General features: G+C 43.3%; 1 protein-coding gene across 2 annotated transcripts; it reads left to right on the top strand.

The window, feature by feature from the left end:
* The first annotated feature begins 17,012 nt into the window (after positions 1–17,012).
* LOC143930769 (natural killer cells antigen CD94-like) lies at positions 17,013–49,144 on the top strand. Of its 2 annotated transcripts, XM_077455346.1 has the most exons (8): positions 17,013–17,163; positions 17,272–17,369; positions 23,806–23,900; positions 28,981–29,091; positions 31,626–31,787; positions 36,332–36,483; positions 43,113–43,219; positions 48,414–49,144. In XM_077455346.1, exons 3-8 carry the CDS (start codon positions 23,810–23,812, stop codon positions 48,535–48,537), a joined length of 747 nt encoding a protein of 248 aa, XP_077311472.1. In that variant the 5' UTR covers positions 17,013–17,163; positions 17,272–17,369; positions 23,806–23,809; the 3' UTR covers positions 48,538–49,144. The 2 variants fall into 2 exon arrangements, with proteins under 2 accessions (XP_077311472.1, XP_077311471.1); XM_077455345.1 differs by lacking the exons at positions 17,013–17,163; positions 17,272–17,369 and having other exon boundaries at positions 23,783–23,900.
* Positions 49,145–72,089: the final 22,945 nt, after the last annotated feature.

Below are 72,089 nucleotides of genomic sequence, written 5' to 3'. Positions count from 1 at the left end.
CTATGGGAATGTTTGACCATTCTTCCAGAAGTGCATTTGTGAGGTCAGGCACTCCCAGATAGCAAGGATAATTTGCCACACATTTGTTTTGGTGTTGAATTGTATATCTGTTAACTTGCTGCACATTTTCTACTGGCAAGTTGTATACTTGCAGAGCACTTGAAGCACGAGTTCTAGTTGACACTTTTTCATTTTGTAGGAAATTTGCATGGCAAGTCTCTAGCAAGAGCAAAGTTGCAGTGGTGAGTCTATGGCAAAAGCTCTGCAAGTTTACAGCATACAAATTCAGCCACAGTGACCCCTGTGGTGGGATGACTATAGTACAACTTTACTGAACCAGAGCTTGCAGCAGACTTATAGAATGATTGCAAAGAAAGTTGATCTGGAGTCATGCAATGCTGACTTGCTGCAATTGTGCAACAAACATGTGAAATGTAGCATGTCTAGCAATAGCTTAGCAAATCATTTTCAAACTTGCAGCACAATTGCTTGCTATCTGTGCTGATGTTAGACGGGAAGGTCTGGCTTGCAGTCTAATTCACCCCAAAGGTGTTCTAGTGGGTTGAGGGCAGTCCAGTCAAGTTCCTTCCCAAACTCGCTCCATGCCTTTATGTACCGTATCTCACAAAAGTGAGTACACCCCTCACATTTTTGTAAATATTTTATTATATTTTTTTTATGTGACAACACTGAAGAAATTACATTTTGATACAGTGTAAAGTAGTGAGTGTACAGCTTGTATAACACTAAATTTGCTGTCCCCTCAGAATAACTCAACACACAGCCATGCTGGCAACAAAAATTAGTACACACCTAAGTGAAAATGTCCAAATTGGGCCCAAAGTGTCAATATTTTGTGTGGCCACTATTATTTTCCGGCACTGCCTTAATCCTCTTGGGCATGGAGTTCACCAGAGCTTCACAGGTTGCCACTTGAGTCCTCTTCCACTCCTCCATGACGACATCACAGAGCTGGTGGATGTTAGAGACCTTGTGCTCCTCCACCTTTCTACCTTGGAATACTGCCCTTCAGGCCAGTTTTTGAAGGGAGAGGATCATGCTCTGCTTCAGTATGTCACCGTACATGTTGGCATTCATGGTTTCTTAATGAACTGTAGCTCCCCAGTGCCGACAGCATTCATGTAGCCACAGATCATGACACTCCCACCACCATGCTCAACTGTAGGCAAGACACACTTGTCTTTGTACTCCTCACCTGGTTGGCATCACACACGTTTGACACCAGCTGAACCAAAAAGATTATCTTGGTCTCATCAGACCACAGGACATGGTTCCAGTAATCCATGTCCTTGGTCTTCTTGTCTTCAGTAAACTGTTTGCGGGCGTTCTTGTGCATCTTCTTAAGAAGAGGCTTTCTTCTGGGATGACAGCCATGCAGACCAATTTGATGCAGTGTGTGATGTATGGTCTGAGCACTGACAGGCTAACCCCCACCCCTTCAAACTCTGCAGCAATGCTGGCAGCACTCATATGTCTATTTTCCAAAGACAACCTCTGGATATGACGCTGAGCACATGTTGAACTTCCAGTGACCAGTATGAGAGAGTGAGAGCGATAACACCAAATTTAAAATACCTGCTCCCCATTCACACCTGAGACCTTATAACACTAACGAGTCACATGACACTGGGAGGGAAAATCCCTAATTGGGCCCAATTTGGACATTTTCAATTAGGGGTGTACTCACTTTTGTTGTCAGCGGTTTAGACATTAATAGTTGTGTGTTGGGTTATTTTGAGGGGACAGTAAATTTACACTGTTATACAAGCTGTACACTCACTACTTTACATTGTAGCAAAGTGTAATTTCTTCAGTGTTGTTACATGAAAAGTTATAATAAAATATTTACAAAAAATTTAGTGGTGTACTCACTTTTGGGAGGAATTAGAGAGGAGACTGCGAGCCAGGCCTTTGCGTCCAACATCAGTGCCTGACCTCATAAATGTGCTTCTGGAAGAATGGTCAAAAATTCCCATAGACACACTCCTAAACCTTGTGGACAGCCTTCTCAGAAGAGTCAAAACTGTTATAGCTGCAATGGGTGGGCCAACTCAATATTGAACCCTACGAACTGGGAAGCCATTAAAGTTTATGTGTGTGTAAAGACAGGCTTCACAATACTTTTGACAATATAGTGTAGACCCCCCCCACCCCTCAAAGAACTCTTTTAAAATTGCACACAGTTGCGGAACTACCAGGGTCGCAGCAGTCAACCAGGCCCTGGCGTTCCACCACTGGGGAGGGCCCTGAGACCACAGGAAGACTTCTCACAGGCAGCCTGACACTCTAAAGAGCTACTGGAACTTATTGGAAGGAAGTGTTTTTTGAGTTCTCACAGCTTGCATCCCATAGGGATCAGCTTTTCACACAGGCGACCCGGCATCTGGGAGAATCTCAAGTGGCACTTTGGATCATCCAGTAATATCCCTGGTGAGGTGAAGACATGGAGAGCTCTACACAGATCAGCATCTGCAGAGCTAACTCAACTCCTTTATTGAATCCCTGTCTAGCAGCACCTACTGATCTGCAGTGAGCTCATCCCCTCCTGGATGCACACATTGTGTGTGGGCTCCTCATTTCATCAGTAGTAGGGATGAGCCGAACACCCCCCGGTTCGGTTCGCACCAGAACTTGCGAACGGACCCCACGTTCGTTACGAACGTTAGAACCCCATTGAAGTCTATGGGACTCGAACGTTCGAAATGGAAAGTGCTAATTTTAACGGCTAATATGCAAGATACTGTCCTAAAAAGGGTTTGGGGACCTGACTCCTGCCTCAGGGGACATGGGTCAATGCAAAAAAAAGTTTTAAAAACGGCCGTTTTGGCGGGAGCACTGATTTTAATGACGATTAAAGTGAAAAAAAATGTGAAATATTCCTTTAAATATGGTGCCTGGGGGGTGTCTGTAGTATGCCTGTGAAGTGCCACGTGTTTCCCGTGTTTAGAACAGTCCCTGCACCAAATTACATTAAACGGAAATAACACCATTTAAAACTGCTTGCGGTTTTAATGTTATATCTGGTTCCTGCAATATGGTTGAAAATCATTGAGAAAAATGGCATGGGTAGCCCTCCCTGCCCATTACCAGCCTATTTGGGTCTTGTACGCATATTAAGGGGAACCCTGTACCCATATTAAAAAAAGGAAATGCGTGTGGCCCCCAGGCCCTATATACTCAGAACAGCAGTATACAGGCGGTGCAAACAAGACAGGGACTGTGTAGGTTTGTTGTGTTAAGTTGAATCTGTTTGTAATTTTCAACTGGTACATTTTTAAAGTGTAGCTCCAGTCAAAAAAAATATTTTTAAGCTTTTTGGAAAACATAGGGAAGGGTTATCACCCCTGTATAATTTGTTTTGTTGTCCATCTTTTTTCATCTCACTTGCTGCTGTCTCCTTGCGTTTGCAAGTAGGAGATGTTTGTAAGTTGGATGTTTGAAAGTAGGGGCCTGCCCTATATTATAGCGGTATGTACTGGGTACAGAGCACGCAGACAGCACGCACTATCTCCTAACACTACTGACTGCAAGCTCTATTATTAACCACTTGACCACTGGGCACTTAAACACCCTTAATAACCAGACCAATTTTCAGCTTTTGGTGCTCTCACATTTTGAATGACAATTACTCAGTCATGCAACACTGGACCTATAGGAAATGTTTGTCCTTTTTTTCACACAAATAGAGTTTTCTTTTGGTGGTATTTAATCACCTCTCAGTTTTTTATTTTTTGTGCTATAAAAGAAAAAAGACCGAAAATTCTGCGAAAAAATGAATTTTTCTTCGTTTCTGTTATAAAATTTAGCAGATTAGTAATTTTTTCTTCATAAATTTTGGCCAAAATTTATACTACTACATATCTTTGGTAAAAATAAGTACAAATTGGTGGATATTATTTGGTCTTTGTGAAAGTTATAGAGTCCACAAGCTATGGTGCCAATATCTGAAAATTGATCACACCTGAAGTACTGACGGCCTATTTCAATTCTTGAGACCCTAACATGCCAGAAAAGTACAAATACCCCCCAAATTACCCCTTTTTGGAAAGAAGACATTCCAATGTATTTAGTAAGAGGCATGATGAGTTTTTTGAAGTTGTCATTTTTTCCCACAATTCTTTGCAAAATCAAGATTTTTTTTCCTTTTTTTTTTTTCCACAAAATTGTCATATTATCAGGTTATTTCACACACACAGCATATGCATACCACAAATTACACCCCAAAACACATTCTGCTATTACTCCCGAGTACGGCGATACCACATGTGTGAGACTTTTACACAGTGTGGCCACATACAGAGGCCCAACATGCAGGGAGCGCCATCAGGCGTTCTGGAGCACCCAGGCCAATTCTGACATTTCTCTCCTACATGTAAAAATCATCATTTATTTGCTAGAAAATTACAGAGAACCCCAAAACATTATATATTTTTTTTTAGCAAAGACCATGGAGAATACAATGGTGGTTGTTGCAAATTTTTATCTCACACGGTATTTGCGCAGCAATTTTTCAAACACGTTTTTTTGGGGGAAAAAACAGTTTTGTGCTTAAAAAACAAACAAAAAAAACAGTAAAGTTAGCCCAATTTTTGCATAAAGTGAAAGATGAAGTTATGCTGAGTAAATAGATATCAAACATGTCACTCTTCAAAATTGCACATGCCCGTGGAATGGCGCCAAACGTCGCTACTTAAAAAATCCCCATAGGCGATGCTTTAAATTTTTTTTTACTGGTTACATGTTTTGAGTTGCAGAGGAGGTCTAGGACTAGAATTATTGCTCTCGCTCTAACGTTCTCGGTGATACCTCACATGTGTGGTTTGAACACCGTTTTCATATGTGGGCGGGGCTTACGCATGCGTTCGCTTCTGCATGCGAGCACATGGGGACATGGGCGCTTTAAAAAAAATTTTTTTTTTTATTGTTCATTTTACTTTATTTATTTTAGTTTGACATTTTTTTCCCCAAAAATATATTTTTGATCACTTTTATTCCTATTACAAGGAATGTAAACATCCCTTGTAATAGGAATATGGGGTGACAGGTCCTCTTTACAGTGAAATCTGGGGGTCAATATGACCCCACATCTCACCTCTAGGCTGGGAAGCCTGAAATAAAAAATAAAAAAAAGATTCTGGCTTTGATCGTACTGGCGAGTTGGTAGAAGCACCGGAGGGCGGTGAGGGGTGGGGGGCGTCTATGGCTGGGTATTTCAGGGTATCACCGAGTATGGCTGGGTATCTCCGAGTATGGCTGGGTATGGCAATTTATGGCAGGGTATTGCAGAGTATTGGCGGGGTATTGGCGGGGTACTACAGAGTAATAGCAGGGTACTGCAGAGTATTGGGGGGTACTACAGAGTAATGGCAGGGTACTGCAGAGTATTGGGGGGTACTCCAGAGTAATGGCAGGGTACTGCAGAGTAATGGCAGGGTACTGCACTGCAGAGTAATGGCGGGGTACTGCAGAGCAATGGCGGGTACTGCAGAGTATTGGGGGGTACTGCAGAGTAATGGCAGGGTACTGCAGAGTAATGGGGGTTACTGCAGAGTAATGGGGGGTACTGCAGAGTAATGGCAGGGTACTGCAGAGTATGCACTGGTATTGCAGAGTATTGGCAGGGAATTGAGGGGTTAAATTCGGTGAGCAGCGATGTGGGCACTGCAGATGCAGCCCACATCGCTGCTGACACCGATCTCTTTCCCCTCCGCTGTACCGATCGGTACAGAGAGGGGAGGGAGGAACCGGCGTCATAACATGACGCCGGTTTGTTTACAAGTGATCACTCCGTCATTTGACGGAGCGATCACGTGGTAAACGGCCGCGACGAGCGGCCGTTTACCGTGATCCGTGATGCGCCGGGTCCTGTGGACCCGGCGGTCGTGGATGCTCTCGAGTGCGCGCCCCAGGGGGCGCGAGAGCAGAATTCTGGGAGGCCGTTAATTAACGGCCTCTCAGAGTTAAACAACCGCCCTGAAGCCGTTAATCGGCAATGGGCGGTTGTTAAGTGGTTAAAGATAGATCACTAGCTATATAGGTGAGGTGAATATAGTGGTGTATACTGCGGTCAGGGCACAGACAATAACCACTACACAACAGCAAGATAGGAAATCAGCCAAAAACGATCGGTGTGTACTGCGTTGAAGGTACACAGAACACCCACTGCTTCAGATGCCAACACACTACACGAGGCCGCCTCAAAGGCGGCCTTATATAGTGTGGGGCGTGCACTACACAGCCTGAGCTATGATTGGCCACAGGCAGGATGCCTGTGGCCAATCATGGCTCTCCTCGCTACTGGCGCTGCGATTGGCCAAGCATGCGGGGTCACAGTGCATGCTTGGCCAATCATGAGCCAGCAATGCACTGCGCCATCGCAGTGCATTGTGGGCCGTGCGCGCCACACGAATTTTGACGCGAACGGACCAAGAGTTCGGATTTCGCCGAACGGACAAACAGCCAATGTTTGAGTCGAACGTACGTTCGACTCGAACACGAAGCTCATCCCTAATCAGTAGCATCAGCTGTATCAGGTTGCAGCTCATCTCAAGGAAACAAGTCCCCGGGAGAAGTAAAGATCAGATGGGTCTTCTTGTCATTGTTTACAGAAGAATTGCAGTCCAGCCATCCATCCAGCTTGGAGCACTTACAGTGAGCCTTTCAGCTATACACCTACAGGAGGGCAGTTGAGACATTTTCATAGCATTGTCTACACACTGTGAGCTTACCTGCTGCATTTCACTCAGAGTGCAGCTGAGCCATCCATCCAGCTTGATCCCCCAATAACCTACATTGACTCCTTGGCTATTGCAAGAGGTTCATAACCACTAGTGATGGGCCTGGATGTGCTCGGATCGAGCCCACCAGGAAGCCGACACTGTATACTGCCAATCATAGGCAGCGGGTGCATGTGCAGCTACAAGGTGGAAAATGCCTCACTCCCTATGATTGGCATTGTACATTGACTGCTTCCTGGTGGGCTCGATCCGAACACACCCAAGCCCATCACTAATAGCCACAATCACAGTTTCTGTTGGACTGGACCAGCTACGTGTAGCCTAACACCATTTATTGTGTGGTTTGGCACAATCTGCATTTGCAAGATATTACAGATTGACCATAGTGACGTGGATAGCAGTCCATCCACTGGAGGATAACTGTATTGCATGCCATTTTTACACCACGCAGACTTTTAGTTCACTTATATTTTTAATTGGGACTCATATATAGTTGCCTCAGTTGCTATTCAGACAGCGGTATTAGAGCATTGCCTTTATGTATTGTTTTACTGGGTATTTTCCATGCAGGCTGGTTTAGCAGGGACTGTGGTGGGTCACTGGGTGTCTCTTGGGGGGTTTAATAGGGAGCTGGGAGGGTTCTTTTGGGTCTGACTGGGCGATAGTATTTCATTTTTATCTCCGTTTCTTTCCTTGTGGTTTTCTATTTTGATGATATCTATTATTGTTGAGTATATTTATGGTTATTTGATAATAAACTTTTTTACATTTCTAATATGGGGTAACCTGAGTTGGTGTCTCCTTGGCCACATTTTCTTCCCTTTTGTTGTTTACCATAATAATGGGTCCCATGACAGGAGTAAAGGGCCCTAGGACCGATGCAAAGGGCCTCGGGGCTGGGTCAAGGGGACCCTTCATGGTTTCTTGCTCCGGGGCCGTAAAGGTTCTAGTTATGCCTCTGCCTGCACAAAGATCCAGAGTCAAATCTGGAATGAGACAGGCCAAAAGAGGGGATGCCATAGAAGTATTTTATTTTTATTTTTTTCACATTTGGGGTTAGAATTTTCATTTTTAAAATCTTAGCTCTATTCCCTCTATTTGCTGGATTTTTTTTGTAAACTAAAAAAGTTCTACATTTAGCTCAAGATGTGCTGGCAAAAGGGATGTGTTTCTGGGTCTGTCTTTCTTCTCCATACGCACAAACATGCAAACTCAGGAAACCAGCATATGTATGTGCGCCCACCAGATGATAAACGTGATTAAGAGCTGCTTAGCTGTGGCAAACCAAGAGGGCTTGACAAGACCCACAGAGAATGTGTGGTCACAAAGTCATAACATTTTCATACTTGGAATGATAAAATCAAGTCATTTATACAGAACTCGTTTTAGATGTTTTAAACTTAGTGAAAATTGTTAGTGGACATTCTATTTATACCGTAAATAGCAGAATTTTTTGTTTTTCTTTTTATAGCCATGTGATTGAAATGTTCAGATTTCACTGGACTTCGGTGTATGTAACTGTCACTTTTTAAAAAATGTATCCTTATCTTGGTGTGCTAGTTTTGTGATCTGAGCCTATTTTCTTAAAACATAAAACCTAATAGTTATCAGAAAGGCTGGCATGCCAATGGCTTTTATTGGTTGGCTAATGCCCCATACACACGATCAGAAATTCAGTCAGAACAAACTTGGTTTGGATGGTTTTACTGACGGAATTCCGCTCAAGCTTGCCTTGCATACACACGGTCACACAAAAGTTCTCTGAACTTTCAACCATCAAGAACGCAGTGACGTACAACACTACGACGAGCCGAGAAAATTAAGTTGAATGCTTCCGCGCATGCGTCAAATTGTTTCCGAGCATGCGTGATTTTTTGCGCGTCTGAATTGCATACAGATGAACGCATTTTTGGATAGGAAGTTTTTCTGACCGAAAAATAGAGAACCTGCTCTCAATCTTTTGCTGGCTGGAATTCTGCCAGCAAAAGTCCGATGGAGCATACACACGGTCAGAATTTCTGACCAAAAGCTCTCATCTGACTTTTAAGTCTCAGTAAAATCTCAGTAAAATCCAGTTATTACTGGTTCTGTTTATAGTGAGACAAATGAGGATGTAAATGTAAAAATTCAAGTCTTTCTCTTGACGCTTTTTAAGGTTTACGAAGATTTTGTGGGTCATACATTTTTTACATCTTCATTGTTGTCACATATATTAGCCACAACCTAGATACGTTTTTTTTTCCAATGACAAGCCTCTGTGTTTATTGCATGTTTTGTGCTTTGTTTTACTATAGAAATGACAAAGTTTACTTTTGCAGAGTAGTGTTGTACGGCTTTAACCACTTCAATACAGGGCACTTAAACACCTTCCTGCCCAGACCAATTTTGAGCTTTCAGCGCTGTCGCAATTTGAATGACAATTGCGCGGTCATGCTACACTGTACCCAAATGAAATTTTTATCATTTTTTTTCCCACAAATAGAGCTTTCTTTTGGTGGCATTTGATAACCTCTACGGTTTTTATTTTTTGTGCTACAAATAAAAAAATACTGAAAATTTTGAAAAAAAAAAAATTATTTTTTTGTTTCAGTTTCAAAACTTTGTAAATAAGTACGTTTTCTCCTTCACTGATGGGCACTGATGGGGCTACACTGATGGGCACTAATAAGGCGGCACTGATGGGCACCAATGATGTGGCACCAATGAAGTGGCACTGATGAGGTGGCATTGATGGACACTGATATGTGGCACTGATATGTGGCACTGATAGGCGGCACTGATGGGCGACACGGATGGGCGACACGGATGGACACTGATAGGTGGCACAAATTGGCACTGATAGCTGGCACGGATTGGCATGGATGGGCGGCATGGATTGGCATGGATAGGCGGCACATATGGGCATGGATAGGCAGCACAGATGGGCATGGATAGGCAGCACAGATGGGCATGGATAGGCGGCACAGATAGGCATGGGTGGGCACTCATAGGCGGCACAGGTGGGCACTCATAGGCGGCACAGGTGGGCACTCATAGGCGGCATTGGTGTTATACTGTACTAATGGATGCCAATCAGTGCCAAACAATAATGCATGCCAATCAGTGATGCCCATTGTGGGCACTGATTGGCATCCATTGTGCTGACTGGCATCCCTGGTGGTCTAGGGAGGATTACCTTTTCCCTGGTGGTCTGGTGGCATCCCTGGTGGTCCAGTGTGGGCATCCTCGGGGGGGCTGTGCTGATAATCGATCAGCACAGACCCCCCCTGTCAGAGGAGCAGCCGATCGGCTCTCCTCTACTCGCGTCTGACAGACGTGAGTGAGGAAAAGCCGATCACCGGCTCATCCCATTTACACTGTGATCAGCCGTGATTGGACACGGCTGATCACGTGGTAAAGAGTCTCCGTCGGAGACTCTTTACCGAGATCGTAGTTGCCGGGTGTCAGACTGACACCCCGCAACAACGATCACCGTGATGCGCGCCCCCGGGGGCGCGCAACTGCTCATAATCCTGATCACGTCATATGACGTCCGATCGCGATTATGAAACCACTTTGCCACCGTCAATTCCCTATAGGGCAGGCGGCAAGTGGTTAATTGTTACTGTTTTACCACCTATTAACAACTTCCATGATTACCCACTCTTATGCCTCGTACACGCGATCAGACTATCCGGCGGACAACCCCCCTATGTGTGGGCTCCTGCGGACTTTTTTTCTGGCGGGCTTAGAAAGAAGTTTTGACTCAAAATTCAGTCCAGCGGACCACCCGGCCGTCTGTGTGCTAGTCCGCCGGACTTTTGAAATGAACGGACTTGCCCACATATGGAGAAAAGTCTGTTCATTTTGAACGCGGCTCCAGGTAGACGGGACTAGCGCAGGAGGTCAAAGTCGCCGCCTCCATGGGCGAGATTGACACGTGGCTAGCCCCGTCACCTGGTATCGACTTAAAGGGGAAGCCCTATGCTGAAAAAATGGTGCGGGGGTCCCCCCAAAGTCCATATCAGACCCTTATCCGAGCACGTAGCCTGGCCGGTCAGGAAAGGGGGTGGGGACGAGCGAGCGCCCCGCCTCTTGAGCCGTACCAGGCCGCGTGCCCTTAACATGGGCGGTGCTTTGGGGTAGGGGGCCCTGCGGCCCCCAACCCCAAAGCACCTTGTCCCCACGTTGATGAGGACAAGGGCTTCTTCCCGACAACCCTGGCCACAGGGCCCCCTTCCCCAAAGCACCCCCCCATGTTAAGGGCACGTGGCCTCGTACGGCTCAGGAGGCGGGGGCCGGTCACTCGTCCCCACCCCCTTTCCTGACCGGCCAGGCTACGTGCTCGGATAAGGGTCTGATATCGACTATGGGGGGACCCCCACGCCGTTTTTTCGGTGTAGGGCTTCCCCTTTAAATCCATACCAGGTGATGAGGCTAGCCACGTGTCAATCTCGTCCATGGAGGTGGCGACATTGACCTCCTGCGCTAGTCCCGTCTACCTGGAGCCGCGTTCAAAATGAACAGACTTTTTTCCGTGTGTAGGCAAGTCCTTTAAATTCAATAGTCTGGCGGTTTGTCCACCGGACCTACTCCACCGGCAAAGTCGGACGTGTATGGACAGGTCTGCTCGTTCGGAAGGTCCGGCGGACCTCCGCTGCAAAGTCCGGTGGAGTCCGCCCGATAGTCCAATCGTGTGTACGCGGCATAATTCAGCTACACTCACCAGCCACTTTATTAGGTACACCTGCTCAATTGCTTGGTAACACAAATTGCTAATCAGCCAATCACATGGCAACAACTCAATGCATTTAGGAAAGTAGACTTGGTGATGACGACTTCAGACCAAGCATCAGAATAGGGAAGAAAGTGGATTTAAGTGACATGGCATGGTTGTTGGTGCCAGATGGGCTGGTCTGTGTATTTCAAAAACTGCTGATCTACTGGGATTTTCATGCACAACCATCTCTACTGTTTACAGAGAATGGTCCGAAATAAAGAAAATATCCAGCGAGCAACAGTTTTTTGGAGGAAAATATTTTGTTGATGTCAGAGGTCAGAGGAGAATAAGCAGAAAGAAGCAGAAAAAAAACACGTGTTACAACCAAGGTATGCAGAATACCATCTTTGAATATGCAAAAATCGAACCTTGAAGCAGATGGGCTACAGCAGCGGAAATCCACACTGGGTGCCTGTCAGGAAGAACAGGAAACTGAGGCTACAGGGTAGGGTCAGAATTTGGCATAAACAACATGATAGCATGGATCCATCTTGCCTTGTAGCAACAGTTCAGGCTGGTGGTGTAATAGTGTGTGTGTGTGTGTGTGTGTGTGTGTGTGTGTGTGTGTGTGTGTGTGTGTGTGTGTGTGTGTGTGGAGGTATTTTCTTGGCACACTCTGGGCCCCTTAGTACCAAATGAGCATCGTTTAAATGTGTTGGCCTATCTGACCATGTCCATCCTTTTATGACTACAGCATGCCCATCTTCTGATAGCTACTTCCAACAGGAAAATGCACAATGTCAAAAAGCTTAAATCATCTCACCACTGGTTTCTTCAACATGACAATGAGGTCCCTGTACTCCAATGGCCTTCACAGTCACCAGATCTCAATCCAATAGAGCACATTTGGGATGGGGTGGAACAGGAAATTTACATCATGAATGTGCAGCTGACAAATCTGCAGCAACTGTGTGATGCTATCATGTCAATATGGACCAAAATCTCTGAAGAATGTTTCCAACACTTTGTTAAATCTATGTGTAACGCACGATTCCCTTGGGAGCTGCAGGGTATGTTCACACCTTTCTGTTAAAGAGGAAGTAAACCCTGATGAGTTTACTTCCTCTTTCATTCCCTGCAAAGGCAAAGCATAATGGACTACTATGCATCGCATAGAAGTCCATTATGTGTCACTTACCTGACACAGGAGCCAGCGAAGTCGTCGCTGTCCCCTGTAGTCCGCCACATCCATCTTCTTGGTGGGGTCTCGCAGCTCCGCCGCTGTCATTGGGCGAAGCCGCGATGACGTCACTCCCGCGCATGCGCACGGGAGCCGACACACGCGGCAGCTCCGTCGTTGAGAGTGCCGCGCTCAGTGCGCCTGCGCGCCGCTGTCTACGGCGCATGCGCCGTAGACAGTGGTGCCTGTTTTTGGGCAAATATCTCCTAAACCATATAGGTTTAGGAGATATTTCTTGGAGCCTTAATCTAGGCTTACCTGTAGGTCAAAGTGGTTTGTAAGGGTTTACAACCACTTTAACTGCTTCCGTTCTTCCACCCCTGCACAAATTTCACAACATAGCAGACAGTCCATGAACTCTTAAAAGAACTTTATTTTCTTAGTTGCAGTATGTTACAAGATTGCTTAGGGAAATACAAGCTTCTTCTCTCTTTCTGTTTCCTGAGTGTAGTTAAAGTCCTTTCCTATAGTGAACTGACCAATGCCCCTCTGAAAAGCATTGTGGTAAATGGATGCTGGAAGCTCCAGGCCTCACCTGCCAATCTTGACTCCTGTGAGCCTCCCTCATCAGTTCAGGAAAATCCCGGACGAATAAGCACCGCTGGGTTGCACCCTCATTGCACTCTCCCACCGACGGTCCATGATTGCCACAGAAAGCCGATCCCAGTCTACTAAGTCCTTTTTGCACCTACTTCCCGCTCCACATGGTCGAAAACATCCCAGCTTGAGATGCCCGGTCCACTTCTCCTGGAGTTACATGGTGGCTTAATTTCTGTTGAACTTTCCAGCACTGAGGTCTCTGAACCCTCAGGCCTACCAGTCCTGTTCCTGCTATCCAGTGCTGTGGTCTCTGAACCCCCAGGCCTTCAAGCCTGCTCCTTGTGGGTTACATTTCTTCTGCTTCTCTGGAACCAACTTTTCCTATCTCCTCCCAGGAGCATATGACCCCGAGTTTATATGCGAGTCCTGCCCCTGCCAATACAATTTAATGATTGATCCAGGGCTCTCCATACAAACTGCCTGCACGCCAGTTCCCCTTCCTTCCAGAACATATCAATGGAAGTGAGGGAGATCTTTCAGGGCAGAATGCAGGTGGCCACACCCTCACCTCTCTACTCTGTCACTCCTCCCGTCCAAACCAAACAACCAGGAGTAAAGAAATGTAAGACCCTGGCAAATTGACCTAACTAAACCTGATTAGCACCCACCTAAAGGTGATGGGCGCTACATATGCCATGAAGAATTAAGGCAGTTCTGAAGGCAAAAGGGAATCCAACTCTGTAATAGCCTGGTGTACCTAATAAAGTGTCCAATGAGTGTACTGTATATACTAGTATGTCTTCACCCAGAAGTTCAGAGTATCGGTACGTGTTCCCACAGAAGAAGAGAGTGAGGTCAACCTCCTCCCGCCCGCCCTATAGCCGAATGACGGCCTTAGAGCGGGCGGGTTCCTTCGCCTGGCCGTCCCTGGACGGCCTGGTGTTTACTTCCGCAATGCGCGCCGCCGGGGGCGTGCATCGTGGAAGTATTGTATTCGCCGTGTCTCCCGGAGACAGGCAAATACAGATCGCCGTGAACGGCCAATCAAAGCGGCCGTTCACAGCGCGATCGCAGCTGCCAATGGGAGATGATCTCATATGTAAACATATGAGATCGTCTCCCATTGCAGTGTCTCTCCCTCCTCACACAGAGACAGCGTGTGAGGAGGGAGAGCGATCTGTGTGTCAGCCCCAGTTCCAGTGTCAGCCCCAGTGCCAGTGTCAGCCCCAGTGCCAGTGCCATCTGTCAGCCCAGTGCCATCTGTCAGCCCCAGTGCCAGTGCCATCTATCAGCCCAGTGCCATCTGTCAGCCCAGTGCCATCTGCCAGTGCCACCAGTGTCACCTGCCAGCGCCAGTGCCTGCCGTCAGCCCCAGTGCCGTCAGCCCCAGTGCCGCCAGCACCAGTGCCGCCAGCGCCAGTGGCACCTGCCAGCGCCAGTGGCACCTGCCAGCGCCAGTGCCACCTGCCAGCGCCACCTGCCAGCGCCAGTGCCACCCGTCAGCCCCAGTGCTGTCCGTCAGCCCCTGTGCCGTCAGTGCCGTCAGCCCCAGTGCCGCCAGTGCCGTCAGCCCCAGTACCACCTACCAGTGCCACCTGCCAGTGCCACCTGCCAGCACCAGTGCCACCTGCCAGCACCAGTGCCACCTGCCAGTGCCACCTGCCAGCACCAGTGCCATCCGTCAGCCCCAGTGCCGTCAGCCCCAGTGCCGTCAGTGCCGCCAGTGCTACCTGCCAGTGCCACCTGCCAGCGCCAGTGCCACCTGCCAGCGCCAGTGCCATACGTCAGCCCCAGTGCCAGTGCCGCCAGTGCCACCTGCCAGTGCCACCTGCCACCACCAGTGCCACCAGTGCCAGTGCCGCCAGTGCCACTTGCTAGTGCCACCTGCCACCTGCCAGTGCCACCTGCCAGCGCCAGTGCCACCTGCCAGCGCCAGTGCCATCCCTCAGCCCCAGTGCCGCCAGTCCCAGTGCCGTCAGCCCCAGTGCCGTCAGTGCCGCCAGTGCCAGTGCCACCTGCCAGTGCCAGTGCCACCTGCCAGTGCCACCTGCCAGCGCCAGTGCCACCTGCCAGCGCCAGTGCCACCTGCCAGCACCAGTGCCATCCGTCAGCCCCAGTGCCGCCAGTGCCAGTGCCACCTGCCAGTGCCACCTGCCAGCGCCACCTGCCAGCGCCAGTGCCATCTGCCAGCCGCAGTGCCATCTGCCAGCCCCATTTGCCAGAGCAAATAGCCAGCACCATCTGCCAGTGCCATCTGCCAGTGCCAGCCCCAGTTCCAGCCCCAGCCCCATCTGCCAGCCCCATCTGTCAGCCCCATCTGCCAGCCCCATCTTCCAGCCCCATCTGTCAGCCCCATCTGCCTCCAGTGCCATCTGCCTCCAGTGCCATCTGTCAGTGCCACGTGTCGTCAGTGCCACGTGGGGTCACTTTGTGGGCATTTCCATTGTCCTGGTGCTCCAGGGCCTTCAAAACTGTAATAGGTGGTTGAGAAATAAGATGTGTAATTTATGCTCCTAGAACGCCTGATCGTGCTATTTCAATATTGGGCCTCTGTATGTGGCCAGGCTGTGTAAAAGTCTCACACATTTGGTATCGTAATACTCAGAAGGAGTAGCAGAACGTATTTTGGGGTGTCATTTGTGGTATACACATGCCATGTGAGAGAAATAACCTATTACATTAAAAATTTTGTGAGAAAAAAAAAAAAAATCTTCATTTTTCAAAGAATTGTGGGAAAAAGATGACAACATCAAAAACCTCACCATGCATCTTAGTAAATACCTTGGAATGTCTACTTTCAAAAAAGGGGTCATTTGGGGGGTATTTGTACTTTCCTGACTTGTTCGGGTCGCAAGAAATGAGATTTTGTGCGATTCGCGATTCGCGATTCGCGATTCGCACCACAGCTTGTAGACTCTCTAACTTTGCCAAAGACCAAATAATATCCACTAATTTGGGTTATTTTTACCAAAGATATGTAGCAGTATAAATTGTGGCCAAAATTTATGAAAAAAAAATTATAATTTGCAAAATTTTATCACAGAAACAAAGAAATATGCGTTTTTTTTCAAAATTTTCGGTATTTTTTAATTTATAGCGCAAAAAATAAAAACCCCAGAGGTGATCAAATACCACCAAAAGAAAGCTCTATTTGTGGGAAAAAAAGGACACAAAATTCATTTGGGTACAGTGTTGCATGACTGAGTAATTGTCATTCAAAGTGTGAGAGCACCAAAAGCTGAAAATTGGTCTGGTCAGGAAGGGTGTTTAAGTGCCCAGTAAGCAAGTGGTTAAACAAAGAAGGAAATACACAGATTGGTTATCACATGGTCACGTGATGAGAGGTGTGAGAACAAACAAATTACAAAGATTGAATGCATGGGTGTTTGTGGAAGACAGAAATATTTGGTGAGACCCACGGAGATACATTTGTGTAAGCAGAATTGCTAAAATACCTTTAGCGTGAGCAGGATAACTAAAGGTTTTTGTCATTGGTTTACAGTAGTTGCATTAAATTCAATATTGAATAACTTGCTGCAATGGTTAACAGATTATTAGTTATTACAGGTCAATATTTCTAAATTGAAATAGTCTCCAACTGCACTGAGAGTTAAATAGACTTAACAGATTTTGATAAGCTTTAGAAAGTTGAAGAAACTTAACAGGATCTTTGTTTCCTACCCACTATAGATGTCTGTACATGTAATACATTTGAGAAGTAGGTTTCCTTTTGGTTTTTGAAATTGTCACTTGTAATGTATTGTAGAGGATGATGCTGTAAATATAATTGAGTGGTTTTAATGAGCTCTACAAACTGTTTCCACTCACCTTGGGTTTTTCCTGTTTACTCTTTTAACACAACTGGCAGATAAAAGCACAACACAAGTATTTGCTTTAAGACGACCAAGATAACGCCTGAACACTTTGTAAGTATGGCAGATTTATTTTTTTGAATAAACATCACCATGGTTATTTTATTGATTACCTCTTACTGAATGTTGGTTATAAGTGATCTATTTTTGGAAATATCACAGAGGACCTCAGGTCAAAAACCTTTCGATTTTAGCTGTGCAGAACAAAGTGGTTTTCTTCAGCTGGCAGATTGGCGGGCTTTAGGTTCTGAATGATTGAGGTAATAGTGCTTTTTATTGTTAGAACTTTGATAACTGGCATTTTATCTAAAACTTTGTGTTTTCCTCATTTGTATATTTTTTATTTTTAGAATTAAATTTTCAACCTTTGTTTACTGAAAACTAACAGATGCAAAACATAGCAGTCGATTCTTAGGCTGGCCATACATGGTCGAATTTTGAAATTATTTTCTTTTGAAAATCAGAAATTTTGTGCGTTTTGTGATTCACAAATTGATTTTGAAATTCCACCAACCAAGCCTTGAATTTCACCTCCTTTTGCTGCAGAAAATCATTTTTGTGGCTGGGAATCTTTTCATGCCGTGAATTTTCTTTTCTTGCACATGCGCATTTCTTTTTCGATTACATGTCTCGCACAACTTTCCCATCATTGTTTAGAGAATCGTAAAGCCGCGTACACACGGGCGGACTGTCTGTCCAACTTAGTCCGCTGAAACACATTTCAGCGGACAGTCCGCTCGTGTGTGGACTTCAGCGGACTTTTTCAGCGGACAGTCTGGCGGACTAAGTCTTTCGGAATTTCCGTAATATTGTCCGTCCAACTTTGGTTTCAGCGGACAGTCCGCTTGTGAGTAGGCAAGTTGGACAGACTAAGTATGGTGCATGCTGAGAAAGGATTTACACGGCGAAAGGTTGCATTGCTGTGTATTGGACGTCCTATTTCTAGTTCCATCGTACGTGCTGTACACGTCATCGCGCAAGCTTTCAACGGACTGTCTGTTCATCGTGTGTGGTCAAGTCCGTTCATTCAAAAGTAGGACGGACTGTCTGTCGGATTGTCTGACGGACTTAGTTGGCCAGACAGTCCGCCCGTGTGTACGCGGCCTTAGTTTCTTAAAAAAATTCCAACATGTCTGATCACTCAAATTGAATGGCCGTACGAAAATTGACTGTTGCTGCAGCCCACTAATGGTGCGAAATTCATACTAAAATTCTTACATAAGATTTTCAAAAGAAAATTCTTTCGAAATTTGACCCATGTATGGCCAGCTTAAGGCTCCTTTCAAATGGGGTGGATCGGTGCTGATCCGCCCCATGGCTATCCACTTGCACAGTGGGGATCGCTGGAGTGATCTCCGCTGAGCAGGAAGATGACAGGTCCGTCTCTGCACACTGCGCAGGGACGGACCTGTCACAGCGCCGCTCTCCCCCATGGGAGATCGGGTGACGATGGATCGGAGCGGGTCGGATGTCAGCGGAATTGTCACCGCTGACATCCAACGCTCCATAGAGCTCTATGGAGCATCCGTTCAGGTCTGCCTGAAAAACTGACAGGTGGACCTGAATGGATCGTCTGTGTGAAAGGACCCTTAGGGTCCTTTCACAACCGCCTTCTGTTTGTTTCATCCATTTAGTCACGTTTTTTCAAAGAAAAAAAATTGATGAGTTGACATCAGTTTTTCATCAGTCAATTCGTTTTTTTTTTCCCATGTGTTTTTTTTTTTTTTTTTACAATTTTATTGCCCATAATCCCCTATGGGATAGCAGATATGTGACAGGTCCTCTTTGGTGGGTGGAGGGGAGGGGGCAGTGTGTTCAAGCAAAGGGGCAGGACAGGAGAAGTGTATATACAGTGAGGGGGCATTCTGTACAGACAGGTTCCCTCACTTGCCAGTACTGACCGTAATTGTTGGCTTTTTTCTCTTTACTCTGGAGCTGTCATTTTTTTTTGGGGGGGGGGGGGGGCAGAGACAGACAGGAGAGGAGATGTACATATAGTGAGGGAGCAGTCTGTACAGACAGGTTCCCTCACTTGCCAGTACTGACCGTAATTGTTGGCTTTTTTCTCTTTACTCTGGAGCTGTCATTTTTTTTGGGGGGGGGGGGGGCAGAGACAGACAGGAGAGGAGATGTACATATAGTGAGGGAGCAGTCTGTACAGACAGGCTCCTTCACTTGCCAACGCTGACTATCATTGTCAGCTTAATTGTCGGCTCTTTTTCTTCTATACTTAATAGCTCCAGGAAGGAGCTGTCATTCGGTCCCGCCAGTAAATTAAACAAAGGGGCGGGGTCAACCAGTGACATCACCCAGGGACCCCACCCCTTTGTTTAATTTATTGGCAGGACCGCATGACAGCTCCTTCCCGGCGCTATTAAATATAGAAAAAAAAGAGCCGACAATTAGGCTGACAGTAAGGCTGCTTTCACACTGAGGCGCTTTACAGGCGTTACAGCGCTAAAAATAGCGACTGTAAAGAGCCTCTCCTCTCACTCCAGTGCGGAGCCCGAGTGCTTTCACACTGGAGCGGTGCGCTTGCAGGACAGTAAAAACAAGTCTTGCAAGCAGCATCTTTGCAGCGCTGTAGGAGCAGTGTTCACTAGACATGTGCGATTAGTTTCGTATGAAACGAAAATTCGTACGAATTTCCGGAAATTCGTGCGAATCTGAAATACGAATTTTTATGCATACGAAATTTTGTTTATGAATTTTGGATCCAAATTCATAAGGAAAATTCGTAATTAACAAAAAGTTAACAAACCTAAAAGTTAAAAACCCAGGAAGTCAGCACAGCACAGGGATGGTGGGAACTCCTCATAATGATAAATTCATCATAACGAAAATTCGTAATTGTTACGAAAAGTTAATGAACTTAAAAGTTAAAACCCCAGGAAGTCAGCACAGGGATGGTGGGAACCCTATGGGAATTTCTATGCTTTCATATGAAATCTGAAATTTCGTTAACGAATTTCGGATCCAAATTAACAGAAACATGACTGGTGTTTTATTCACCAATCAGAAGTCAGCACAGGGATGGTGGAAACCCCTCATAATGGGCACAGCGGGTGTACTGACCTGGGAACTCAGCACAGGGATGGTGGGAACCCCTGATAAAGGACACACAGCAGGTGTACAGACCTGGGAACTCAGCATGGGGATGGTGGGAACCCTATGGGAATTTCTATGCTTACGAATTTCATACAAAATACGAAATTTTGTTAACGGATTTTGGATCCAAATTAACAGAAACACGACTGGTGTTTTGTTCACCGATCAGAGGAAGTCAGCACAGCACAGGGATGGTGGGAGCCCCTCATAATGATAAATTCATCATAACGAACTTTCATTATTTTTACAAAAAGTTAACGAATCTAACGAAAATTTGTATTTCGTACAAATCCGAATTGAATTTCATACACAAATTATGAAATTATGAATTATGATTTTTTTTTTCCGTACGGAACGAAACACATTTTTTAACGGCGCCCATGTCTAGTGTACACACCACTCCTAAAGGGCCCCTGCCCATTGAAATCAATGTTGCGATATGCCTGCAATGAACACAGACATATGCACTCAGGCTGTAGTGTGCAAATGTAGAATTTACTAACAAATGTGGTTTGTTATACATTTCTACAATAAAAATCTAATTTCTTTAAAACGTTTTGCTCTATCTGACTGCTGCTAGGAAATTTACATGCACACTGTGTAGAGTGCAAGATATGAGCGAATCACAAGATTATATGTGTGGTACCAGTGCAGTGCTGTAAGTGAGACCAACTTAAACAATGTAAGTCCTTTAACCACTTGACCACTGGGCACTTAAACACCCTTAATAACCAGACCAATTTTCAGCTTTCAGTGCTCTCACAATTTGAATGACAATTACTCGGTCATGCAACACTGTACCCATCTGAAATTTTCGTCCTTTTTTTCCCACAAATAGAGCTTTCTTTTGGTGGTATTTGATCACCTCTGCGTTTTTTATTTTTTGTGCTATTAATGAAAAAATACCGAAAATTTTGTAAAAAAAAGCATTTTTCTTCATTTCTATTAAAATTTTTTGCAAATAAGTAATTTTTCTTCATAAATTTGGCCAAAAATGTATACTGCTAAATGTCTTTAGTAAAAATAACCCAAATTAGTGGATATTATTTATTCTGCGTGAAAGTTATAGGGTCTACAAGCTATGGTGCCAATCACTGAAAATGTATCAATTTGATCACAGCTGATGTACTGACAGTCTATCTCATTTCTGGAGACCCTAACAAGCCAGTAATGTACAAAAACCCCCCAAATGACCCCTTTTTGGAAAGTAGACATTCCAAGGTATTTAGTACGTGGCACGGTTAGTTTTTTGAAGTTGTAATTTTTTCCCACAATTCTTTGCAAAATAAAGATTTTTTTTATTTTAATTTTTTTTCACACCAAATTGTCATTTTACCAGGCTATTTCTCTCACACGGCATATACATTCCACAAATGAAACCCCAAAATACATTCTGCTGCTCCTCCTGAGTACGGTGATACCACATGTGTTAGACTTTTACACAGCCTGGCCACATACACAAGTCCAACATTGAAGTAGCAACTTCAGGCGTTCTAGGAGCATAAATTACACATCTAATACCTCAACCACCTATTACACTTATGAAGGCCCTGGAGCACCAGGACAATAGAAACGCCCACAAAGTGACCCCATTTTGGAAAGCTAACACCCAGGTGGGCACTGATGGGCACAGGTGGGCACTGATGGACACAGGCGCCACTGATGGACACAGGCGCCACTGATGGACACAGGCGGCACTGATGGACACAGGCGGCACTGATGGGGCACTGCAGTGGCACAGGTGGCACTGATGGGCGCAGGTGGCACTGATGGGCGCAGGTGGCACTGATGGGCACAGGTGGCACTGATGGGCACTATAGTGACTTTGGTGACACTGGTGTGGCTCTGGTGGCACTGATTAGCACACAGATGGCACTGGTGGGCACAGGCGGCACTGGTGGGCACAGGCGGCACTGGTGGGCACAGGCGGCACTGGTGGGCACAGACGGCACTGATGTGGCACTGCAGTGGCGCAGATGAGCACTGATGGGCACAGATGGCACTGATGGGCACAGGTGGCACTGATGGGCACAGGTGGCACTGATGGGCACAGGTGGCACTGATGGGCACAGGTGGCACTGGTGTGGCACTGGTGTGGCACTGGTATGGCACTGGTATGCACTGTAGTGGCACTGGTATGCACTGGTATGCACTGGGGTGGCACTGGGGTGGCTCTGCTGGCACAGAGGTGGCACAGAGGTGGCACAGAGGTGGCAAAGGTGGCACAGGTCACACAGGTGATAGATGGCACTGGTCTGTCACTGGTCTGGCACTGTTCTGGCACTGTTCTGGCACTATTTGGGCACTGCTGGGCACTGCTGGGCACTCACGGTTATCTTTTATTTTCACTGGGATGTTCTCCTCTCCTCTCACGCTGCATCGGTGTGAGGAAAGGAGACTGATGACCTTAGCTTGACCCGGCAAGCCGAATTGTTTACATTTGTGATCGCTCCGTCATTGGACGGAGCGATCACGTGGTAAAGGACCGCTGCCATTGGTCCTTTACCGCGATCCGTGTTGCGCCGGGTCCCGTGAACTCGGCGAGCACGGATGTTCCGGCGTGCGCGCCCCAGGGGGGCGCGCACGAACGATTCTCCGGGAGGCCGTTAATTAACGGCCTCTTAGAGATAGCAAACCGACCTATAGCCGTTAATCGGCTATAGGCCGGTTATTAAGTGGTTAAATCCCCCTACTCATAGTGTAACTAGGGGAACAAATAAAGCAGCAGGGGCCCGTCCATTAGGGGCGCCGCCCCCTCTCTCCACGCCCCCCCCCATATGACTAATGGATAGATTCATGCATAGCATGCCACCCCCTTTTAGGCCCCTTTCAGGATGCCGGGTGCCTGAATTACAGTGGCGGGGGGGGGGGGGGGGATTTAAGCACCTGATTAGTGCCATAGGCTCTAATAGGCACCAAAATATGTGGGCTTGTGGCGCAGAGTATTGCGCCATGAGCCCACCCAGGTGTTAGAACTGCGAATAAATAATTGCTGTTGTAACAATGATCCTCAATCCATCAGAAGAGGGTGTGAGACCCGCTTTCTGATTGGCCAAAAAGAGAAGACTCCCAGTAGGCCAATGAGAAGGAGGGAGGAAAGGTAAGCCAAAACCGTCACTCGTGGAAAGCAGGAGAACGGGAGAGCCGCCACCACGAGAGCCCAGAAGAAGCACCGCATAGATGGGGTAAGTGCACCAGTCCACGGATGGATGGACTGACGGAAGGACCAAAGGGGGGGCAGTACTGTTTGCTACCCCCCAAAGAAAATTAAGACCACTGCGGGTAAGTATAAATTATTATCTACTTTGCTGGGCACCATGGAAAGGCATGCTCGGAGGATTACAGGTTTTGAAGGATTTTTGGCCATGTGGGGTCATGGAGGGTACTTTGGGAACATATTCTGCTTGGTTTGTGCCAAACTGTTGTGAAGGCATAAAACGAATTTACTTGTTCATCTGAACAAAGCATTATTTTAATCAATAAAAGTTAAGTTCTGCACACCTTATATCTTCATACTGTGTGCTTTAGTTTACATTTCAAGAACTTACTAATAATAGTATTCTGCTTAATGATGATTATCTGTTTTAGGACTATGGGGACGTATGCTGAATATTCACTTTTAAGCCTTCCTGTGAGCTCAAGCCACTTGCCATTGGATCTGCCTAGTGAAAGAAGACCAGTAGGTAAATACTGCTTTCTAATACTTTTGTCTTTGATGAAACAAATGTCTGACTCTATGTACCTTTCCAATAAAAAAAAAAATACTGCAATGCCAAAAACAATAAAAAATAAAGCTAGCCCTTAAAGTAGAACTATAGGCAAAACTTTTTTTTTCCATTTTGGATACAGAAAGGAAGTTTTTTTTTCTTGTTTTTGTTTTTTTGCCATCTGTGTCCCATTAGACCTCTTTCACACGGACCGTCTGTTCAGGTCCGCCTGTATGTTTTTTAGGCAGACCTCAACAGGCTCTCCATAGACCTCTATGGAGCTTTGGATGTCAGCGGTGCCATGTCCGATCCTATCCGAAAAAGTGTGATGGAGGAAAGACCTACTTTTTTCATCCATCTGAGGAACGGATTGGGTGACCACGGACTCTGCGGTCTGTCATCATCCGATCTCCCATAGGGGAGAGCAGCGCTCTGACAGGTCCGTGCAGAGATGGACCTGTCATCTTCCTGCTCAGTGGGGATTGACAGAGCGATCCCCCCCTCCCCCGCTGAGCAGAGTGGGGTCCGTATATGGACACGTCCGTGTGAACGTACCCTTACTGAGATTTTCCTTCACTTCCTGTCCCATCTCTTAGGGACCCCCAGGTCGCCAGAACTAGTGTTCCCGTTGGAAGATTTCCACTCTATTGCTTTTCTAGGGGCAACCAAAAATTTTGGATTTTCTTTTACTTTTACTTTCAATGATACTGGTAAACAGGACAAAAAAAGGGGGGATCTCCCTAAATGGGGGCACAGACAGCAATAAACACCTTACAGATGTTCTAATTATTGTCCACTCTATACAGAATTCCCCAAAATGCTTTGTATTTAGTTATACTTTAAGCCTCCTTCACATTTTCTGCAAACAGTGTATTCCAGCCTCAACTGTCCCTAACGGGGTAACCACTGGGGATGTGGTTACATGATTTGAACAGTGATTGCTATTCTCATCCTGTACTGCTGCTCAAATACACATATCACTGCAGCCACAAGAATCTGCTATATGGAAATAATCGTCAATGTGAAGGAAGCCTAAATTACTTATATTATAAAATTCTTATGCACAATTTAACACATTAATGTGATAAACACATTCTCTGAAACATATTAACAAAAGCACCAAACATTAAGTAGGTAAAAGCCCAAACAGTTTTCCATGAGCATCCACTTCCTTCAATTAAACTGTATTCCCAAACACCAAATGTCTCTTTCTGGAGACCTGACTTTTATTATTTCTGCTTCAGAAAGTATAGATAGCTCACAGCCTTTTCTCCAGGCTATTCCTTCTCAAAATGGCGTTGGAGTCAAAAGGATTACAACTTTAAAAAAAAAATGACTGGCTATGGTTCAAAGATAAGCAAAACAGATTACTTTCTCATTATTCAATGGACTTGCTTAACCACCTTAGCCCCGGAAGGATTTACCGCCTTAATGACCAGGCCAATTTTTGAGATACGGCAGTGCGTCGATTTAACTGGCAATTGCGCGGTCATGCGACATTGTAACCAAACAAAATGTATGTCCTTTTTCCCACAAATAGAGCTTTCTTTTGGTGGTATTTGATCTGTGGTTTTTATTTTTTGCGATATAAACAAAAAAATAATATACACGGTTCGAATTTAGAAAGAATTCTCTTTCGAAAATCGTATCTAATAATTTTCGTACGAATTTTGCACCATTAGTGGGCTGCAGCAACAGCCGATTTTCATGCTGAAATCAAATTTGAGGAATCGAACATGTTGGAAATTTTTTGAAAAACAAACGATTTTCTAATCAATGATGGGAGAATCTTGCAAGAAATGTAATAAGAAAAGAAAATTTCCAGAGAGAAAAGAAGATTCCCAGCCACATTTTTGTAAATATTTTATTATATCTTTTCATGTGACAACACTGAAGAAATGACTCTTTGTTACAATGTAGTGAGTGTACAGCTTGTATAACAGTGTACATTTTCTGTCCCCTCAAAATAACTCAAATCACAGCCATTAATGTCTAAAAGTGAGTACACCCCTAAGTGAAAATGTCCAAATTGGCCATTTTCCCTCCCCGTTTTCATGTGACTCGTTAGTATTGCAAGGTCTCAGGTGCAACTGGGGAACAGGTGTGTTAAATTTGGTGTTATCACTCTCACTCTCTCATGCTGGTCACTGAAAGTTCAACATGGCACCTCAAAGCAAAGAACTCTCTGAGGATCCAAAAAAAATAATTTTTGCTCTACATAAAGATAGCCTAGGCTATAAGAAGATTACCAAGACTCTGAAAATGAGCTGCAGCATGGTGGCCAAGGTTTAACAGGACAGGTTCCACTCAGGATAGGTTACACTCAGAACAGGCCTCGCCATGGTCGACCAAAGAAGTTGAGTACACGTGTTCAGTGTCATATACAAAGGTTGTCTTTGGGAAATAGACATATGAGTGTTGCCAGCATTGCTGAAGGGGTGGGGGGGGGGGGTATGGCCTGTCAGTGCTCAGACAATACACCGCACACTGCATCAAATTGGTCTGCATGGCTGTCATCCCAGAAGGAAGCCTCTTCTAAAGATGATATACAAGAAAGCCTGCAAGCAGTTTGCTGAAGAGTCTGATGAGACCAAGCTTATTTGGCTCAGATGGTGTCAAGGGTGTGTGGCGGCAACCAGGTGAGGAGTACAAAGACACGTGGCAACATCCCCCAGATATGTAATTTCCTGCTTCTGTGATTGGCTAACTGATTTTCCCAGAAGTCTGCACTAAGATACAAATCTTATTTTGAGCATCCCTTGTAACGAAAATGTAATTTTTGGTGAGATACGCTCAAAGGGCAAACACGTTTAAAGGGCAATCAGGGATGCAGACCCTGCAGCTTGTCTCATTAGTGTCCTGCAGGTGCAGCAGTTGATTGATAATTATAAAACCACTCCCATTAGATTTACTCTGAATATGGACACAGGCGAACAAACAGCTATTCCTTCAGAATAACAAAGGGTAGGAATCTGCAACAACGTTTGTTAAAATCCAAACAATGTACATAGAACACCCAGAAGTTTTTTTTTTCTTAACAAAACTAGAGTTACTAATAACAAATTATTATTAACACCTTAATGATAAAACCCAAATTAAATTAAACCAAATTATGTAACTTTGGTATGTGTTAATAAAAATTGTACTTATCTTTGCAGCTACACAGTGTACCTAGGTAAATTATTTTTTTCAGGACAAATGTAACCTTCATTCAGTGATAAAGTTGAGGTTAAGGATATATCCTGATTAGTTTTTTTTATTCATTTTCTTTATTTATACCAATCAAACAATAAAGGAAGAGAACATTATTCACAGAAAGAGTAAATAACCAATGACACAAAGAGGCAAACATTACAACTTCTGTCGAAAGTAATACACATCATTATTCTCTGAAATGTTACGGATTACATTTATTTATTTTCCCTCCTAATATAGTTTTTGCCTCCCGAATATTTGCTTCTCATGCGCCCGATTGGTCTTTATCTTTTCACGTCTCTCTGTTTACATCTCTATTTTCCTTTCCCCTTAACCCAAGTATATTCTATTTCTTCCTTCTACTTTTTCTTTTATATTCCCCATATCCCCCCCCCCCTATATTCTAGACCCCAAACCAACGGAGCCGTGAGGGAAAAAAATGAAACAGTTTTTTATATCAAAATAAAACTTGCTAAAAATAGTGCAAAAATAAAAAAAAATTACATTTTAGCAAAAACAGTTAAAAGTCTGCAATAGAGGGGAAATGTTTACTAAAGTTGTATTTTCTGTTGTGTTGCATTACCAGACATATGTTTATGCGCAGTATTTTGCATGTTAACGTGCTTTGTGTTGAAGCAGCCCATTTATTATGGGCTGCCAACAAACCACAATTAATTAAAAATAAAGGAAAGAGAAACGTGCCTCGAAGTACAGTAGTTAAAAGATTTATTACAGGCACAATGGGATTAAAGACACTTACTGTACAAGATAGTAAGAGGTCATGGGCATATAATGATTTGTCCTCATGCGGATCGCTGTAATCCTCATCTTTCTGGGGGAGAGAGAGAGAGCCATCCTGCAGCTTTCAGTGTCCCTGGTGGCTCTAACAGCATGCAAAGTTCCAGATGAAGGAGCTGTGCACAGACTAGGTGGCGGCAGGGGAGGGACTATTTGGGGCATTGGTGGCATGGGCGGCACTGTCTGCAGGTAGCACATGCGTTATGGCCCTGCAGACAGTGCCACCCATGCCGTCAATGCCATATTGTGCTGCAGACAGTGCCACCCATGACGCTAATGTCATAACGCATGTGATGCCTGCAGAGACAGTGCCATCCATGCTGCCAATGGCACTGTCTGCAGCACAATATGGCATTGGTGGCATGGGTGGCGCTGTCAGCAAGTAGCACATGCGTTATGCCATTAGTCTCACGGCTGGCACTATCTGCCAGTAGCACATGCATTATGGCCCATAACGCATGTGCTGCCTGCAGAGACAGTGCCACCCGTGCCGCCAATGCCATAATGTGCTACAGACCACCCATGCCTATCACTTGTAGACAAACCTGCATTTGTTTCAAGGTGGGGTCTGGGGAGGGGCCAGGGGCAGGGTGGGGCTGAAGGAGGGGCCAGGGGCAGGGCTGAAGGAGGGACCAGGGGCAAGGCCAGGGTGGAGCTGAAGGGGGCCCCGTCAGGTAAGCTGTACGGGGCCCCATGATTTCTATCAGCGGCCCTGGGTGCGGGAACAGATGTGATTCCTGCATCTGCAGCCGCATGCAGAGGTGTGAACCAAGCCTTAAGCCACCTGACACGGGTTAACTCTCCTGATCTCTAATGAGAGATTTCTGCACTTAAGTTCCTGGGTTTGCACACCTGCTCTGACCATTATGAGATGATCTCACTTTTGTATTTGTTTAATTCTAAAGAAAAGGTAACAATTGACACACGGCAAGTATGTTTGGCATATGAAAAGATGGACGTCTACTTCTAGGGGGAGTTGAATAACTTATAAAATCACTAATGATACTTACTGATTTATAGATTTGTTTTATTAAACATGTACGATTTTTAACATTTCTTTTAGATTCAGCACTGCTGCATTCAAGGAAAAAGCAGGGTCAATCTTGTCTGCACAAATCCATCATCTTCCTTTCAATTATCAGCATACTTCTGATGTTAACAATATGTATCTTGGGTAAGAAAAAAAACACATACAGATGTAATGACATTAACTAGGAAACCTATTGTAAGATGCACAAATGTTATAGTATGTAATTTATGATTATTATTTTCATTTATTGCATCCCTCTTTGGGTATTGGTATCCCTCTTTGGTATTGATAAAACCTTGTTCAAGTCTTGATATTGTCCAAATGGACACTTTCGTGCAAATCTATTGGGTATGCAATAAGCATACTGTGCTCCCTATGTCCCCCCCCCCCCCCTTACTTTCACCTGCATCCCACCACTGGCTAGTAATGTTGCCTATCATAGCCAATGATGATGTGTTCAAGGCAGAAATAGATGATGCCAAGCTATCGAGAATAGATGTTATTTATACCCTCAGGTTTCAGAGCTCTGTAGCACTGTAAAAGATAACTAAACAAACATGCAAACCCTGGCTACATGACTTATATTATGATAGAAATAGCAGTTTACAATCATTTTGGGGTGTTCAGGTACAGTGCCTAAAAACGTATTAATACCCCTTGAAATTTTACACATTTTGTCATGTTGCAATCAAAAATGTAAATGTATTTTATTGGGATTTTATGTGATAGACCAACACAAAGTGGCACATAACTGTGAAGTGGAAGGAAATGGTTTTCAAACTTTTTTACAAATAAATATCTGAAAAGTATGGCGTGCAGAGTCAATACTTTGTAGAACCACCTTTTGCTGCAATTACAGCTTTTGGGGATGTCGCTACCAGCTTTGCACAGCTAGAGAGTGATTTTTTTCCCATTCTTCTTTGCAGGCCGGGATCTGGGGGTCCCCTTGGTAAAGGGGGCTTCCAGATTCCAAAAAGTCCCCCCACCCACAGACCTCCACAACCACCGGGCAAGGGTCATGGGGATGAGGTCCTTGTCCCTATCAACATGGGGACACAGTGCTTTGGGGGGCTACCCCAAATCACCCTTCCATGTTGAGGGCATGTGACCTGGTACGGTTCAGGAGGGGGGCGCTCTCATCCCTACTCTTTTCCCGCAGCCTGCCAGGTTGCGTGCTTGGCTAAGGGCCTGGTATGGATTTTTGGGGGGACCCCACACCATTTTTTTGGGAAATTTTGGTGCAGGGTTCAGGTCTGGTATGGATTTTGAGGGGGACCTACAAGCCATTTTTTTTATTTTGGCATGGGGTTCCCCTTAAAATCCATACCAGACCTGAAGGGCCTGGTATGGAATTTGGGGGGACTCCCACACAATTATTTTTATTTTGGTTCGGGGTTCCCCTTAATATTCATACCATCCCCAAAGGGTCTAGTAATGGACTGTGGGGGAATCCCATGCTGTTTTTTTCAATGACTTTTATGTGTATTGCCGTGACCGACAATTAATTATAACCGCCAGTACTTTTATACATGCGTCACTTTACAGGCATGCGATAGACACCACCCAGGTACGAAATTTAAAAGAATATTTCACTTTTATTGTTTTTAAAACTTTTTTTGCATTGACACATGTCCTCTGGGGCAGGACCCAGGTCCCCAAGCGCTTTTTATGACCAAGCACAAGCCTTTAAAATTAGCACTTTTGATTTCTCCCATGGATTTTTAAAGAGTGTTCCGCAGCTTTCGAATTTGCCAGGGACACCCCAAATTGTTCGCTTTTCGGGGAACAGGCGGACGCCCGATGTTTGAGTCGAAGTTACGTTTGACTCAAACATTGGACTCATCCCTAATAACAACCAATATATGTTTATTTTTTTCATATAAGTACATTTCCTGTCACTGATGCTATCTTTATGTTTTAAAAATTGTCTCTAAAGGCTGCACTGTATTTATATTGACTTTAATGAAACAAGCTGCTTGTTCGAGCATTGAGCTGTATCCCACCACTACAGCCATTGCAATGCAGATCATGGAAGTTTTTCTGTTTCTGCAACACTTTCTGTAGTTCACATTAACTGAAAAATTTAAGACCCCTTTCACACCACGCCGCCCATAGCGTGGGCGGTAAAACGCTGCTATTTTTAGCGGCGTTTTACCGCCGGATTTGTGGCGCATTTCGGCCACAAGCGGGGCACTTTCCCCCCCGCTAGCGGCCGAGAAAGGGGTAAAAAGGGGTAAAACCGCCGGCAATACGCCGCGGCGGTATTACAGTGCTGCCCCATTGAAATCAATGGGGAGCAGCAGTAGAGGAGCGGTAAACACACCGCTCCTTCACCGCTCCAAAGAAGAGGACTTTTCCCTGACGTCCTGCCAGCGCACCGCTGTAGTGTGAAAGCCCTCGGGGGTGGTAATGGTGCAGCTTCTTTAGGGCGGATTGCAGGCGCTATTTCTAATGCTATAGCATCTGCAAAACGTCCTGTTGTGAAAGGGGTCTAAAGGCAAGAATTGGAACCTGTTGTTTTGGCTACACGTGAGCAGAGATTAGACAAACTTTGTTGAAAGTTAAAAAAAAGTCAATACATTGTTACATTTGGGTTTCTGTTTTGCACAAAAATAGTTAATTATGATGTTAATACTGTCAGTATCTTATGATTTTTTTTTTGTCTTTGTCTTCTCCAGTCATGAAAATAAAGCAGTTGAAGGAAGTTATAAATGAAGCACGTATCCAGGGCAACACAACACAATCAAAACAAGAGGAATGCATACTACATCATATTAGAAAAGAATTGTGTACTGATTTTCCTGAAAGTAATCTAAATGGCTCAAAATATAAACAAACAGGTAAAATATAATACAACGTACAATAACACTATGATTAGCCAATGCATCCCAATGGGAAATACATTTAAAAGAGCGAACAAAAGTCCCGGATGGCTTAACTCCAATGTAAAAATGCATATAAACGCAAAGGAGAAGGCCTTAAAAAAATACAAGGTTGAGGGATCATCATCAGCATCCATACTTTATAAAGAATGCAACAGGAAATGTAAGGGTGCAATTAGGGCGGCTAAGATAGAACACGAAAGACACATACCGGAGGAGAAAAAAAAAATCTCAAGAAATTCTTTAAGTATGTAAACAAAAAAGGGAGGACAGACCACATTGGCCCCAGAAAGAATGAGGAAGGACATTTGGATACTAAGGATGGGGAGATGGCAAAGGTATTGTATTTATTTTTCTCCAGCCTTCATGAGGGAATCGGGGGGCTTCGGTATTCCATTGACTCACTCTGCTCACACATCTCTTAAATTCCAACCAACTCTACCAGGTCCTGTACAATAATTCAGAATCATTTTGAAAATATATTAGTTCTTCCATTAGCCTAGTTTTATCCACTTTCTTAAACCAATCCCTTATTGTCCTTTATTTGATTTCCATTGCTTTGGGATTAATGCCTTAGCTGCATTTAACATGAATGGAGTAATTGCTGCTCTGTAGTTTTTCCTTGAGTCACCCACTGCATTAAACAAACATCGCCAAGGGTCTTGCCCAATTTCAGCCCTACTGATCCTCTTAATTAATTATAATACTTCCTCCCAATATGGCTGGATCAAAGGGAATTGCCACCATATATGAACAAGAGTTCCCACGTCCCCACATTCCCTCCAGCACAAAGGCAAGGGAAGGTATATAACTTTTACTGCCTACTGGGTGAACCTTCTAACGTTCGTCAAGCATGTAACCCGTGCCACCCGTGTAGATTTGGTTTTACCGCCACGGATTGCATGCAGGCTTGCCTCTTCTTCTTCTCCTCCTACTCCATCCTCCCTCTCCTCCTCGGCTGACTCCTCCTTTTCTGCTGCTAGTGTCTCTTCCACTGCGCCGCCCAAGATCCCCAGAACCTATTCGACATGCCAGGTGAGACGTTGCCATGCTGTGCTGCCAAGAAGCCAAGAGCCACACTGGCCCTGCACTCCTTTCAGCTTTGCGATCACAGGCAGATCAGTGGCTAACACTGCTCAATTTGGCAGTTGGTAAACTGCCCTCCAACTCTCCTCTTCCTGCTCCTCTTCCAGGACACCTCTCAATGACCATGTAAAGAGAGGCTCCCTCCCAGCTTTCAAGCTCTCGACCTGAGGTACACCCTCCCCAGAAAGGGGGTTCCCTCAAACCACGACAGTCTAACACACCATCACATCAGTTCTTACACCCGACAACTCCTCCCACAGCAGGCTAACCATGGGTATATGTAGGAGGCTTGCTCCCTGCCAATCCTATTTGGGGATTGGTCATGGCTCCCACATGCACCCAATGTCACTCCAGCTCTCTGCCCTGCTCCTTTTCCAGAACCTTCTCCCTGGAAACAAAGGAGGAGCCGAAGAGCTGAAACACATGTCAGTGTTGCTACACTAAAACCGCCCCTGCTCCCAGATCAAAACAAACAGGTCTAGCTCACAGCATAGGCCTGCCTAAACTTACCTGCACTGGCAGCTTACAGAAAAATCTAGCATCTACCTATCTAAGGTAGAGGGTGCTACATACATACATGCTACAATCTATTATAGTTGCACTGAATCTCTTTCTTCCCTCACCACACGAGGCATGGATGAAGCTGAGACATTACCAATAGTAGAAGACATGAATTTAGGTATGGAGAATTTTTCTGCTATACTTAGAAAGAGGAGTGGCTCACCTGATTCTAGATCACATAGGGAAGAGAATTCCATAAGTCTTTTTTGTTGCCATAGGGAGAAGATTTTGTTTTTCATCCCTGAGGGGAACATAGGGTTGTCTTGGATTGTTGAGTACCTAGATATGAAGGGTGAGAGATTCAAGCGAGATTTGTATCTCCCTCCAGGCTATGACTGTGTCCCGCAAGCAACCATTTTGTTTTAGGTCTGAGCTGATGGATTTCCATTTGCATTGTAATAGAGCCACCAAAGAGTATAGGTGTGTCATTGCTGCTTCAATAGGGTAGTTAGAATAACGTGAGGCCTTAGAAATCCAGTCCAGGCCTATTCAAATTAATCCAGCTAAATTATATAGTCTTTTGGAGATTGATACCTCCTTCTTTTCTGGGGAGATAGAGTTTAATTCTAGTGCTAGGTTAAAGAACAATGGTGATAGGGGGCATCCTTGCCTTGTTCCTTTGTAGAGGCGACATTCTTCAGTGAGGAGACCTGCCACCACCAGTCTAGCCGCAAGGGAGGCATACATTGAGTGGAGAAGATGGTTGAAGGGACCAGTAAAGCCCATTTTGGTTAGGACCAGCACAAGCAAGTCAAAGCTAACTTTGTTGAAGGCTTTTTCGCCACCTGGAGTGATAATAGCATGGTCTTTCCCTGGGTTTCTTTTGGTGTATTCTGAGACCATCATAACTTTCCTAATATTTAGGGAGGCTGTTCTCTCTTTAGGAAAGCCTGATTGAGCGAGATGTATCACTGAGGGTATAATGCTTGCAAGCCTGGTGGCCTCAATTTTTGAAAGAATTTTGACAGCTAGATTCAAGAGCGATATAGGTCTGTAAGACTCAAGGCTCAAGGGGATCTTTTCCTTTTTTTGAGAGTAGTTTAATGAGCGCTTGATTCCCAATGGGTAGGTATGGGCCACCTGTTCATATGCCATTATAGACACTTAGCAAGGAAGGCTCGACTGTTTCACTAAAGGGTCTTATAAATTTCCCCTGTGAACCCATCAGGGTCGACGGCTTTGAGACAAATAGTTTTGGAGAACTCGGATGTAGATATGGGGGTGTTTAGGGTCTTGAATTAATGGTAAATATAATTTATCTAGAAATTTTTGAGCGATACTCTTTTCAATAGGGTCAGGAGCATATAGGGAGGAGTAAAATTTTAACATAATTTCATTGACCTCCTTTGGTGTAGTTTTATTGGTGCCTGAGCCATCTCGTAGAGAGTTAATATATGTGGGATGGTTTAGTCTTTTGCAGAGCCTTGCTAAAAGCTTACCCATTTTATTACCATATTTGTGCAGCGTGGCACACAAAGTGTCAGTTAGTGTTAGATTGCTCACCCTAATATTGCAGTTCCGCTATAAGATGATGATCGCATTCATTACTAGTATAAAAAAAAATTCAGTATATATCATAGCATCCTCCGGGACTGTGACATCATAAGGGGGCGGGGTCACCATGTGACATCATCCGTGACCCTGCCCATTGTCCCTATATAAGTTGCTGCACAACGCGCCCCTGTCATTGTGGCCAGAGAGAGCGTTGAGTCAACATCTCAAGGAAGAAGAAGAGAAGAAGAGAAGGCGGCTGCGTCGGCAACAGAAGACCGGGCCACCGCTAGTAAAAGAGCTGGAAGAAGAAAGCGGAGGCCCGGGAAGAAGAACTGAAGAGGGGGACAAGACCCCCGAAGTCGGAAGAAGACCCCCGGACGGCGCCGGCGATGACGAAGAAGAAAGCCGGGCTCCTCCGCTAGTAAAAGAGCTAGCAGAAGAAAGCGGAGGAGTCCGGCGAGAAGACCCCCCAAGACGGAAGACCACCGGAGCTGTGCAATAAATTATTTTAAAAATATGTGTTGTGTTTTTTTCTTTAAACTTTTTTCACCAGGTGAATGGGTAGGGGTACATGGCACCCCAATACACATTCCCATAGGGTGAGGGGCCGGTATCTAGGGGCCCCCTTATTAAAGGGAGCTCCCGGATTCCGATAAGCCCCCGCCCACAGACCCCGACAACCAACAGCCAGGGTTGTCGGGAAGAGGCCCTTGTCCTCATCAACATGGGGACAAGGTGCTTTGGGGTGGGGGGGGCGCAGACCCCCCCTTCCCCAAAGCACCCCCCATGTTGAGGGCACGCGGCCTGGTACGGCTCAGGAGGGGGGCACTCGCTCGTCCCCACCCCCTTTCCTGACTGGCCAGGCTGCGTGCTCGGATAAGGGTCTGGTATGGACTTTGGGGGGACCCCCACTGCATTTTTTTCACTGTAGGGCTTCCCCTTTAAGTCCCTACCAGGTGACGGGGCCAGCAACGTGTCAATCATCGACCTCCTTCGATAGTCCCGTCTACCTGGAGCCACGTTCAAAATGAACAGACTTTTCTTTTGTGTGGGCAAGTCCGTTCATTTCAAAAGTCCGGCAGACTAGCACACAGACGGCCGGATTGTCTGCCGGATTGCTGAGTCCGGCGGACAATTTTGAGTCAAAACTTCTTTATAAGTCCGCTGGACTTTTGGAAAGGAAAAGTCTGCCGGAGCCCACACACGGGTGGACCAAGTCCACGTGATAGTTTGATCGTGTGTACGCGGCATTACTGACACTAATTAATCCTTTCAAACTAAACAATGTAAGTATTTAACTATTCTACCCAATAAAAACAGAAATAAAATTGATTTGTGTATTGTTAAATCTCTAATTTCAGAATGCAGATTATGTCCCACTGGTTGGCATTTGTTTCAAGATAACTGCTACTTAATTTCTTCTTCTCAAAAATGTGAAACATGGAATAATAGTCGCAATATTTGCATTGCAAGGAATTCTCATCTTCTGACTTTTGAGTATGAAGAGCAGATGGTATGTATATTTATGATACACAACTATTTACATAAGGTAATAGCCTATCTGTAAAATATAATGACATTAAAAGTCTCCTGTCGGCTGTCAAACAAGCGAATATCTCCAAAACGGTGCACATTTAGGAGATATTCACAAAAAGTAGACAGGGTCACTTATCCAGTGCTCAAGATGAAAAAATATAAAGGACTAAGCAGCTGCTATAATCAGATATAACTTTCAAAAGAAGGCAAAAAATGTCCAAGAAAATAGGTCCTTTCCAGCTTAAGCAGCGCTCCAAAAAACATATATAAATTAAAAATAAATAAAAGTCAATAAGAAATGCATGTTAAAAAATAGCACTTTTAAAATTATAAAAATTGTGACAGTCCAGGTGCTGGGTAATTTCTCATGTTAATAAAACAGTTCATACCAACTGAAACAATGTTCCACCATCACCACACCATGTGATATCACTCTATAGGAATTGCACTCACCTGACACCTAATAATCAATCGCCTTAGTGAATAAATCCATCTTTAATCTCAGCAACTAAAGGACATGCTCAACATAAACATTGCATTTAAAACACATCAGTTAACACACAATGATACTCTGCTCAATATCCTTTGTTGTATAACAATTTCCCCTGATAGGCCATCTCAATAATAATATTGACACATTAAACTGAATTAAATTGTATCATCAGAGAACCGGGACATATATTGCAACAAAAGATGCCCCATGTGGCATGGTCACATGATACTTTGAATATCGAGTTCCTCATTGAGGCCATCAAAGGAAGGAAAACCTCATGATAATGGGGGATGCGTTTTTTGTTGCTTTATGTCCGGCTATTTGGCTCTTTGGATTTGTTGTACTCGCAGATATGACCACCATGAGATGTTCGTAGGTGGGAATATGTATACATCTCTATATTCAAGTTATGGTTGTTCATCAGGGCCTTTTTCCATGTGTGTATCACTTAATACTGGTCATTACTTTACGGTTGCTTCTTGTGTACATACATTTTTAGTTTTGACACATCACATTTACCTTTATGGCATTTTCATGTTCTCTTTATCAAGCTCTATTGATTTTCTTATAGTGAGTTATTTCGCTTTAAGTCTAGTAACACCTTGTTTCAGCAGTAATACTTTTTATCTACAATGTGTATAGACACGTGTAGTTTTAAATTTAAATTTAAACTTTATTTATTTTTTGTATTTTTGCATGTTTATTTTTGTGTTTTTTTATTATTTACTTTTATATTTATTTATTTGTATCTATTTTATTACCATATATATATATATATATATATATATATATATATATATATATATATATATATATATATATATATATATTATTTATAATATATATATGTATTTTTTTTATTAATTATTTATGTAACCATTTCTATACGAGTGTGAGTACAGAGTATATACAAATGATATGTACTTCCCAGTCAATACTATATTTATTTAATACATGAATGTGACTGAGGTTCAAAAGCACTTGGTATAGTGTATATACTGGCTCCCCTGTTCCAGTGTGGATTACAGTGTTTACATCTGGCATTTTGGCACAACCGTTCCTCATTGTTCAGCCCTAGCTCCTCACCAGCAGACACCAGAGTGTCATCTTGCAGGTGCAGTTTTCCAACTGGCAGACCCACGGAGCCAAGGCTCCTGTGTGCTGCTATCGGGCTGGGTATCATCTCCTCTCCACCGGGCTGTCACCGTTCTCCATATGGGTCAGGTAATTTACTTTTTACATCTTACCAGCATCTTACCAGCAAGCAACCTGGACTATACTACCATCCTCCTACCCAGTTTTTCTGTGTGGTACCGCTTTGCTTTTAAAAAAAAAAAACATTTTAAACGTATTATTATTTTGATGCTTTATACTGTATGACTGCTGCATTTGTTTTTATATCCCACAGTCCTATACAGAACTGTGCAGGGATTGTTCATCTATCTACCAGTTTAGACGTACTTTATATGACTTATGATTTTACCCATTGAGCGCTGCTTTTTTGTGTTCTATTTCAGTATGTAGTGCTATGGTTCTTTCCTGGCTGTGTATACTATACAGCAACCTTAATTAAATGGCAGACCGTGCCTGCAAATCTGCAGTGCTAAATTTCTGCTGCAGTACTGTCATTGGCTGCTAGGACCGCCATAGTCCTAGCAACCAATGACATCCTCTGTGCACCCTGCCCTCTTCAGCAAGTTCCTCCACCCATCTTCTGCCCCCTGCAGCATGCTTCTTCTTCAAGCTTCCACTCCTGCCCCCTGCAGCATGCTTCTTCTTCAAGCTTCCACTCCTGCCCCTTGCCTTCCTGCCTGAAAGGACTTATCCAGGTACACTTTTCTACCTTGTAATGGCTCCCACCTCTGATGGGGGACACTCTGATGGGGGACACTCTGATGAGGTCACTCTAATGGAGGACACTGTGGGGGGCTGTCACGTACCTGAGGGGAGACTGAAATTATGAGATCGGCCTCTCTTGTATCTCCAGCCCAGGTCCCGCTGAGAGTGGAACAGAAGGAGCCAAGGGACAGGAGGCACACGAGTGCCTGCAGGTGGAAGCCCAGGATCCTGTTGCAGGAAGTTGCAGCTGGTCACAGGACTGTGGTTGCAGAGCAGGAAGTCGCAGCTGGTCACAGGACTGTGGTGGCAAACACTCGGGCAGTAACGCTGGGCCGAGCAGCGTACCTGAGCAAGGTCACAGGAATAGCCAGGTTCGTCAACAGGCGGGAAGCAGGGTACTGGAACATCAGGCAGAGACGGGTCAGATGGGAAGCCGGGATCAGGAACCAAAGATTAGGTATAGTAGAGTTCAGAGTAGGGTCAACGGGAGCCAAGGTCAGCAACGGGTAATCAGACAGACAGTGTGGGTTTCAGAGTAACGGGAACAAGCTGAAAGACCAGTCAGCACTGATCTACTGCTGGAGCCCCCTTTAAAAAGGCTAACTGTCACCAACTAGCGCTAAGGCACACTCCTGCGTGTGTAGCCATGCGCCATGCACGCGCATGCTCATAGGCGCTCACAGGCACCTGTGGTCCCCTGTGTGCCGGGCGCACAGTTCCCTTACAGGGGCACTCTGATAGGGGCAATCTAATGGGGTCACTCTGATGGGGCCACCTACTCTCTGATAGGGGCACTTTGATGAGGACACATACTCTCTGATGGGGTCACTCTGATGGGGACACATGCTCTATGGGGACACTCTGATGGGGACACCCGCTCTTTGGAGCACTCTGACGGGAACACATAATTTATGGGGCAATCTCATGGGGGCACATTTTCTCTGATGGGGACACCTGCTCTATGGGGGCACTCCAATGGGGATATCTGTTGTATGGAGTCACTCTGATGGGGACACCTGCTCTATGGGGTCACTCTGATAGGGGAAACCTGCTCTGTGGGGGACACTCTGATGGGGAAACCTGTTCTATGGGGCTACTCTGATGGAGACACCTGTTGTATGGGGTCATTCTCATAGGGGCACCTGCTGTATGGGGTCACTCTGATGGGGACATCTGCTCTATGGGGTCACTCTGATAGGGGAAACCTGCTCTTTTGGGGCACTCTGAGTCTGTATTGACTCCTCTTTTGAACATTTCCTTGTTCTGTGTGAGCTGAGGAATGGAATTCTGCCATGCTGGGATTTGTAGTCCCATAGAGAATCTCTCCTTTCTCTCTTTCTTTTGCCTTTTTGTCTCTCTCTTTGTCCCCCCTCTCTCCCCCCACATTCTTTCCCCACTTCTCTCTCCATTTTACTGTCATCTTTCTCTCTCCTACCCCTTTGTCTCTTTCTCTCTCCCACATTCCACTCTCATCCTGACTTCTGCACTCAATACCCTATATTTTATGTTACTTACACCTACACTCAAGCACGTTGTATGGACTGCAGGACAAGGGAGACGTGGAATGGAGGAGATGGGACTGGAGGAGGACGTAGGACGATAGCATGGTCCTCCTAGCTGTGATGCCAACAGTGCTGATTGTTGGGAGTGCTGTGTTTCTTCATCACTTGGTCTCATCCAAATGGTAATATTACACAGCATAGAAAAAAGAGGAAAAGCCGCGCTTATCAAATAGAAACTAGAAGGAAGCAGCAACCCAAATGTTATACTACATTTGGCATAAAGGAAAAAAGAGTGGGTTGCGCTACAAAAAACTACTAAACAAAAAATACACCTACGTGAGAAAAACTCCAAAAACTTTGACTTAATAACTTATCAATCCTATGCGGAAAGATTTTAAGTGCAAAGAAATTTAAATAAGTATATAAAGATGAAAGGTGCTATGAAGACAGCAAATATACCTTGATATTATTCATACAAACACCAACATGATAGTGGATACTCAAATAAATGTGAAAATTAAAGAAAAGGGTGAGCTACACAAAAAATAAAATTAATAATTGTAAGCGGAAAAACCCCTACATAAAGATGTAATAAACTCTAAAGAATAGCTATTAAGTTAATAACTATACCCAAAGGTGGAATTACACTGGGTATAAATAGCAAATATGTACCAATATTAACAATAAGGATTCCTTATATAAATTATCATAATGTAATGTGAACCTACAAAAAAACAATGTATCATCCAATAACCAGTTAACCTAAACATTAATAAACCATCGTTATATGTGGCAAAAAATTATAACATAAAATATTGGAGTGTTCATAAAGTCCATAGAGAGTCTCTATTTGCAAAGTATTCCACGGTGAGATAGTGACAACATAGGTATCCAAAACGAACGTGACCCGTGTATAACCTCCACCATAGATATTACTGCCGCTTACCGAAGGTTTATGGTTCCTTATTACAGAGAACCATGCAGAGCGGATGACTGATTCCCCCAGTCCAGGGTTTTCACAGATGGATGCGAAGGAACTCTGGAACCCGTTCGCCTCTCAATACGCTCCCGCTCACAGGTTTACATAAAAAGTAATAAAACTCACAATAGTGTAAAACCCAAATAAATTTTAATCGAACGTAAGAGACAAATGCGCACTTACAGAAATGAAGATTAAAACGATCGTTAAGCAAATCGGAGCCGGCCGGTCTCGATTCGCGCCCAATACTTCCGCAAACAAACAACACGAGATGGTGGCGTCAGGACGTCGCTCCTCCTCCCTACGCGTTTCGTCACTATAGGACGTCCTATAGTGACGAAACCATGCAGAGCGGATGACTGATTCCCCCAGTCCAGGGTTTTCACAGATGGATGCGAAGGAACTCTGGGACCCGTTCGCCTCTCAATACACTCCCGCTCACAGGTTTACATAAAAAGTAATAAAACTCACTATAGGACGTGACCACGTCCTATAGTGACGAAACGCGTAGGGAGGAGGAGCGACGTCCTGACGCCACCATCTCGTGTTGTTTGTTTGCGGAAGTATTGGGCGCGAATCGAGACCGGCCGGCTCCGATTTGCTTAACGATCGCTTTAATCTTCATTTCTGTAAGTGCGCATTTGTCTCTTACGTTCGATTAAAATTTATTTGGGTTTTACACTATTGTGAGTTTTATTACTTTTTATGTAAACCTGTGAGCGGGAGTGTATTGAGAGGCGAACGGGTCCCAGAGTTCCTTCGCATCCATCTGTGAAAACCCTGGACTGGGGGAATCAGTCATCCGCTCTGCATGGTTCTCTGTAATAAGGAACCATAAACCTTCGGTAAGCGGCAGTAATATCTATGGTGGAGGTTATACACGGGTCACGTTCGTTTTGGATACCTATGTTGTCACTATCTCACCGTGGAATACTTTGCAAATAGAGACTCTCTATGGACTTTATGAACACTCCAATATTTTATGTTATAATTTTTTGCCACATATAACGATGGTTTATTAATGTTTAGGTTAACTGGTTATTGGATGATACATTGTTTTTTTGTAGGTTCACATTACATTATGATAATTTATATAAGGAATCCTTATTGTTAATATTGGTACATATTTGCTATTTATACCCAGTGTAATTCCACCTTTGGGTATAGTTATTAACTTAATAGCTATTCTTTAGAGTTTATTACATCTTTATGTAGGGGTTTTTCCGCTTACAATTATTAATTTTATTTTTTGTGTAGCTCACCCTTTTCTTTAATTTTCACATTTATTTGAGTATCCACTATCATGTTGGTGTTTGTATGAATAATATCAAGGTATATTTGCTGTCTTCATAGCACCTTTCATCTTTATATACTTATTTAAATTTCTTTGCACTTAAAATCTTTCCGCATAGATTGATAAGTTATTAAGTCAAAGTTTTTGGAGTTTTTCTCACGTAGGTGTATTTTTTGTTTAGTAGTTTTTTGTAGCGCAACCCACTCTTTTTTCCAATATTACACAGCACACTGATACATGATGGAGACCCCCCATCACTTTCTCCTCCTCATCTTGATCTCCCTAAATGCTGGAAATAGGTATCAGTAATTGATATAGGCGAGTACTTAAAAAAGTATCTGTACTCGTACTCAAAAAAGTATCTGTACTCGTACTCAAAAAAGTATCTGTACTCGTACTGGAAGCTAAAAAAAGTGGTTTTGGTGCATCCCTACATTTATGGTATAGGTCAACTATAAAGCTATGTTTTAATGCATTTTAATATATTTTTAATGGACAGATATTTATAGAAAATCAAACAGATAACACTTACTGGATCGGCTATCATTTTGAAATGAACACAAATAAGTGGGTTTGGGAAAATTGTGGCTCTTGCATTGATTTTAGGTGAGTACGTTTTAAACAATGCTCTACTTTAGCTTATATCTCTAAGCCCTTGTACACACGGTCGGACATTCCGATGGACAATGTCCGATAGGACCCTGTTGTCGGATAATCCGACAGTGTGTGGGCTCCATCGGACTGTTTCCGTCGGAGTATCTGACAGACCAAGTTTTCCAGCTGGGCTATAAAATTTTCCAACAAAATGATCCGATCGGACTTTGTCCAATCATGTGTAGAGAATTCCGATCAGACAAAGTGCCACGCATGCTCAGATCAAATTCCCAGACCAAAGCTATTGGCTACTAGCCTGAACGTAGTCCTGTCCTAACGAAATAACGTCATCACGTTAAGTACGATCGGATTTTCTGACAACTTTGTCCGACTGTGTGTATGCAACAGTTTCGGACAAAATCCGTCGGACAAAATCGATGGATTTGGTTGTTGGAATGTCCGACCGTGTGTACAAGGGCTAATAGCCATTTGAAATTAAATATCTGCATTTTTGCAAATGTGTCAGGCTTTTAAGCATTGGAAGTTGATTTTTTAAATTCCACTTTTGTTTATCATCATCATTTATTTTCTAGTACTTTTATTGATGCATTATGTGTTGTTATTGATTTGAATGCTTTGCATATATTTCCAATGTTTTTATTAATTAATTCTTCTCCGTCTTAAAATACTTTTATCAGTTTAACAAAGTAGAACAAATAGTAGTTAAAGTATTTAGGAAAGGAAGTATTTTGACAGCCACTAATATTCACCCAGCGCACAATCATGTTGGATGCACGCATCAGCATTCCTAAATAACCTAATCCTCACAAAGGTCAAATAAGAAACAACTAAAAGAGACAAAAAAAAACACAGAAGGGCACCAACACATCATACATTACCATAAATACGTTTATTGAATCCACAAAGACAAATGGATACTCACATGTCAATAAAAACATCAAGCAAAACTGATCTACTCCAGCTTGAACGCAGTAAAACTCATCCAAGGATCAAATGGTTGGTTGTCTGATGCGTTTTGGGGGGTCATGCCCCTTTCCTCAGAGCTAAACCAACCTCAGAATAGATGGCCTTTTAAATGGTCACAAATCCTCACCTCCCACAGAAAGCCACCAAATGGGCGAAGCTCTAAAACTGCGCAAAAACTTACAAAAACAACTAAAAGAGACCTTAGGTTGTGCTTGCATTTATTAGTCAAAAAGTTACTAGATCCCCTTAGAAATATATACACACACACGTATATATTGTATATACTGCCTTTACACGCACATGAATTTCAATGGCATCCCAGTCTTAGTTCGTAGGGTTCAATACTGAGTTGGCCCACCCTTTGCAGCTATAACAGCTTTAACTCTATAACTCTCTTTAACTCTCAAAAGGCTGTCCACAAGGATTAGGAGTGTGTCTATGGGAATGTTTGACCATTATACCAAAAGTGCATATTTGAGGTCAGGCACTGATGTTGGATGAGAAGACCTGGCTTGCATTCACTGCTCTAATTCATCCCAAAGGTGTTTTATTGGGTCGAGGTCAGGACTTTGTGCAGGCCAGTCAATTTCCTTCATCCCAAACTCACTCATCCATGGACCTTGCTGTGTGCACCAGTGCGCAGTCATGTTGAAACAGGAAAGGGCCCTCCCCAAACTCTCCTCGCAAAGTTTAGAGCATGAAATTGTCCAAAATGTCTTGGAACGCTGATGCCTTAAAAGTTCCCTTCACTGAAACTAAGATGCCAAGCCCAACCCCACAACATAATCCCCCCTCCACCAAACTTTACACTTGGCACAGTGCAGTCAGGCAAGTACCGTTCTCCTGGCAACCACCAAACTCAGACAGGTCCATGGGATTGCCAGACAGAGAAGAGCGATTCATCACTTGAGAGAACACATCTCCACTGCTCTAGAGTCCAGTGGCGGCGGGCTTTACACCACTGCATCCGACGTTTTACATTGCACTTGGGGATGTAAGGCTTGGATACACCTGCTCGGAAACCCAATCCATGAAGCTCTCTACACACTGTTGTGCTAATCTGAAGGCCACATGAAGTTTGGAGGTTTGTAGCTATTGACTCTGCAGCCAGTTGGTGACTTCTACGCACGGTGAGCTTCAGCATGCACTGACCCTGCACTGTCATTTTACGTGGCCTACCACTTTGTGGCTGAGTTGCTGTTGTTCCAAGTTGCTTACATTTTGTTATAATACCACTAATGGATGAACTTATTGCATGAGTGGTAACCTATCACGGTACCACACTTTAATTCACTGAGCTTCTGAGAGTGACCAATTCTTACACAATTTTTTGTAGAAGCAGGCTGCATGCCTAGATGCTTGATTTTATACACATGTGACCATGGAGGTGATTGGAACACCTGAATTCAAAGATTTGAAGGAAGGGGTGTCCCAATACTTTTGGCAATATAGTATACACTATATTACTAAAACTATTGTGATGTCTGCCTTTACATACATATTAACTTTAAAGGCATCCCAATCTTAGTCCGTAGGGTTCAATATTGCGTTGGCCCACCCTTTGTAGCTATAACAGCTTCAGCTCTTCTGGTAAGGCTGTCCGCATGGTTTAGGAGTGTGTCTATGGGAATGTTTGACCATTCTTCCAGAAGGGCATTTGTGAGGTCAGGCACTAATGTGGGTGAGAAGACTTGGCTCACATTCTCCGCTCTAATTCATCCCAAAGGTGTTCTATCGGGGTAAGGTCAAGAGTCTTGCTCATCCATGTCTTTATGAACCTTGATTGTAAACTGGTGCGCAGTCATGTTGGAATAGGAAGGGGCCATCCTCAAACAGTTTCCACAAAGTTGGGAGCATAAAATTTTCCAAAATGTATTGGTATGCTGACACCCTAAGAGTTCCCTTCACTGGAACTAAGGGGCCACGTTCAACCCCCTGAAAAACAACCCCACACCATAATCCTCCTTCAGCCAAATGATTTGGACCAGTGCACAAAGCAAGGTCCATAAAGACATGAATGAGCGAGTTTGGGGTATGGGGACTTAACTGGCTTGCACAGAGTTTGGACCTCAACCCGATAGAATACCTTTGGGATGAATTAGAGTGGAGACTGCGATCCAGGCCTTCTTGTCCACATCAGTGACTGACCTCACAAATGCGTTTCTGGAAGAATGGTCAAACATTCCCATAGACACACTCCTAAACCTTGTGGACAGCCTTCCCAGAAGAGTTGAAGCTGTTATAGCTGCAAAGGGTGGGCCAACTCAATATTGAACCCTACGGACTAAGACTGGAATGCCTTTAAAGTTCATGTGTGTGTAAAGGCAGGTATCGCAATAATATATTATATTGTGACAGGAAGCCAAGAAAATCTATGGGTTGTGTCCAGGATGGGAGATGTTTTTGTCCCAGGTTCTTGTACACTGATTGTTTTTGTATGACCGCATCCATCTTCATCCCTTTTCCTTCTGTGACTGGCCGGAGTCACATGACATCACTCCTGCGTATGCGCACAGGAGCCAACAGTCACAGCACGGGCCCTGTAAAAATGGGACGATCATGCCTTACTTCAGTGCGCATGCGCCAATGATGATAGCACAAGCGTATATGGTAAGTATCTCCTAAACCGTGCAGGTTTAAGAGATATTTCCAGTACCTACAGGTAAGCCTTATAACAGGCTTACCTGTAGGTAAAAGTGGTATGTAAAGGTTTACAACCACTTTAAGTTTGTGTGACTAAAAACCTCTGTCCATTTCTGTGTGACCGTCAAGTGTCTGGACAGGAGTAGGCTATGGCAGAACAAGTAGTCATGCTCCTGTGTTTTTCTAGTTATATGCCCAAAGTGGCAAGGGTTTATTTTCTGTTTTGTTTTATTTTACCTGTTTTGATAAGTGCACTTGGTAACCACAGACATGTAAATAAACCACCGTTTTGCTTTAACAAAGATCCTGCTGTCTCTCTGTGAAACTTCACTGTACTGTGACTCATCTAGGGGGTCCTGCACACCCCGCTACTGAGCTAATCCCTTACAATACACAGTGCAATGCAAATGCCCGCCACACTCTATACATAATTATTTGTAAAAAAAAAAATGAAAAACATTTATAATTTTCTTGCTACTTCACAACTATGTGCCATTTTGTGTTGGTCTATCGCATAAAACCCCAATAAAATACATTTAAGTTTTTGGTTGTAAAATTACAAAAATCTAATTTCAAGGGGTATGAATGAATACTTTTTCAAGGCACTGTATATATGGAGGATCTATTAATCCTGGCTGCTGGGGGTCTATTGTAACTGGTGCTGGTGTTTCTGATGGTGTCTACAGCAGGTGCAGGGAGGATCTTTTGTTGTTGGTTGGGGGTATTTTGTGGCTCTGGGGTTTTTATGTTGTTGGGGAGGATCTACTGTTGAGGGGGGGGGGGGTCTATTGATGCTGGCAGCTGGGTATCTTTTGTTGCCAGCAGGAATCTCTATTGTCGCTGGGACAGGTTTATTATTGCTGATGGGGAATCTATTGTTACTGGGGTGTATATTGTTCCTGGTGGGGGTTCTATTGTTTTTGTGGGGGTCTTTTGTTACTGGGGGTATCTGTTGCTGCTGGGGATGATCTATTATCATTAACCAATTCCATACAAATTACCTAAAGTGGAACTTTAGCCAGAAAATTAAGTTGTGATCGATTACTTCATGCTGGCCCCTTATGCTGGGCATGGCTAAGTAAAACATTAAAAACATTAAAATTCTGTCTCATCTTGCTCTGCACAGCCTCAGATGTTCTCTATTTTGTTCTATTGTGTTCACTGTGCTGAAAATCAGAGCCATTAGAGGTCGATCTGCTGACAGTCTAAAGATTTACTGCTGCACAAGAGCTGTGGGCTTCAGCAAAATGGCAGCCTCCGGCAAGAAGAAACAGGAAGAATGCTGGATACAATTTAGAGCACACACTAATTTTGGTAGCATAATTATTCATTTGGAATGTATGTTTCTTGCTAAAGCTACCTGGCCATGTGAAGGAGGCCTCACTGCACAGTCATAGACTCTGTACAACCGCCACATAGGAAAGTGAAAGACTGTGAAAATAGAAGTTATTAGTACAATGTTTTTTCTAACTATTCTATTCTAATCGATCTATTTCAGTGACTTCAGTTGAGTTGATATCAATAAATGTAGTTATATTATTTCTAATGTATTGTGTTACTTTGATTGGCATTAAAGGAACAAGTCTAAAGAGGGTTCACCTGGAAATAACTGTATGTTGAGAACGGAGCATAAATATCATCCAGAGAACTGCAATTCCCCAAACGGCTGGATTTGTCAGAAGAAAGCATTGTCTATTTGAAGAGCTTTTCTTTCTGTGGATTGTTACATAACAGATTACATTTTATTAATTATGTTCAATATGTGGGTAACAATTTACAGTATGCCAATTTTTATACCTAGTGAAATTCAAAGTAAAAACAGCATCCTTGTTAGCTTACTATAACCTCTACAATGTTTAATTAATTTGTGTTCTTTGCTGTTTACTTAATGACGTCATATGTACTGTAGTTACTTTTATCAGCCAATCAGATTGCACAGGCGATGCTACATAGTTGCATAGTTGGTAAGGTTGTATAATGAAAAGCGGCTAGCTGAAGCAGAGTTCTTGGTGGAAATACATCTGTCAGGCTTCACGCTGGAACATAGGCTTCATATGGTTTGATAAAGGGGCGGTCCTGTTGCCCTGAAACATGCAGCCCCCCCTCCACTTCCTGTCACCATCACCCAGCCGAGAGAGGTGCTGATTGGTGCAGTAGCCAACTTGCTTCATCCAGAAGCCGCTGCTGCCTGTGTTCCAGCCTAAATCTTCACAGCTGTAATTCCACCAAGAACCCTCTTTAAACTAGCGAGAGCATTTTTATTGTCTTTTATTATTTTTAATAAATTGCTACACCTAGATGGAGGTACCCTCTTGTGTTTGTTTTATATAAGTGTATTAGCATACCTCCAAACGTTCTGAGATGGTAATGAGGGACACCTTTTAACAAAAGTATGTAGGCATAGGCCACACCCGCTGTCACACCCCTTTAAAAAAAAGATTGGTTAAATCGACAATTCTTTTCTTACCAATACTATTCCTTTATTTTGGATTTTGGAATTTACAAATGCATAAATTTAGAGATTGGATGAAAGGTTTAACACTGTGAATCACTTTTTAATAGATAAGTAGTGCATTTTTATATACAAATATATATATATAGTCCCTTGCGAAAGTATTCGGCCCCCTTGAACTTTTCAACCTTTTGCCACATTTCAGGCTTCAAACATAAAGATATTAAATTTTTATTTTTTGTGAAGAATCACCAACAAGTGGGACACAATTGTGAAGTGGAACGAAATCTATTGGATTTTTGAAACTTTTTTAACTAATAAAAAAATGAAAAGTGCAAAATTATTCGGCCCCCTTGCGTTAATACTTTGTAGAGCCACCTTTTGCTGCGATTACAGCTGCAAGTCGCTTGGGGTATGTCTCTATCAGTTTTGCACATCGAGAGACTGAAACTCTTGCCCATTCTTCCTTGCAAAACAGCTCGAGCTCAGTGAGGTTGGATGGAGAGCGTTTGTGAACAGCAGTTTTCAGCTCTTTCCACAGATTCTCGATTGGATTCAGGTCTGGACTTTGACTTGGCCATTCTAACACCTGGATACGTTTATTTGTGAACCATTCCTTTGTAGATTTTGCTGTATGTTTGGGATCATTGTCTTGTTGGAAGATAAATCTCCGTCCCAGTTTCAGGTCTTTTGCAGACTCCAACAGGTTTTCATCCAGAATGGTCCTGTATTTGGCTGCATCCATCTTTCCCTCAATTTTAACCATCTTCCCTGTCCCTGCTGAAGAAAAGCAGGCCCAAACCATGATGCTGCCACCACCATGTTTGACAGTGAGGATGGTGTATTGATGGTGATGAGCTGTGTTGCTTTTACGCCAAACATATCGTTTTGCATTGTGGGCAAAAAGTTCGATTTTGGTTTCATCTGACCAGAGGACCTTCTTCCACATGTTTGGTGTGTCTCCCAGGTGGCTTGTGGCAAACTTTAGATGAGACTTTTTATGGATATCTTTGAGAAATGGCTCTCTTCTTGCCACTCTTCCATAAAGGCCAGATTTGTGCAGTGTACGACTGATTGTTGTCCTATGGACAGACTCTCCCACCTCAGCTGTAGTTCTCTGCAGTTCATCCAGAGTGATCATGGGCCTCTTGGCTGCATCTCTGATCAGTCTTCTCCTTGTCTGAGCTGAAAGTTTAGAGGGACGGCCAGGTCTTGGTAGATTTACAGTGGTCTGATACTCCTTCCATTTCAAAATGATCGCTTGCACAGTGCTCCTTGGGATGTTTAAAGCTTGGGAAATCTTTTTGTATCCAAATCCGGCTTTAAACTTCTCCACAACAGTATTACGGACCTGCCTGGTGTGTTCCTTGGTCTTCATGATGCTCTCTGCGCTTTCAACAGAACCCTGAGACTATCACAGAGCAGGTGCATTTGTACAGAGACTTGATTACACACAGGTGGATTCTATTTATCACCATCAGTCATTTAGGACAACATTGGATCATTCAGAGATCCTCGCTGAACTTCTGGAGTGAGTTTGCTGCACTGAAAGTAAAGGGGCCGAATAATTTTGCAAGCACCACTTTTCAGTTTTTTATTTGCTAAAAAAGTTTAAAATATCCAATAGATTTCGTTCCACTTCACAATTGTGTCCCACTTGTTGGTGATTCTTCACAAAAAATTAAAATTTTATATCTTTATGTTTGAAGCCTGAAATGTGGCAAAAGGTTGAAAAGTTCAAGGGGGCCAAATACTAAAAAACTTGTCTAAAAGTTTTTGAATTTATCCACACTCTCTACTGATGCTGAGGGATATTACCAACAGTATTTAAATGTAAATAGGAAAAGTGAAGCACTATGTTAAATAAAATAAAAACATAAATTCATAAGTAATCTGTTAAACTGATACAATAACGCATGTGATAAGTGTTCCAAAATATGTATAAATAAATTCTCTACTTAAACACAACACAATGTACATAAAAGAGTCCATACCAAAACAATAGGTAACAAGTATCCACATGACCAGACTTCTGTGCACCTCTGGGTAACAGTGACCCACAGCAAACCAAAAAGATGCACCAATCCACACACCATGTGCAAATAGGCTTACCAGAGAGCTATTACATCTTACACAGATAAGTCAAAGAGCACTTAAAATGATAGCTTGCTCCAGGGGCAGGGATCAGCCCAATCATCACTTCTCTCCAGACCTCCCAGGATGGATGGAATCTACTCAGGGAAAAGATATCGCCACCATTTCAGCACAGTTATCCATGTCATCTGTGAAAGCAAGGCACAAAAGCACAAAGGGCACTCGCATACGATGAAAATGATTAAAACCAACTTTTCATTTTAAAAAATATTATACTCACAGAGAATGAAAACATCAAACAACGCTGCTCCAATATAAAGCTTTGATTTGCACCCTTCCAAGATGGCTGCCGGACTGCATGCAATTGTGGTGATGTGTTCCCTAGCTCCAGCCAATGGTTTATTTAGAAATGACATCATCAGGTGTTCCCAGGAATAAATATCTACCACTGCTCTTTTATACCATGCAAATAATAAAGACAAATACAGGGCAGACCAAAGCTGTTCATGTTGACATCTATCCCCAGCCATTAATTCCAATGACAATCCTCCGTTATGTACATGCTGATTTTTGCCCCCTAGGGGCCAAATTATAAAATGTTCCATACAAAAATATTTTGTATGTATATATATGAGTTACATAGACCCTCACTCGATATTGCACAATGTTACAAATATTAGCTGGTCAAACAATTTCATACAAAAATGGGACAAAAAAAAGATATAAAATCTCTTATATAATTACTGACCATATAAAATGCCAAGAACACAACAATTAAAAAACAAGCATGCAAGCCACAAAATTTTGGTATATATAAAATGCCATAACTAGAGTAAAATTAATTACTGTTTGGTGTATACATTTTTAATTCGGAAATCCACTTGGTCACAGAGCACATGTCTCTCTTCACGTTACTTCCTCTCCAATGGGGACTATATTTTTTAATGGCCATGAAAAGGGTACCTGCTGGATTTTTATTGCAGTTCATAGTGTGATGCTTTGAAATGCTATGTCCCTTAAATCCTTATTTTATATTTCTTATATGCTCATTCTGTATTGCCCTAGTAGTGCGTTCAAATTATCGCAAGCCACAAGAGCATTGCAATTTATAGACTACATTTTTTAGAACCGCAAGACACAAAAGATCCAATGCTTTATGTTCTGGAAGTTTTTGTCGATTGGAAACAAATACATTTACATCCCTTAAAAGCATTGATTTGACAAATGCTACACTTTTTTTTACAGAGTTAATAACCTTTCATACTCTAAAAGTAAGCAGGTCTAACAGGTGGATCATAAATGTTTGGAGCAATTTTATTCCTTTGAGTTGGCACTCCTCTAAATAATACTGAAAGGTGATTCAGTAAAATGGGGCCCAGAACTTGAACGTTCTTTAAGATCAGCCAAAGCTTTTTTTTTAACACTATTCTTCACTTGATAGTATTGTGAAAAAAAGTAGTAAATAGAGAAAGGCCAAAAATATCTGAACTTGTTGAGGTTGCATTTCTCTCCCTTATCATGTAAATATTTGAAGTGAGAAGTAGACATTATTATGAGAAACTTGTCAAAAGAAATATTTATCTTATAATATTCACCATTACCCAAAAGATGATACATTTCAGTTAATATAGAAAATAATGTGCACCATTTATTGTTGTAGCTCTCTTATTGCTGAACTAAACTGCTGGCAAATTTTTTAAAGATTGGGGCAACAATGTCATATAATATGCAAGAATATATGTGTTTATAAAATTGTATTCTTTTTTTCAAAGATTAATAAAAATACATTTTTTATTCTTTATAAACAAATGGGTTCAAATAATATAAATAGGTACCAGAAACATCCAATTTTTTCAAGCATGAATAACCCCTTCCCGCCGAGCGTACGCAGTTGTGCATACTCGGCTTCCAGGGGTTATACCAGGATGATGCCCGCACCTGCAGGCATCATCCCTTTTACCGTTTTTTTCAGCGGGCGATTGGCTTTCCAGCCATAACAACCGAAACGTCCCCCCCTCCCGCTGCCTCCCGCTGCCTCCAGCCGCTGTTACCGGTGCTCCCGATCAATCAGGAGCACCAATTCACGATGTGATGCCTCCGGCTGCTGGGGAGGAACTGGAACGAAGCCGCAATCGGCTTCGTTCCAGTATCCTAATAGTAAACACGGAAGCGACATCATGACGTCACTTCCCGTTTACTCGGCTGCCAATGGCGCCAGTTTTAAAAAATATACGATATTCAGAATCGCCGATTTGGCGATCTGAATACATTGAAGTGTAAAGGAGGGATCGGGGGTCTTTTAGACCCCCAATCCCTCCATAAAGAGTACCTGTCACCACCTATTACTGTCACAAGGGATGTTTACATTCCTTGTGACGGCAATAAAAGTGATCAAATTATTATTATTTTTTTAAAACAATTTATTCATTTTCAAATAAATAAAATAAATAAATAAAAATAAAACATTTCCAAGCGCCTGCCGTCCCCATGAGCTCGCAAAGCAAAGAAAACGCATTACGGAAGTCGCGCCCGCATATGTAAACGGTGTTCAAATCCCACATGTGAGGTATCACCGCGATCGTCTGCAACGCTAACCTGGTAACCATAAAAATGTTTTAAAGCGTCGCCTATTGAGATTTTTAGGTACCATACTTTGTCGTCAATCCACGAGTGCATGCAATTATAAAGTGTGACATGTTTGGTATCTATTTACTCGGCGTAACATTATCTTTCACATTATGCAAACAAATTGGGCTAATTTTACTGTCCCTTTTCCCAAAAAGTTGCGTTTAAAACACCGCTGCGCAAATACCGTGTGACATAAAATATTGCAACAATCGCCGTTTTATTCTCTAGAGTCTCTGCTAAAAAATATATATATATATAATGTTTGGGGGTTCCAAGTCATTTTCTAGCAAAAAATATGGATTTTAACTTGTAAACACCATATGCCAAAAATAGGCTTAGTCATGAAAGGGATAAACTGGTTCTTTCACAGTTTACCATTTTACGGCTAAACAGGAATATTTTTTTCATCTCTTTTTTTTTAGAGTTCAAACTTTCTTTCTTTCTTTGGATAGATAGGGAATGGTTAATCCCCTTTCAGTTTTTTGCAATCTGTGCCCCATTGGAAAGATGTCCCTTCACTTTCTGCTTGGTGGACAGTGATCATACAGAGTTTTCACCTAAACAAGTGTCCACATTGGAATATTTCCCCTCAATTCCTTTTTTGGTCACAACTCAGAAAGTTGAATTTTTCCTCACTTTTGGTCTTGGCAGTGTCTAGCAGGATTTATAGAAAGAAGCAATCTTCTGGGACGCATTGCATTTAAAACAGGTTTCTATACATATTTATATACACTTTAACTATCCAGACCACGGTTGTCAATCCCCGACAACACATTTATTAATAGATTTGGAAAATGTACTGCTGGAGCACAATTTTTTTGACAACCTCAAATATTACTGAAACTCCTATTACAAATTAAAACCATGAAAATGTAAACAGCATAAACAGAATACAAGTAAATTCTACTCCTTTATAGATAAAAACTCAAACAACGACATTGTAAAGGGATTTAAAAAAAATAACAAACATGGTATACTTGCCTGCTCTGTGAAAAAGATCTGAGCTCACACAATGACAGCCGCACAGGTGGGCAGAGCAAAAGGTAAGTTAAAGTGATAGGGTATTTTTTTTTAATTAACATAATAAACATGTTATACTTACCTGCTCTGTGCAATGGTTTTGCATAGAGCAGTCCACATTCTCCTCTTCTTGAGTCCCCTACTGCGACTCCTGGCTCCCCCCCCCCCCTTTTGAGTGTCCCTCATAGCAAGTACTCATGCAGGCTCAAGCCTAAGCTGAACTCTCTCTCACACACACACACACACAGTGCGGCTCAGGCCTTCTTCCTGCTCTCTTCTCACAGGCTGTGATTGACAGCAGCAACAGCTAATAGCTCTCACTTCTTCCACCATGTCCAGTGAGGAGAGAGAAAGAGGAGAGAGCTGTTGCTGTTGGTTACAGTGCTGGATCGAGATCAAGCTCAGGTAGGTATTAAGAAGGGTCTGGGGGGGAGCTGGACACAGGAGGATTTTTACCTTCTTGCAGAGCGCATCACGTTTTGCTCTGTCCACCTGTGATCTTCTTCTTCAACAGCAGGCAGTAAACTGGGATTATGAATTTACTGGTTAACATCCCCTGAGTTCAGCCAATCATGACTTGGCTGTTTCTGAATTGCGCATATGCAGTGATGTTAGGGCACTTTTCACATGGGCCGTGTCCAGTATGTTCAGCAGCTGATCCATGAACAGTTCCCATGTTGAATCAGAGCAGAATGGGACAGATGTCACTTTTGTGTCATCCGTAATTATTCAGTTTTTCAGATTTTTTTTTACAGCAGACCTTTCTGGACCCGTGTTCGATCTATGGGCAGCCGGATGAAAATTTGCATCCATTTACATCAGGCTACCTGCAATCGATTACATTTAAGTCCAGAAAAATTAAAAAGAACACACTCCAGGGCAGACTTGGAGGTAAGTACATCAGCCTCAATCCATTCCACCTGATAAACTGATGGGCAGACCTGATTGGAAAGCTTTTGTGTTGGGACCCCTGTATTTAGGGCTAGATAAATTTTTTAAGTTTAGTGTAATTACTCACAATGATTTCCTTCAAAAAATGAAATCTATTCCTCCAGGCTTTTGTAAAATATAAAAAAGCTGCAAAGTCTACTATGGTTTAGGGGTCTATGGCTGACATTAAGCCATCACCTGTGCAGTAAGCCATCATCTGTCACCAAATGCATCACAGTATCTGGTTGGGGCAAGAGCCAAATGTAATGGAAACTGCACATTTTAAGGGGCCATTTGGCGATTGCATTGCACAATATCCAACAGCACACAATAAAGGTGTTACTGCATTGTGGTGCAATTAATGAAATACACTCCAATCCACCAAGGGAATTCACATGCCGTGGCAACACATCAGGCATGACAACACATCACAGTGTGTTGCTCTGGGATGTGTTGCATTACACAATTTGTAACACATGCACCTTTTAGGTGTTTTGGTGGGTTCATAGCCAATTATTTATAATGGACTGCCTTAACACAACACACAGTAATGCACCACATGAATGAAAGTGGGCACAATTAAAGGGCCCGCAACATGGGATTGTGGCTGCCACGTGTGGCAAGAAAGTTTTTTATTTTATTAAAAAAAAGAGCGGGCTTGTCACAAGGCAGCAGAGTGGCAAAAACGTGTGCCACAGGTTATAAAACCCACAGGGGCTATAAAAACCCCTGTGTCACAGACCTGCTCACAGTTTACCTGAGTGGCTTAGCTGAGCTTCACTAAGAATTTTTAGATGGCCAAAGCCGTGACAAGAAATGAAGTCCCTGGTTCGCAGAGTCTTGGAGTGGGCAGAAGCGGAGGGTGGTAATGAATGGCTCCGGAGATGTCTGGCTCTCACTAAGGAGGACCAACAATGGTAATAGCGCCGACTGAACATCGGACTCCACAGAGAATGTTAGAGTCAGCTGACCGTACCAGGCCAGTCGGTAGTGCCCCTAATTCTGCAGCCCAGCGCTCACCATCTCGCAGAATACAGAGAAGCTTACCTGTTGAACGTTCTGCTCCAGAGCCAGCTTTGGTTAGTGGGAATAGGTCTCTCTCCACAGGGGAACAAGAGGATACCGCTCAAAGAGTTCAGCGCGTGAGTCAACGTGGCAAGAGGAGCAGGCGGGTCTTTTCTCCATCCCCTATCCGCAGTGGAGGAGGCAGAGGTCAGGTTCACCACTCGTCCATATCCCTGAGTCATAGCGCACACATTGCAGAGATGACACCACGCAGGCCAGTGGATGCTCCGCCTACCTCACCGCCTACGAGTCTGGTGCCGCCCAGAGTAGGGATGTCTCCGCATCATTCCAGGACTCATCCCAGGCAGGTATCGCAGGTCAGAGCTTTAGCATCACTGCCATCTGGGCCATCCAGGCTGGATGCCGTGAGGGCCTCTTTGTCTTCTTCATCCTTTACAGGTCCAGATGTTAACCATATCGCAACAGTAGGAGCTCAAATCCCAGTTGTATGTAATCCCTCAGAAACTAATCTAGCTGGTGAGTTTATACATACTGATTTAATCAACCAACTACTGGCTTCTTTATCCAGATTTAATGATCATTTATCTGTTAATCAATCATTATCTGTATCTCCTTCGCCTGCTAATGTCTGGTCTGCTCAGTCTGTAGAAACGAATATTAATCCTGTCGCGACATGTACTAACATTCCTCTCAGTGTATCTACTGCTGTCCCTGAGACATGTTTAAAAGAAGTACTTCCGTGCGAAATGTCTCCTTTAGGTTTTGATTTGCCAATAGCTATTAAAGAGAAAATATGGAAAGACTTATTATCCCTGTTACCTATTTCAAAAGATTTTCTTAATTCTTAATTAGATTCTCTAAATCAGATAAAAGATCTGATGACAACTCTGATGACAATATGCGTCGCCCTGTCTCTGGGTCCTTTTTTTAATTGGTTGCAGACTTTCTGTATCTTTTCTGCAGTTATGGGTGAGAAGCATCCAGAAAAGTGCGCTGGGCTGTTTCAACACCTGGAACATATCCTTGAAGCTTATAAGAGCTTTGGCGGCATGGGTTGGTTTAATTATGATGAATCCTTTCGCCAAAAAATTGCAATTGATCCTAACCTTAAATGGGGTATTAAAGATGTAGGATTGTGGTTGAATCTTATTATTCCTCAGAAGCATGCTTTCATTAGACCACAACCACAACCAACACCTATTGCTCCAAATTCAGCTTATAAGAAAGGCACATGTTATGCCTACAATTAAACTCAATGCAAATGGTTGAATTCATGCCGTCATCGACATGAATGTTCCTTTTGCTTCGGTAACCATCCAGTCTCAAAGTGTTTTAAAAGACTGTCCAGCAATCAAGTCAATAGGGATCATTCAAAAAGCCAACTCACCCGTGAGACTGTCCACAATGCACCCATGGTTAATGTTATACCCCGACAGGGAGAAAGCACAACTGTTAATTGACGGTTTCTCTTTAGGTTTTAAACTGCCTATATTTTCAGGTTTAGGTTGCCAGTTGTCAGATAATTTGAAATCTGTTTTTCATCATACCGATATAGTTAGGGAAAAAATAAAAAAATAAATTTCAGCCAATAGGATTGCTGGTCCATTTATTTTTCCTCCATTTAAAATTTTTTGTGTGTCTCGTTTGGGTTTAGTTCCTAAAAAAGAGCCTAAATCTTACCATCTGATTCATCATCTTTCTTTTCCCTCTGGCAATTTTCTGAATGATGAGATTGACCCATTATCTGCTTCTGTTAAATATGCTACTTTTGATGACGCTATTAAAATTATTAAAACTTTTGGTCGAGGAGCATTGTTAGCAAAGGCGGATATTCAATCAGCGTTCAGATTTTTGCCCATAGCTTCAGAATCTCACAATTCATTAGGCTTCTGCTTTGAGGGTTATTTCTTTTATGACAAATGCTTCCCGATGGGTTGTTCACTGTCATGTTACTATTTTGAAATTTTTGCCTCGTTTCTTCAGTGGATAGTGATTTTTGAATCTAGTCATTCTAGGATAATTCATTATCTAGCTGACTTCCTTTTTATTGGTCCTTCTATTTCTTCAGTTTGTTCCTTAATTCTCAGGTTATTTTTTCTCATATCTGAATACTTCGGTATTCCCTTAACACTTGAAAAAACTGCTTTTCCATCTCCAGTTATTGAATTTTTGGGTATATAAATGAACACTTTATTATTTCAGTTTAAAGAGGTTCTGCACCTAAAAAAAATATTAAAAGCCAGCAGCTACTAATATTGCAGCTGCTGACTTTTAATAAAATCACACTTACCTGTCCCAGGGTCCAGCGATGTCGGCGGCAGATGACGAGCGATCGCTCGTCTCGCTGCTGCCCCCATCGCCATCCTCTGTCAGGGAATCGGGAAGTGAAGCGATGCGGCTTCACTGCCCGGTTCCCTACTGTGCATGCACGAGTCGCGCTGCGCGTCTCTTCTGGTCCCCGCTGTGTCCTGGGAACTGTGTGTTTCCCAGAACACAACGGGGGGGGGGGGGGGGGCGGGGCGTCTGCGGGGGTCTATGGCGGTCTGTCCCGGAAGTGGGTGCAGATACCTGGATTATCCAGGTAACTGCACCCCCCTCCCCCCTGAAAGGTGCCGATTGTGGCACCGAAGGGGGAGGGATCAGATTAGCGGAACTTCCCCTTTAGGTTGAAGAACCGCTTTAAGCTCCCTGCTGTTAAAATTGGTGGGCTTCAATCCCAAATTTCATTCTTTCTGCGTCGCAAAAAGATTTTACTAAAAGAGCTTCAATCCTTTCTGGGTCTTTTTGCTTTTGCTACACACAATATGCCTATGGGCAGAATTTTTTCCAATCTTTGGCCGTGTCTGGCTTTAAATCTCCTTTTTCTCACATTAGGTTGAATTGTGACATGAAGGATGATTTGTTGGTATGGTCTCAATTTTTGCAAGATTATAATGGTAGATCTCTTTTTTTCTGGTCAAATTTTTTTTGCAGAAGATATTGAGCAGTTTAAAGACGCAGCTGGTTCTCATGGATTTGCTGCTATTTTCCACTCTCGTTGGTGTTCAGGTTCATGGCACCCTTCTTGGATTTCCAACAAGATTACAAAAAGCATAGTTTTGTTGGAACTTTTTCCAGTTATTGTTGCCTTTGTGAAATTTGGGGAAAGCAAATTTGCAAACAAACATATCATTTTTTTTTTTTATTGTTTATTTATATCAGGAAATGGGTCCACATAGACCAACAGGTTACATACTTTCCACACTACTCACAGAGTAGAAGGCAAAACAGGTGATACAACATCAATTCTCTGCTAGCATTATCATCAAGAGCAATAAACATCAGCATGTGGAGTTGTGAATTATCTTCGTCTCGTGGGCTCACTTCCCAGTTTCTTTTTAACCAACTAAGTATCTACATTAATACAGCCCCCAATATGAGGGGGGGGGAGGTGAAGCAAAGAAGCAGGAAGGACAGAGGGGAGAAGAGAAGAAAGGGGGTGTGTCGAGTATGGGGGGTTCAGAGAGAGGGGTGGGGGAAGGGGGGAAAGGGGGAGCAGTGTGTGTGACTCTATCATGGAGTGCTCAGATATCTGATCGGAAATGCAGTTTTTGGGCCTCTGTCTATTAGACATGTGCAGAGTAAAATATTTCGTCTCGGAATTTCGTTTTCGTCCGAAAACTTAATTTATTTAGTTACTCCCGAAATTCGTTTTTATTTATTTCGTTTTTCGTTCAAAAATTGCATGCGTCCGAAAATCCACATGAATTACGGTCGAATCTGTCTTTGAAGGCTTATGGTGTCTGTCGAATGTATAAAGAAGATTCGACGGAGCTAGTATATAGCATACTTTAGAACCCCTGTTAAAGTCTATGGGACTCCAACATTCAAAATCTAAAGTGCTAATTGTAAAGACTAATTTGCAAGTTACTGTCCTAAAAAGTGTTTGGGGACCCGGGTCCTGCCCCAGGGAACATGTATCAATGCAAAAAAAAGTTTTAAAAACAACCGTTTTTTCGGGAGCAGTGATTTTAATAATGATTAAAGTGAAACAATAAAAGTGTAATATTCCTTTAAATTTCGTAGGGGGGGGGGTCTATAGTATGCCTGTGAAGGGGCTCATGTTTCTGGTGCTTAGAACTGTCCCTGCACAAAGTGTAATTTATGCAGGAAAAAAAGTCCTTTAAAATCATTCGCAGCTATTATGAATTGTCGGCTCCGTAATACAGAGAACACTCATTGAAAGTCATTGATAATAAAAAAATAAATAAAAAAGCGTGCGGGTCCCCCACATTCAATTACCATGCCCTTCAGGTCTGGTATGGATATTAAGGGGAACCCTGCCTCAAATTTAAGAAAAAATTTGACGTGGGGTTCCCCCTAAATATCCATAACCAGACCCTTCAGGTCTGGTATGGATATTAAGGGGAACCCTGCGTCAAATTAAAAAAAAAAATTGACGTGGGGGTCCCCCTAAAAATCCATACCAGACCCTTTATCCGAGCACGCAACCTGGCAGGCCGCAGGAAAAGAGGGGGGGACGAGAGAGCGGCCCCCCCTCCCTCCTGAACCGTACCAGGCCACATGCCCTCAACATTGGGAGGATGCTTTGGGGGTCTATGACCCCTCAAAGCACCTTGTCCCCATGTTGATGAGGACAAGGGCCTCATCCCCACAACCATGGCCGGTGGTTGTGGAGGTCTGCGGGCGGGGGGCTTATCAGAATCTGGAAGCCCCCTTTAACAAGGGGACCCCAGATCCCGGGCCCCCCCCTGTTTGAAATGGTAAGGGGGTACAAAAGTAAGAAAGTGTAAAAAATAGTTAAATAAGACAAACACACTTTTGAAAAATTCCTTTATTAAAAATAAAAAAGGCAGGTTTCCGTTACATCAGAGGGGGGCGGGGTCACCCATACGTCACAGGTTGCGTGCTCGGATAAAGGGTCTGGTATGGATTTTTAGGGGGACCCCCACGTCAATTTTTTTTAAAATTTGACGCGGGGTTCCCCTTAATATCCATACCAGACCTGAAGGGTCTGGTTATGGATATTTAGGGGGAACCCCACGTCAAATTTTTTCTTAAATTTGAGGCAGGGTTCCCCTTAATATCCATACCAGACCTGAAGGGCCTGGTAATTGAATTTGGGGGACCCCCCACGCTTTTTTTAAAAATTTTTTTTTTTTTTTTATCAATGACTTTCAATGAGTGTTCTCTGTATTACGGGAGCAGACAATTCATAACAGCTGCGAGTGATTTTAAAGGACTTTTTTTCCTGCATAAATGACACTTTGTGCAGGGACAGTTCTAAGCACCAGAAACATGAGCCCCTTCACAGGCATACTATAGACAACCCCCCCTACGAAATTTAAAGGAATATTACACTTTTATTGTTTCACTTTAATCATTATTAAAATCACTGCTCCCGAAAAAACGGCCGTTTTTAAAACTTTTTTTTGCATTGATCCATGTCCCCTGGGGCAGGACCCGGGTCCACAAACACTTTTTAGGACAGTAACTTGCAGAATCTTTTCTCTCTGTGAAATCTTTTTTCTCTGTCGAATATTTTCTCTATATAATCTTGGACTAATAGAGGTAAGGTTAAACACATTCGACCACAGGTTCTATAGACAGATTGTTATTGTCAGAGTCATGTCGAATCTCCTATTCTATATCGAACTGTTGTAACAATGAAAACGAAAATAAAGCATTTATTTATGTCGGATCTTTCGTTTTTCGAATTTTGTGCTTTCGTTATCGTTTGTCAAAACGAAAACGAAAATAGCTGAAATTCAGACGAAAACGAATGCACATGTCTACTGTCTATGACCACAAGACTCAACACAATATTATCACTACATGCGGTATATGTGTCTGTGTCAGACCCTCTCAGGGCCTGACCCTCAGCCGAGTATATAAACACATTCCAACCCTGCCAGGTTTTAGTGAAGCTCTCCTCTCTATTTTGCGCTGTGAGGATAAGATCCACCATTTTCCTGATGTCCTCCACCTTATGAAGCCAGAGGCCAATGGTCGGTGGAAGGGCCGATTTCCATTGGAGTGGTATGCAGGCCTTAGCTGCGTCAAGTAGGTGGCGGATCACTGATTTCTTGTATTTCCTATCAGGGATATTGGAGGCGTGTAAAAGAAAGAATGCTGGGTCGTCTGTGAGGGGCCGGTCCGTGAATTGTTGTACTGTCTCACGCACTACTTTCCAGAAGTGCGTTAGTTTAGGGCATGACCAAAAAATATGTAGCATGGTCCCTTTGTCTGTGTGACAACACCAACACAGGTCTGATGTATTCGGGTAAAGCTGGGGGAGTAGTGAAGGGGTCCTATACCAACGTGAGAGAATTTTGTAATTTGTTTCCTGGATCTTGGCACAGATAGAGCATTTGTGTGTGAATCTGAGAATACGTTGCCTCTTGGTGGTATTGAATTGGCAAGCTAACTCTTTTTCCCAGTTAAGTAGTCCCGGGGGTATAAAGTCTGCCGAGGGAGCATTTAAAAGGTTATAAGTCAATGAAAGTGTGTGTGGTAGGGCACCCGCGTCAGTGCATAGCACTTCCAGGGCTGTAAGCGTCTGGACGTCTTCCTTGGGGGGTGGGATCGTAGAAAGGAAATGTGTTAGTTGGAGTGTCCTCAGGAAGTCTAGGCGGAACGGGCCCATAGGATCTAGGAAATTCGCCATCGTTTTCCAGCACCCACCTGAACTGAAGTGGGAAGCTTGATGTAGGCCCGCCTCACCCAGACTCCCGAGACATCATTCGTAGAGACTCGGTGTAAATGAGGGGTTGCCTATGATAGGGTAAAGGGGCGAATTCGGGGAGGAGAGGGACGCTTGCGAAATTATTCGAGCACAGACCCTCGCTGAGTTACCAATCAGTGGGTGACATTTTATCTCTGTTAAAAATGCTGGGTAGCACCATGGCGCCCCCCGGGAGCGGAATCGCACTTTGGGATTGTTCCAGCTTGGCCCATAGCTTGGTTCCCTAATGGCGGCATCAATCTATGAGTCTCCCCAGATGAACAGCCTGATAGTAGGCTTGAATATTCGGTAGGGCTAGACCGTCGTGTGATTTGGGGAGAATAAGGAGTTTATTGGCGAGTCTAGGTCTTTTTTTTACCCAGACGAATTCTGTAAATGCAGATTGTACCCTTTTTAAAGAAGGCGGTTGGTATGTGTATAGTTGGGGCCTGCATCAGGTAGAGGATTTTTGGGAGGAAAGACATCTTTAAAATGTTGCAACGGCCTATCCAGGAATGCATGCCCGATTGCCATCGGGTCAGAAGTGTTTTTATTTCCAATAGTAGTGGTGGGAAATTAAGTTTGTACAGTTTCGAGAGCGTATGAGGGATGTATGTACCTAGGTATTTCAGGGCCTTGTTTGTCCACTTCAAATTAAAGCTGGCTTGAAGGTGTCTGAGCTGCGCCGCCGGTATCCCTACTCCCATTGCCTCTGACTTGGCGAAATTAATCTTCAAGTTCGAGAGCGCCCCATATGTTGCAAATTCCTGCATCAAATTTGGAAGGGATATCACCGTGTTTGAGAGTGAGAACAGCAAGTCGTCAGTGTAGGCTGACACTTTGTATTGAGTGTGTTTAATCGATATACCCGTTATGTTTGGATTTAATCTGATGGCATAGGAATGGTTCAAGGGACAACGCGAAAAGGAGGGGTGAGAGCGGGCATCCCTGTCGCATCCCATTTGTAATCCGAAAGGGTTTGGATATTACTCCATTGGCCCTAACCCTGGCCGACAGTGTTGTATATATTGCATGGATCCATTGTAACAGGTTATTACCCAGCCCTATATGGCGTAATGTGGCAGACATGAAAGCCCAGTTCACCCTGTCAAAAGCTTTCTCGGCGTCTGTACTGAGAAAGATACTTGGCCTGTTTTCCAAGGTGGCAGCGTACAGCAGGTTCAGGACTTTGGTGGTGTTGTCCCTAGTCTCCCTGGTTGGGACAAAGGCTACCTGGTCAAGGTGTATCAGATCGGGGATGTATGACTGCAGCCTCGTGGCTATGATTTTGGTAAACAGCTTAAGATCTGTATTCAGTAGGGAAATTGGACGGTAGCTCCTGCACTGAGACGGGTCCTTACCTTCTTTAGGGATCACTGCTATATGGGCTTGTAACGTGGCATCATGTAGCTTGCTCCCCTTAGTAAGGTCATTGAAAAGGTGAAGTAGATGATGTCCAAGGGACGGGAGTAAAGTCTTATAGTATTGTATTGTTAGGCCGTCAGGTCCCGGGGCCTTCCCTCGCTTGGTATTTCCTATTGCCAGTTGGATTTCGGACAATGTTATGGGTTCCTCTAAATTGTCCCGTATTTCCGTCGGCAGGGTGGGCATGTTGGAAGAGGCTATGTAGTCGGCTATGTGCTCTGGGGAGGGCTGGGCTGTGTCTAGGTTGTATAGAGTCTCGTAAAAGGACTTGAATGTTTTGGTAATTTATTGGGGCAGCGTCTCTCGCCTCCCCAAGGGGGAGAAAACATGGGGTATATAAGATGCCGCCCGCTGGGCTTTCAGAGATTGCGTGAGTAATCTACCACATTTAATACCAGATTCGTAGATTTTTTTTACGGGAAATCTGGAGCGCTGCCTTAGCTTTAAAATGGAGAAGATCGTTTATCTGAGTGCGTATCGTATTAAGCTCACTACCTAAGGGAGTAGTTGGTGTCTGTTTGTGTTTTGCGCCTAAAATTTGAAGTTTGCTGAATAACTCGGACAGTTGAGCGGTTCGCTGTCTCTTAAGTCGTGTGCCGTGTTTTATCAGTACCCCGCGAATCACCGCCTTGTGTGCCTCCCAAACTAGGCCCGCGTCACAGTCCCCTGTGCTGTTAGTGTGGAAATAATGGGATAATTCTGTCGTTACGTTTGTCAGTACCTCGATGTCCTGGAGGAGGCTCTCATTGAGTCTCCATGGCTTCTTCTATCCCCTGTAAAAGTCGGTCAAAGCATAATGTAATGTAACTGGGGCGTGGTCAGACCATGTGATAGACCCGATGGTGGATCCTTTGACTGCCTGAAGTTGGTTGTGTGGCATCAAGAAATAATCGATGCGTGAGTACCCGTGGTGCAGTCTAGAAAAAAAGTTGAATCCCGTTCCCCGGGGTGGAGAGGCGCCAGACATCCACCAATTGTGCGGCATATAGGGATGCGTGGGCAGCCTTCCGAACATATCATTATTAATACAGATAATAAGGGTGTAATGTTTGCTCTAAACTGCCACTCTTCGAAATCTTTGTCCATCATAAAACTTTTACGTTATTTAGTGTTTTTATATCTAAAATTAAATATTTGGATTAAAGCAAAACATGTGCCAGGAAAGCTCAATATCATCGCTGATGCCTTATCTCGATTCCAGATGGCTCATTTCAGACAGCTGTTGCCCCATGCGGATATGGTTGGTTATCGTTGCCCGAGCCATCTTTGGGACCTGAGCTAAATACAGTCTTTTTAGCTATAAAAAATGTGATCACTCCAAAAACATGTACTGACTACTCAGTTGCATGGGAAAAATGGCTGTCTTTTAATGCCGGGTTGGATACTTTTGGATTACCGCCTATCGAGAGTTTCATTGATGAAGTTAAATTTTTCCTTTAATCATATTAACAAGATTTTAGCAGGGATTTCTTTTTTCTTTAAACTATATAACTTCCCGGCCTGTAATAGTTTATTTGCCGTTCGATAGGCTTTAAAGGGATTGAGAAAGGTAAGGTTAGTTCCGGATGTGAGCAGGCCAATTACGCTAGATGTCTTATCCAGGCTGTGTTTGGTTACTCCTATTGTTTGCATTTCAGATTACGAGGCTGTATTATTTCATGCAGCATTTGTTTTAATGTTCTTTGCTGCTTTGCTTATCTCAGAAATGTTACCCAGTAACAAGCACAGTCTGGATGGTTTATTATTATCAGAAGTTTCTATTTTAGATAATAAGGTTCTTATTTTTGTTAAAAAATCAAAAATGGATAAAAATTGCAAAGGTCGGTGGCTCAATCTATTTGCCTGTGGCCATCCCCTATTCTGTTCTAATTCTCTAAAAATATTTTTCTTTTAGACCTGCTTTGGGACATAATTTTTTAGTTAATTTAGATTCTTCTCCCATGACTAAATTTCAATTTTCTTCAGTTTTAATGTGCTGTTTTAATCATTTAGGCCTTTCTCCATTTAAATTCACCACTCATTCTTTTTGGATTGGAGCTGCTACGGAAGCTGCTAGATTGGGTTTGGAATGGCATTTGAGGGCTAAAATGGACTGATCTCTTCTTTCATCTCTCTACCTTGTTTCATTCTTGGCCTTCTCCATCTATTTTAATTCTGCACCGTGGAGGTAATGATGTTGGGAAGTTAAAAACTTTAGATTTGATGTTTTTTAATAAAACAAGATTTACATAGTTTAAAAGTTTCCTTTACACATACACGTATTGTTTTTTCTGAAATGATTTCTCATTTACCTTGGTTATATTCGACAGGCGGTAAACAACTTGAAGCGATCAAACAAAGAATTAATCATTTGAATGAGAAATTGTTGCCATTGCTTGGGGAGGTTCTCTTTCCATCATGTTGATTTGGAAGGAGGTTTTTCCGGTTTATATAGACAAGATGGTGTCCATCATTCCAATGTCGGTTTAGACATCTTTAATTTAGGTCTTCAAACTTGCATTGAGCAGGCCGCGGTGCTGGGGTAGCCTTGTTTGTTCGCAACAAACTCGGCTGGTGGGGACTTTGTTTTTATGATTTGATTCATTTATAGCTCGAGTTCTATGACTGAGTGAGTTTAGAATTGTTTTTTTAATAAAATATTTTTAAATAGAATTTATTTATTAATTTATTGATTTCTATTGAATACAGTTATTTATTTATTTATTATACCAATAGAGGTGCTGCTGCCATTTAAAACACCAATTTGGTTGTATTGTGTTTTCTTTTTTCATTAAGAATAATAGAATGTGCGACCTACAATCCCATGAAAGTGGGCACAATTAAAGGGCCCGCAAACACGGGATTGTGGCCGCCACGTGTGGCAAGAAAGTTTTTTCTTTTCTTTTTTTTTAAATGAGTGGGCTTGTCACAAGGTAGCAGATTGGGAAAAACGTGTGCCACAAGTGTGGAGAGGCTATAAAAACCCCTGTGTGACAGACCCGCTCACAGTTTACTTGAGTGACTTGGCTGAGCTTCCCCTTCCCTCCCACCCTTGTTGCAGGCACCATTATGTGGTTATGTCACCCTTGGATCAAGGGGGAACTTTGTTTTTATGATTTGATTCATTTATAGCTCGAGTTCTATGACTGAGCGAGTTTAGAATTGGTTTTTAATAAAATATTTTTAAATATAATTTATTTATTCATTTATTGATTTCTATTGAATAAAGTTATTTATTTATTTATTATAAAATAAAGGTGCTGGGGTATACAGAGGGAGGGATGACGTAGGGACGCTCTAGTTGGAGGGAGGGGTTACGAAGAGGCTCGGCCGGAGAAGGCGCACGGAAGGGAAACTGAGAGCTGTGATATGCCGGAGGGTGAGAGGCCCCGGCAGATGAAACATACCGCCGTATGACGCCACTCCGGAACCTGCCCCCCCGCCGGCCTAGGGACAACGAGAAGCGCTGGTAACGGCGATTTGCCCTCCTCCCCCCCCTGTCCCCCTACCTCCTCGGCACAGGTGTACCAGCAAGACGCTGAAGCAACATACGGGCTCTAGGATGACCGGAGGCTTGGACTCCTAAGAAGATCCACACGCGGAGGAACAGATAAGTGGAGCAGATAGCCTGTAAAATATTGCTGACTTTATAAGGATTATGTGTAATTACTGACCGCTAAAAAAGAACAAGGTGCTGCATGAATGGTTATAAAGCTGGAGAGCTCCCCCAGGTGTTCGTAAATTTGATAAAAGCTGCGATAGTCTATAAATAAATACCAGGCTAAATATGAAAATGCAGGGGGAAACTGTTTGAAATATACATCCATCTATCCATGGCTATGGCTCAATATTGCACACTCCTTATATCTCCACAGACCTGTTGCATGCACTAAAGCAAGCTGACGGACTTTTCTTTTCTCTGTGGTCAACATAGTAGCAGCTGGTAGGAGACTGCATGAATGATATCACATATTTGGAAAAGTACCCAGTCGCTTCCTTGCAGCGTGTTAGGACCTTAGCATACTGGCCACGATCTGATATACTACACCTGTGCTGTTAAGAAATATATTGATGGTCTGCTAAAATAATGGTAAATAGGCTGGACGACAGGAAAGGTATAATAACAGGGGAATCCTATCATATTTCTTACTGCGGGACTCATATGTGGGTATGATCCGGATAACGATTAAGGAATAATTGTCCTGGAAAAGACAAGTTTTGATCGCTGCACTACATTGCCTCTGCTTGGCCCCTTCTATCCGTTTGTTCATAAAATATATCTCATTGACTGTTTATTAACATGGAGGAGTAAGATGCAGAGGTATATACGCTCCCCCTGGGTTATAGACTTCAGATCAGCACTGTGTTCATTGTTGAGATCGTCTGTAAACTGATATAAGATATAAGACACTAGGCTGCAATGAAGGAAACGCCCAGGGAATCTGCATAAATATTATCAACGTATTGAAAGCGGTCAGGGGGAAGGAAATAACGCGTGATAAAGGCTATAAATGAATGAATGAACATTGCCTTAGCTGTTCACTCCCAGACGATCTTTCCGGACCTTTAAATATAAATGACAGGAGGATAACATAAGGCAATTTGCCTGAAAGTAGCGTATGGTACACCTGTATAGCGACTTCAAAATCACACATCTCTCAATTTATAAGCAGCGGAGTAACTCTGCTGGGCAACATAGGAACAGCCTGCAGGAAACCGCAGGAAGGACATCAAATGTATGGAATGCGATGTTATCCTTCATTTTCCCAAGTCTCTTTGGAGCCCAGCAGAAATTTACTAGAGTAAACACAATTATATATAGTGCGAATGTCCCTATAGAATCTGACTATTCTGTTCAACATAGAGGTACAACACCAGGAGAGACATAACAGTGAGGGAAACCCACTGTAAACCCATAAATGAAATATCAGGGTATGTGGTCCACAGGGGTATATTAAGCATAAAGGGTCGGAGGACACTATTGCGCAATAGATAAGCCGGACTGTGTGCCACAAATCCTCCCATTGACGCTCTCTTTTCGAGTCAGAAATTGCTCTGGTCAGAAAGTATTTACCTCCGACTGACTACAAATTAGGAGGAGCAACACTGACAAAAAACATAAGGCTGACGGACTTAGCGGAGAAAATTTCTCAGCTAAATTCAAGGAGAAAAAACTGCAGGGGAGACCCCGGATCAATCTAGAGATGAATTGACAACGGAGAGTGAATTAGAACTAAGTAAAAATGAAGATCATAGGACGGAAGATCTGGGAATAACAAAAGGGGCCATGAGGGAGATGCTCCAAAAGTTGGAGAACTCTATAAGATCAGATATTAGTTTACTAAGAAGTGATCTTGGTCATATGCTAACGAGAGTTGAAGCCGTGGAAGTAAGAACTGAGAATCAAGAACAGAAGTTAAACAAAGTACAGACGCAAGTCAAATTAATCTCTCAGAACCAGAGAAGAATTCTTTATCGACTCGAAGACCAGGAAAACAGAAATAGAAGATCAAATCTGAGAATAAGAAATGTCCCAGAGAACAAGAAAGAAGATTTAAGGGAGGTTCTGAAAGATATATTTCACCCCATATTAGGCAATGCAGAGGGGGTATTCCCTTTGTTAGAGAGGGTGCATCGGGTCGGGAGGATAGGGTCTGAAGAAACAGGAAGGGGAAGACCCCGCGATATTATTGTAAGGTTTGAACATTATGAAGATAAAGCGGAGATCTGGAGGAAATTAAGGGGAAACCCCCATTAAAATATGCGGAAACAGAAATACAAATCTTCCCGGACCTAGCATTTGAGACCCTATCCAGAAGACGTCTTCTGAAACCTCTTGGAACAGATGAGAGTACGGAACATTAGATATAGATGGGGCTTTCCGGCATGCCTGTTGGCATTTAAAGATGGAATAACAGCTAAATTAAGCTTCCCGGAAGAGTTAAGAGAATTCTGTGAAAAACTGGAGATTCAAACTCCAAGTCTACCCGGCTGGACAGATGAGCTTGAGGAAATACCTTAAATGTTATCCAGCTTAAATGATAAATCAGAAGAGGAGGAGATAGGGATCTCAGGGGAGACGGGGGGGGGGAGGGGTGGAGAGGTAGGGAGATGTATGAGGTCTGACCGGCTGGGGAGCAGTCCCATTCCCATCCCTATGAGGAGATACATCAAAGTAGGGAGGGAAAGGAGGCAATAGGCGAACCCCACCTTAGAGCACTAAGACTTAGAAATGGCCAGAGATTTGAGGCCAATTGATAAGTCGAGGGCCGTAGGATGGCCAAAACATGGGGGGGGGAGGGGGGGAGGTGGGAGGGAAAGTGGGTTATGGGAGGGAAGGGGAGGGAGGGAGATGTCAGCAGTGAAACCCTGCGGGGGAAAAAGAGAAAAGAAAAAAAGAAGAAAATATGGTCATGATAGAGAATATAGATAAAAAGAAAATGGAATTAAATTTTCTGTCGTATAATGTCAGGGGGCTCAACACAGCAAAAAAGAGGCATAAAATCCTAGTAGAATTAAAACAGCTAAAGGCAGAGGTGATTTTTCTTCAGGAGACGCATATATCACATACGTCAAGGAGTAGGCTTTACTCTAAAGACCATCCGAAATGGTACTATGGGGATACGATTTCAAAGAGGGCAAGAGGAGTAGCGATAGGATTCGGGAAATATATTCGATTTACTGTAGAAGGAAGAGAAGCAGACCCAGAAGGAAGATACTTATTTTTGAAAGGAAAACTAGGAAATACTGGATATACATTGGCTAATATTTACTCCCCAAATAAAAATCCTATACATTTTTTGAGGGGAATATTGGCCAAAATACAAGAATTTAAAAGTGGCCATGTAGTCATAATGGGAGATCTGAATTTATGTCTAGATCCCGTACTTGATAGCTCGTCCCGAGTGCTGGGAAGGAGTAGTACTCAATTAAAAAGGTTAATTCAAAACTTAAATAAAAACCAATTAGTAGAT

The sequence above is a fragment of the Lithobates pipiens genome, unplaced genomic scaffold (genome assembly GCF_037356315.1).
Source record: "Lithobates pipiens isolate NorthernLeopardFrog02 unplaced genomic scaffold, aLitPip1_a1.2 Scaffold_25, whole genome shotgun sequence".
In the NCBI taxonomy this organism is placed as follows: domain Eukaryota; kingdom Metazoa; phylum Chordata; class Amphibia; order Anura; family Ranidae; genus Lithobates; species Lithobates pipiens.
This window is presented reverse-complemented; position numbering and strand designations above follow the sequence as displayed.

Excerpts from the sequence above, each read along its gene's own strand:
- LOC143930769 (XM_077455345.1), top strand. The coding sequence starts at position 23,786 with ATGATGATTATCTGTTTTAGGACTATGGGGACGTATGCTGAATATTCA. Across the intron at positions 23,901-28,980 it reads TAGTGAAAGAAGACCAGTAG|ATTCAGCACTGCTGCATTCA; the intron begins GTAAATACTGCT and ends CATTTCTTTTAG. Across the intron at positions 29,092-31,625 it reads GTTAACAATATGTATCTTGG|TCATGAAAATAAAGCAGTTG; the intron begins GTAAGAAAAAAA and ends TGTCTTCTCCAG.